General features: G+C 44.7%; 2 protein-coding genes across 2 annotated transcripts in view; one reads left to right on the top strand and one right to left on the bottom strand.

Annotated features, from left to right (window-relative positions):
- Nucleotides 1–3,155: 3,155 nt before the first annotated feature.
- LOC130579905 (uncharacterized) lies at nucleotides 3,156–32,868 on the bottom strand. Its single transcript, XM_057377047.1, has 9 exons — nucleotides 32,595–32,868; nucleotides 22,915–23,765; nucleotides 16,423–16,584; nucleotides 13,677–13,863; nucleotides 12,678–12,832; nucleotides 11,396–11,422; nucleotides 9,830–9,948; nucleotides 5,842–5,966; nucleotides 3,156–5,321 (listed from the first exon to the last, which is right to left on the bottom strand). The coding sequence occupies exons 1-8, from the start codon at nucleotides 32,866–32,868 to the stop codon at nucleotides 5,870–5,872; spliced, it is 1,872 nt and encodes a 623-aa protein (XP_057233030.1). The 3' UTR covers nucleotides 3,156–5,321; nucleotides 5,842–5,869.
- A 20,566-nt stretch (nucleotides 32,869–53,434) lies between these two features.
- Nucleotides 53,435–53,521, top strand: part of HELLS (helicase, lymphoid specific) — a 21,863-nt gene continuing 21,776 nt past the window's right edge. Inside the window, exon 1 of the mRNA XM_057377049.1 lies at nucleotides 53,435–53,517. Coding sequence (XP_057233032.1) covers nucleotides 53,481–53,517 — 37 coding nt within the window. The 5' untranslated portion in view covers nucleotides 53,435–53,480. The remainder of the gene's footprint in view (nucleotides 53,518–53,521) is intronic.

The raw sequence follows: 53,521 nt of genomic DNA, 5'->3' as shown, positions 1-53,521 counted from the left end.
TATTCTCCAATGCCACTGGGGTATAAGTGGCTCTCATGGCTCCTGATATGCACTATTTGCTTCTGCAAAATCTGTATTTTTTTCCTTCTACCTTCACAGGTGCACTGCTGGCTGAATTTTTTTCTAGGCCTCCACACACTTTTATTAGTTAGATCTCATTGATTTTTTACCATTACTTTCTGTTGAATACCTGTGTGTGACTTCTTGTGTCAGCACTCTCTTTAGCTTCATTCTGTTATCACCTGGTTAAACAGTTCAGTTTACAGTGGCTTGGACACCTGCAGGTGAAGGGAAGCTGCTCTGTCTGGGAGGGTGCTGCTGGCTGGGAATGAAGGAGCTGAGGAAAAGCAGCCCTGAGGCACGCCAAGATGTGTCATTTGAGTCTTGTGTACTGCTGCCACTGAATGCAGATTTCCAGCAAGAACCCCCTGTGCTGAGCATCAGCACACTTTGTCCCCAGTGCCTTCACTGTTCCTTCTTGGAAATCCTGCCTGTCTGTGGAAGCAAAGCCCTGCCGCAGCATCTAATACAGGGCTGCTCAAAATTAAACATATGTTTTGTCATATCTGAAATTCCAAAGGCTCTCCTCAACTTCCAGATCTTACAAAGCAGCACCTGCTTCCAAAAAGCAAACTTGCTTGTTTGCCAAAGCRAAAGAAGTTCTTTAAAAGCTGGGAGGTAGCAATTCCTTTCTTGACTAGCTATGCTCAGCTGACACCCACAAGCCAGGTGCTTAGTAATAAAATATCTGAAAGCAATTACCATAATAGTGATGCATTTATTAGTTTTCTTAAGCTTGTATTACAATGGATCCTAGAGTGGAAAACTATACACTATGTTACACATTATAAATACATTTATTTCTTAAAATACAGGAATATATTTAATATAATGCTATAATAAAGAAACAGTGCCAGTTTACTGTAGTCTTTAAAAAAAACTCAACAACCAAGAACTTTATAAAATGAATAGTGGTGGTTGTGGAGAAGACCAGTTCATGTTGCTGTATCTTAAAGAAAATAGCAGCCAGAGAGTTGGTTGCAGTCTCCAATGCTCAGGTAACTGATCTCCTTGCAACAGCCTTTAAAAAGCATGAATGCATTCTTTTATTTGGCTGAAAGCCCCCAGGCTGCAGGACCCCCTTCCCCTCAGGCACCGTGAGCCTTCCCARCTTGTGCTGGGCTGTGACTGCTCTGGAGCTGCTTGCAGGCAGCAGCACTGAGCACAAGGCATGACAAAGCCAGGATCCTTACCCCAGAGGGACAGCCCTTCCCACAGGATGCTGGACACAGACTCTGCAAACCTATTCTGCAGTGCAGCAGCAAATGTGGGCACTGCCCCAACTCAAATTAAGTAACAGCTCAAATCTTCATAAATAGATTTTTATTTATTGGATCATGAATGTACACGGATGCAGCACTGTCCATCTGCCAAGCAGTGTCTTGGTGGGACAATTGCTGTGGGAGCCACCACGGGAGCTGTGTTGGGGAGAAAACCAACTGTTTATGCAGCCACTGCACTCAATGATCCTGTGGCAGAGCAGCAGTGCAAGGGGCTGCAGCATCACGCTGGTGCTCCTGCACTGTGTAGAGCTCTGGGAGGCTTCAGAGGTCTCCCCTTTGTTCCTGTGTTTGGACTGCCTTCCTGATGGCCTGGGAAAGGTGGGCCAATGCTCCTGATTTTAGTAAAGGAGACATAAAGGAATAGCCAGGCTCAGGACACTGTGGAGAGTGGTTCTGTGCTTTTCAGCGGGGAACAGCACAGAGCTGGTAAAAAGCAGGCACATTGCTTGTCCCACTAAGTGCTGGGGTTATTTTGAGCTCCTGGGGGTTGACAACAGACTTCAAGGTAAAGTTCTGCAAGATGGTGGTTATGATTAAAAATATCTCCATTCGTGCCAGGCCCTCTCCAGGGCACATTCGTTTTCCTGAAAGTGAAAGCAGCAATTAGAACAAATGTCAGGGTGTTTCTGAGTAGGCCAGAGTTTGTACTAAGCAGCTGTGTTGCACAGCTTTGTTTACTACACANCTTCAGGAACGATATTTTTATTTTTCTAGCAGAACTGCTTTTGCCTGCTACTGTCAAGATAATCAGTGATTTCATTCTTTCATGCTTTCAAAATCTAACCAGAAGAAAAGGCTGTTCCATGTTGTGTGGTGGGAGGGTGAAGGAGATCACAGGCTGGAAAAAACATCATTTGAAAATAGGTCAAACAGCCTCCTTCTTTGGGGAGTGCCTCTGGCAACTACATGACCTTGGTACAGGTGGAGCTTCGTCTGGGAAGGCAGAGTGTAAACTCATAAGGAGCCCCATGACAAGTGTTTAGCAGCTATCTGTGATGTTAATTAAYGGGGTAATGARCAGAGTAATAGAAACCACACCTTTTCAGTGCACTAGGCAGGGTGCTCTGGCACTGGTTTTAACTGTGTTTGTGTAAGCCAAGACYTRAAARCCTCCTTCCTGCTACTGGAGCCTTCCTGTGCTGCAGTAAGGGAGGTGGAAATATTTGCTTAGAGAGCTTAGATGCCTGTGTGGATGCTGAAGGGGCTGTGAGASTCAAGTCYCTGCTGCCCCTGTCGGGTTACTGAACCATCYCAAAGAGGCAGGGAGCTCTGGGGGTGTAGCCTTTGRGAATGGTGGAGATTCCCCTACAGGGAYGGTCCCTTTTGGTGCTGAGCTGSGTRTRGGASGCTGGTATGATGCTTAGTGTAGGGCACATGYARTGCTAAGTGGAGGKGGRTGGGTGAAGAAATAATTCTCYTGTCCCCTYTAGGGAKTCTYCTGTRTTTCAGGCTTGCACCTTGKTCCTCAGAAGGTGGGAAGGGCATGAGCAGCAGTGGGCTGAGTTGTTCTTGTGAAGCACTGGCACAGGGTGAAAGGCAAYGTTGCRGTTTCCTCCTCTGGTGCGTTGGCCCTGTGTTCACAGCCTGTTCTCCAATGCCACTGGGGCTCTCATGGCTCCTGATATGCAAACTTGCTTGTTTGCCAAAGCGAAAGAAGTTCTTTAAAAGCTGGGAGGTAGCAATTCCTTTCTTGACTAGCTATGCTCAGCTAACACCGTAAAGGTGTGGCAGCTGCTAGACTACAAGCCAGGTGTTCAGTAATAAAATACCTGAAAACAATTACCATAATAATGATGTTTTTATTAAATTTCTTAGGCTTGTATTACAATGGATCCTGAAGTGGAGAACTATACAGTATGTTACACATTATAAATACATTTATTTCTGAAAATACAGGAATATATTTAATACAATGCTATAATAAAAAAGAGTGCTAGATTATCTTAGTTAAAAAAAAAACAAACCAAAAAAAAYCAAATGCRAAACACCCAACATCCTTATGAAATGAATAGAGGTGGTTATAGAGAATACCAGTTCATGATGCTATGTCTTAAAACACTTTAAATTCAGTTTGCACTGATTCACATTCTGTACAGTCTCTGTAAAAAACCTGGAGGGATAATGGAGGATGTAAGTTAATGCAGGATTTTTGTCCCCTGTATTTATGGAGATATACAGACTATTCACAGAATAATCAATATAAATCCTTCTAGCTTTGGATGAAGCTAGCAAGATATACAGTGAATAACCAAGCTCTGCAGCTGTAACTACAACTTAAGCATTAAACATAGCATGTGCTTTAGGGTGCTAAGTTTGAGTCAGCGCACCCTTTTTTTCTTTTTAATGGGGATTTGGGTTTGCGTTGTGGGATTTGGTCATTATATTTGTTTGCGGGGTTTTTTTAGAGATGCTAAGTAACAACAATGGTAACTCTTCTGAGTACGTGGAGAACCAGGCCTGGGCTACTGCTTTCACTCCTCACTACAAACTACAGTGGCCCTGGAATGGCATGGCTGAGCTGCTCTGAATCCCAGAAATATCCTGCTCTGGTTTGGAGGACTTCAGCTGATGTGGAGGAACAAGGGAGAAGCATCTGTTACTGAAAGACTAAGTCTGCTGAAGTTCATAATTCCTGCCAGCTTCTCAAATCTTGGTTCTCAGGCAAGTTTAGGTTGGGGAGAGATTTTTAAACAGTAATTGCTTGACTTGTAATTATATTGCAATGTATGGGTTAGAATAATCCTTTATCAAGAGGCAATGTTAGTTTGCTTAAATCTTTACTCCACATGTATTAATTATTAGTTGCTAGTACCAATAAGAGCTAGCATGCAGAGACCTCTGAAACCATGGGACCTTCAGAAGAACGCACTGCATGTTCCTTGAGTCTGGAATCAGTGGATGCAGCCACCAAGTACAGTCATAGCGTTATACAGTTGTTAATGTATCCCAAAAGAGCACCAGTTTATAAAGGAAGYATTTGAATTACTTTGCCTTTCAGCCTTGCTCTCCTTCTCACCTTTTCCCATTAGAAAGAGCACAGGCAGAGCCATATGGCAGCATGACTGCCCCCGCTACAGCCTCAGGCCTCCACCTGCACAGACAGAGCACTTAAATGTATCTTAAAAGCAGAAATTCAAGTCTGATGTCCTGTTCCCGCTAAAAAAAAAAAAAAAAAAAAAAAAATTACACTAGAGGTGGGTTGCTCCATGGGGCAGAGGGTGCCCTGGATGTGCCCTCCAGTCTCTTGAAAGGCTGATTCCTGCAGTGCTGCTGGCTCTGGCCTCTACAATCAGTGTGTACAATGCCAACTTCAGTGCAGGGTAGCACCGGAGTCCAGGGGCCTCTGCAGAAGGAGCAGGCCCTCCAAAATGGGAAGCTAGTGATGGATTCAGGAATGACCTTAGCTTTAATACTTTGTTCTCCTCTTGGATTCCAGTGAAATGGCACAGCTGGCCATAGGCAGCTCTGAAGGGAGGAGCTCTGCTGGAGACAGAGACTGCAACTCAGGTTCTCTAGAGGGAGGATGCTGTCCTTTCAACAGCCACCTCTGCCCTGGGCAAGGAGTCTCTGGCATTCCCATATGCTTTGTCCCATTAAGCTAATGTTTATTTCAGCAGGAGAAGGTCCCCAGAAAGTAATGATAGTTTAAAAGCTTCAGTGTTTCAGGTAATTCCATTCCTCGCCCATAGTGGAGGAAGAATTTCCAAATCTTACAAGTTTCTGTTGATTGTGTTGCCAAGATGCTAACAGAATTTTTTACTTGCAGCTTGACTTTTTGAAGTACACTTCAGGCTCAGGAGCAAAGCTATACTTAGCTGAGCATGTGTCTGCCCATAGACTCTTTTCAACATCCCCCTTCCCTCTTTCCCTTCCAACGCTCAACTCGGAGTTGCTCTGTTGACAATTGTAGGTTGTAGATTGCACAGAGTAACTCGGGATTCTTCATTTTGTGTCCTTTGATMTTCTCACCATCACTTTCTGAAACAAAAACATGCAGTCAGTGTGAGATCAGAGAGAGTTTCTCTGCATTTACCCTGTAGGCTGAGTTGGGAAGGTAGAGGATGAGGCTGTTTTTGTTTTAGTCTTTATTATGGATGGATTGTTTCTTTCCCAAAATATCTGGTTGGCTTGTTATTTGGAAGTCTTTTGAATGACTGCAGATAAATGAATTTATTGCCTTTTTTTTTTTTTTTTATTATTATTTTTTTTTTTTTTTTTTTTTTTGTAAAAAGGCTTCATGATGTAGTCTGTATGACTACAGTTGTCATTAAAATTAAAAACAACAAACCAAAAGCTGGGGACTATTAAAATGAAGATATATGTGTCAGTCCTCAGAAGCATAAATCCATATAATTCAAACTTCAAAAATTGGACCTGTTGCTGKTTTTGCATGCTGGAGTGTGTCAGGAGGAAGAAACAGGACTGCCTCATTTTTGTGCTGAAAAGCAGTGAAAAACCCCAACCCAACCCAGAAAATAACATATGCTGCTTTACTTACTTTACCTTGCTCTGTTTSACTCAGGTTATCAGAAAGGCCATAAGTTTTCATTCTTTGCATTTTGTCCCAGAACAATCATGGAGTTCCTCTCAGTTTTTCTCAGCTCTGAAGACATAATATCTGGCCTTAACAAATGGAAAAATACAATTGAAGTTGGCAGTGGTCAGAATGCATGGCTGTGTTTTTAACATTAATATGCTGTGCACATGTATCCAAGCTATACCCAAAGCAGCTTCCCCCTCTCCAATCTGAAATTCCGTTAACAGATGCYGTCCAAATATTTGTGGCAGCATCCAAAAAGAGCCGCAAGATGCAGCAATTGGCAGGAAGGTACATTGTAATGGATGGATACAAACRTAATTTTGATCACAGCAACCAGTATTTTCTGCCTAGCTGGAAGCTGGGGAATAGACTCATGGCTGAATATCACAKGGAAGTTAAAATTTAGAAGTTAAAACTGCCCTAAAGCAGTAAGCGGGAAATTAAGTGTTTTGAAGAGCAACACTGCTGTGGACTGTCTCCAGGTTAATTTTTTGTTTGTTATTTATTACATATGATAGAAATGAGTATACTACATCCTGTTTGTTGAAATTACTTAGCCCAGGCCTCCAGGGCTTATAAGAGTCAAACCTTTTAGAACATTTTCTAAATTCTTTTTTAAAATAGCTTCTGTTTAAGAATGAAAAGCTGTAGTTTTGGTTGTTTTGTTTTGTTTTTTAAAAGCAGTATTTGGAAGTTCTTTACAGAAAAGAAATAGCTAATAATTATTTGCTTCAAATCTTTGATTTGGAAAATTTTCAGCTCAAAGTCCTGACTGATGTAGTGCAGACTCCTTATTTTGTGAACTACTGTTTTTTTGTTTTTTTCTAAATGTATTTTTTTCTAAAGCATTTTTATGCTTTGTTCTGCTCTTAGTTATTTTACAATGGAATTGCTGAATTTCTGCGTTGATGTTCTTTTATTCTTTGGCTGTTTCTCAACCCTGAGCACAGGGWAGAGAATACCTTAGTATTAATTTTCCATGTGAAAAGAACCATTCAGACCTGAGTCTGAGGTTCTTGGGCCCTTTTCAACCTTTACTATACAAYATGGATGGAGTTTTTTAATCTTAGAACTGCACTGTCCTTCCTAGCTTTACCTCACCCTGACCACAAAGTAGGTGTCATACAGCAGCAAGTTTTTGGTAGCTTCAAACTGAATCTATTATCTTTACCTTGAAAAATACTGTATTTGAGGTTAGCTCATACCTGTGCTTCTGCATTGAAGCTACAGCCCCCACAGATACCCAGGTGGGTGTATCTGTGYAGGAATGTTAGGAGGGGATTGCCCAAAGTTTCCTACACTAGATCCTGCCCTGGATAGTAGAGGACCATGTGCTGCTTAAGTTTGTAACACCATAATGAAATCAGTCATCAGTCTGTTCTGGTCCTTTGCACAAAATAGATGTTGCTTTGCAGGAGCAAATGTATTAGCAGGAAGAAAAAGAAAATTAAATGAAAACCTGAGCCTGCTTAGAACAATGTATAGCAAACCACTGAGTCTTGTGCCAGTATGTTTACTTTGGCAGGCCTCCCTTCTCTCCCGCTAGAAAAACCAAGTTCTCTCTGCTATGAGAACTCTTTCGTGGATGTTAAGAAAAAAAAAAAAAGAAAAAGAGACAGAAAAAAGAAACAAAACAACCACCCTGGAGCGGATCATTCATCATATACAGAGTGGGAGCATGAAAGGGGATTTGCTTTGACCTAGTTACAAAAACAAAAACAAAGAGACTTTCTCTAATTGCCCAAATGACTCAAGTGGGACTGGGTGTCAAAAGCAACAAATCTCTGCTTCCTTCAGAGCTGTATGTTAATACAGGGCACCAGGCTCCAGCCTGTTCCAGTGCAAGACCTGGAGCTCAAGGAAGCTTGGGTAAGCAAAGGCCAGCCAGCTCCRTATGTCTGCATGTACAAACAGGACCAGCAGCCAGGACAAATATGTTTCATAAATTATAACAAAGACAGTGGCTTTAAATGCTGAGAGTATCAGGGCTTCAAGGTTTGCTTTGCTAAGAGCTGCAGATGAGCAAGACTTTATTGCTTTACCATTCTGGTACTGCTGCAGAAAGGGTCTGTCTTTCTGTCCAGCAGCATTTGCTGGTCTGATCCACTAAACCTAACTTTTTACTTCATAGGAGCCTGAGGATAACTTCATATCCAAACTGCCATATGAACAAGGTACCCAACTTTTCCAGGCACCAGTGAAAACAGTTGRTACACTGCAATTGCTGGGTTTGGCATGAAAAGAGCAAAATCAAACACAGATAGGACTGGGGAATAAGAGTTAGAATGCAGGAAAAAAGGAAATGGAGGGAGATGAGGAGCATGACTACAGGCAAGAGTTTTATGTAGATCTATGGGAGAAGAAAGTTGGTAAAAGAAAAGGCCATTCATCAGCTACAGAAAACAGGCTGCAAAAATCAGTGTACAAGAGCTCTGAAGATGCCTGATTACAGCCAGGTAAAAAATTGTCCATTTGTCATCTYATTGTATGGCATTTCCATGACAGCAATAATTATCCATCCTAGGAAACTAACTTCTAGGGACCTAGAATTTCTGCTAGGAACTATTGGGCTACCCCCTTCATTGGAAATACATAAATTTAGACAGCTGAGRACTTAGTCTTCAGTTCTCATGCAGGGAGTGTTGGTGCTGTCCTCTGTGCTGCAGAGACAGGGAAAGCAGGAGGTTGCAGAGACAGAATTTTCTGAAACCCAGATARAAGTCCTGGTCCTATTCAGGTTTAGAGGGAAGGTTCACAGAGTTTGTATTTTYCCCCAGCTGTTTCACCATCTATTTTAGATGGAACTGTTTGATCTCTCTCTGCTTTGTGTTTCTTTCAGTTTCCCAAACAATAGGAGGAAGTTCTCCTGTTATGTATGCTTGGGCCTCAACCAAGCTTTTCCCAGCTGGAAAAACCACTCCATGTATTACAGAGGGTTTTTTTTTCCAGATGTAATTACAAGATTCCCAATTCCCTTATGCATTTTGTAAGGCAGGTACAGGCTTTCTTAAGGGGAACAATAGGACATTCCTGAGTCGTTAAACAACTCTTGTTTCCCCACCATCACCCCCTCTAAAACCRGAGGAGGGCTTAAGCACATTTGAGCTGTTCCGCTCAAGGTTACTGAGACCTCAGCTGAAAAAACATACAGGGAGGTGCACAGCTCCATGTAATGCTCCTGCTTTGGTGACTAAGATATCCAGGCTCTTCCTGTTACCTGATTATATACACAAACACTCCAAATTCACCAGACTAGCTGGGAGGACTTGGCAAGCGCAAAGGGAGATCTGTGCAAGGGGTAACTGACAGCACTGTCGGATAGATGTGCACAACACGGTTTAGCTCAGAGGCCAAGCTATAACMAGCCTGGCAGACAAATTTGCCCAAGGGAGCAGCATGGATCACTTCACAGAATTAAGACCTCATGTTGGACCCAAATATTCATCTACAGCAAACAGGTCCCACCCATGAGCACACATTCAGCAAACTTCATCTCTTCTCCCCGTGAAAAAACCCATCCTGCTAATCCTGACTATCCCATCCTAACACACATCAGGTACAATATGGGTTACTGTCCCCATGGATATAAGGTGGAAAAGTGGACAAAGCAGAGCATTAATCCTTTCTGCAATGCTTAGGAGGGAGCAGAAAGACAAATAATTGGGCTATAGAATGGCTCTGGCTAGTTTTCATCATCTCCTTACCCTGCTGGGGAGAAGAGCCTTATTTTAGGGACCCTAATGTTTCCATTATTCTCACACAGGTAACATCCAGTTTGGATCCCAGAGCATCTGGACACTAAGGGAGCAAATGCTACTGCTAGCCAGGACCAGCATATACAATGGAAATAAAGAAAGGACTGGTCTTCTCCAGGAACCAACAACCAGAGGTAAATCTACCACCTCCTCCCAACACTAAATGAAAATCTTCTGCAGCATTGTCTCACCTATACAACTGAGGGCAGGACCTCTTCAGAGCGGCAGAGGACAGCCCCAGCTTGTTCTGGTTTGTCAACCGTGTCTTCCTCATAAGATCTCTCATTCTCCTCCAAGCATGGCTCTCGCCCTGGGGAGCAAAAAGAAGCCACAACTTAAAGGACCAGAGGCAAGTTGCTGGCAGACTTCATCTTGCCAACCTATGATACCTCAGGGTTTTCCAAGGTGGTGGGAAGAGGGAAGTGTCTTTATTTCAAGACAGATAGGGGTCAGGGCCCACAAAAGAATTTTTAACACTGTGCAGTGACACCCAGTGGACAGCCTGTACTTRTATAGGACACAAGGAGACAGGATTGATGAACTGCAATACCATCATTTTTTGTGATTTGTTTTGGTATCATTCCCATTCCTCTGCCTAGGACTCTGCTGTTCTTTCTGACTTAAGGCTTCAGAGAGTGAGGGCACCGCACTGGTGAATGCTGAGTAGCTGCCTAAGGGCACGTTTTACCCTATTGTTATACTGTACTAAAGAAGAAGATTGGTTTGGTTTCCTACCTACTCACATGCACCCAGGGGGCCTTTACAACAAAACCCAAAAAARCACTTTGACTCTCTTATCCTTTCTGTTAGGCCAGGTGCATTRGTATCAGCCTCTTTTAAGGTGGTAACTTTTGTGGACCATGAATTAGCAGAGATCAAGCCTTTGTTTCCCTGTCACGTCCACAAGCCACAGCTATTGGGCTCTTACATTTGAAATGCTAATAGAGATTATCAGGAGGTCAGAGAGGCTCAGGAGGCCATCCCTAAAGTTTGTCCTCTCCAAGTTGGGCTCATCTGGACCTGTGAACTAAATGGAGTTATGAATCAAAAAAWTTCATGGTTTTTTTTGTCTTATATTGTTTTAAAGTTCCTGAAATGATGACTGGAAAACCTGAAAAAGAGAACTAAAATTAGTTAAGGCCCCAGAACTAGCATTACTGAGAGAAATTATTCCCATTTCAGTGAAGTTCTCAAACCATTGTCACGTTCCCGACATTGTCYTGCCCTGTCCTGAGGTTCCTTCTCACTGTGCCACCAGCAGAGCCATTACTGCAGGAGTTGTGGCCACACTGAGAGCACAACCTGGCAGCTGCCCAGCCACACTKAGCAGCCCCAGCAATGCCTATTGCAGTAGTTCTTCTTGGGCATCTGYAAAGTTTTCAGGTAAAAACTTCAGATGAGGTCACACAGCTGAGAACTGCAACACCTGATTCAGTGCTATTGAGTTAATTGCCTGTAAGCGAGACTGTTTACTCATGGAAATAGCAAACCTCTGTGTTTACTGCTGGGATTAATGTGTCCTGTGTGGAAGGGTTTTGAGGCYTCAGCAGTTAGTCCCTCGTTGTGCTGCTGTTGCTTCAGACAACAAGCACTGTTGATACCACAGAATGCCTGAGCAGCTGATGCTCCTGTCCTCAGTGAGAGTAAACTTTGGGGGTGAGCCAACCTCTTTTGTTCATATAATGCTCTGTACTACACGGGCTTAGTCTGCGATAATGTAGACACAAATTAAATATATTCTGAAAGGCAGTACATACCGAGATGTTCTTGCTGATGTCCAGAGCCTAAAAACAAAAGGCAAATACATTGTAAAATACTAGGACAGTGAAACCATCTCCCAGCGTTTGCAAYAGACTCAGCTCTGTTCTCAGCCTGTTCTCAGCTCTGCCCTGGAATATACCCATAGCCTTGGTCAAGTCCTTTATCTCTTTTTAGACTCAGTCCCTCACATGTGTGATAATCCTTTCTTTATTCTTCCACCTCTCACCTCTTTTTAGACTGCCAGTTCATGTGTATAGTTCCTAGTAGCCTAGGGATGAGTGTCGCAGACAGAATTCCCATACAGTACTTGCACTGTWGGAATAAAGGGGACATTTCATGCTCAGGATACAAAATCCAAAACTAAGTGACAATACTAAGGTGTGATGTACCAAGAGAAGATGAGGATTCAGTTTAAAAAGCATGGGTCTGGGTTCTACGGTCCTGTGAGGTCATCAGAACTTCCCATGTGCTTAAAATACTCCAAAAGCTGGCTGGACACAAGCCAAGAGCATGGAGCACCTTTCAGGACTCAGCCTTAATTTGGGTTCTGAAGTTCACTGAAGTGTTTGTGACCTATTCGCAACTTTGGGGTGGAGATTTCACGAGAAGGTCTTTCCCATGAGAGACCTACTCCTTCCTTTTTCCTGTTGGGCTGGGAATACTCTGATTAGAGTCTCTGCTCTGGCATTTCAGCACTTCTGATCCCCACTGGAACGTGAAAGTGCTGAGGCAGACACAAACAATGGGAAAGAAAGGGAGAGGAAAGCATTCATCCTGGCTGTCTTGGACTTCAGTGACACAGATTTGCTGAAACACATGCCCTRGAACATTTGAGGACTGGAGCTAATTACATTGATATGCTGCCAGCCTGRTAAWAAGTGTGGCCAGCTAAGGATTGATMCATTACAATTTTYGTAAGTKCCAATGAATGCTTTGTTTAATCTCACYAGCAAAGGTAGTGGAAGTASTTATGACAAGTCCACACATTGAGTTATCTGGAGCTGGTGAGGACTAAACCCCATGCTGCTGTTTGCAGTGCTCCTCTCCCCTGCACCAGTGATACATTTGTGCTTTTCTTGGCATAAAGACAGTCCTTCTTCATTTAAGGCTGGGAGCAGAGAGAAAAGACCCCCCTGACCCTCACTGGCCCAGCTCGACTTGGTAGCATACAAGATTGGCTTGCTCTACTGGTACCTTAYTCTGATCTGCCTGAGCAGAACTTCTCACTGCTTCTCCCACAGTTTCCTCTCAGAGTCTGGCTCCAAGCTTATCACTCACCTTTCTTACTGCAGGGTCCTTTGATGGAGGAGCCTGTCCCTCAGCCGTATTCCCAGCTTCTCTGAACTCATTCTCCTTGTTGTTTCTATTGTTTGATGACTTCCTGAGCCCCACCATCGGCTGGCTCTTTTCTGATTCTGGGTTTCTCTCACTTCCTGAAATGAAATGCAAGGACTTGCTCACATTTCTTAGCAGTGTTCTGCTAGGATGGCCTCTGCGCAGTGCTRTCAGCAAGTTAAGACTTCAGATGGGATGAGAACCCTAAGGACTTAAAGATGGGATGAGACCCCACGTGTTCCCAAAGGCTCTGACTCAATCCTGCTAGCAGGTTGTTCTGTGTTTCACCAGGTATTAGAGACAGGCTGAAGTCCAAGGTTTGAAATAAACTAATCAGACTCATTTAGTGAGCTGGTTCACATCTAACATTGGATYCAGAATTTTCATCTGGCTTTATCATTAGTAGACTGAGCTCAGTGTTTCTCAGCCTTCTGGAAAAGTTGGTCTCTCGATCCAACCATTGCAGCTGGGGCTTATTTCCACTTGGCCTATAGAGTAAGTCATCCTTCATGATTGTATTCTGTGCCTGCTTGAGAAGGTAAGACACTAACAACAGGCATAAGACTTTCTATCTTAGATCAAATCCTGTCTTGCCTGCAGGAATTTTAACGCCACATTGAGGAGGGCTCCACTAATGATCCCATTTAGGCATGCTAAATTTCCATATGAAAGACCTATTTTATAATRCATTCATCCTAATCTTTATGGCCACAGCTGCAAAGCAAAAAACCCTGATTTACACATGTGAAGCAGCCAGTGTTAAAATCCTAGGTATAGACAGAGCATTTAAAATTGCTTCTCTTGGATTTCAGCTAGGGTTTAGTTATACTAAAGCCTTGCTCTATTCCCAACTGTCTTCCCTAGAGAAAAGAAAGTGGCTGGTCAGCTTATGTGACCAAGTGGTGGCAAATGGGAGGGCAGGTTAGAGGTACTTGAACTCACTGTTGCAGCTGCTCAGCTTCTCGGTGTTKGCTCCTATTTCTGGGATGATGGAAAGATCAGAAGGGTTTCCAGTCTGAACCAAGAGACTATGAGGTCTGCTCCTCCCAGCAAAGTTTGTTTTCACATCTTGATATGAGTTGAGGAAGATGCTGGCAGCTCCACAGGAGCATTGCTGCAGAAGGTATTCCTATACCAGATGAAAAAAAAATTATGCAGGCTCTCAGGCTGCAACAGCCCAAGGTAACTGGTGGTGCCATAGTATAGACAAATTGCAAACTTTCCAGCCCAAGGATATCCATCATTGTCCTGGGAACAGGTCCCCAGAACCCATACAAAATATTTAATTCTCTAAAAGGCTGAACTTAATTAAGTTTAAGTTATAAATTAATTAATTAATTCAGTAATTATTAACTGGATTAAGTAATACAGAGCTTTCATGGCKTCATTAGCATTTAACTTAAATTGCCTGATACTCAGCATCTTTTCAGTTTGTTTCCCAGAAGGAATTGAATGCTAGTTTCTAAACAGAGAGCTGCCCAGCTAAAGCATTAGTGTAAATAAACAGATCAGTTATAACAATGACTGGCTTTTTAAGATGTTATTTGTTTTGGAGCATGYACAGACAACAATATCTTGTATTTTTATTGATGGGATGCCATAGTTCTCTTGCATGTTACCAGCCAGATTGACTGTATGTGGTACTTCAGCCAGTGTACTTCTACTGTTGCTGGTGGGGTAGAGAAGAGGCAATTTTCTATCTTGAACAACCACGTTACAGTAGAGTTTAGCAGRGCAGGAAGGAAGGAGAGCTTTATCCAGCTGAAGCAGAAAAGGAACCAAACTGTTTATTGGTGTTAGAACCAGGACAGGCTAACACTAGTTGAGCACCTCTGGAGACCCCCAGGCAACTGACAGTTTCAATGTCACTTCTCATCTGGATACTTTGTCACAGCAGTGTGGCACTTTGCATTTCCTATACCTTTTTGGAGATGCTTTGAAAATTTGATGAAAGATGTTGGTTTTGGCTCCATGGTATTATAGAATAAAGCAAAGGATGTGGAGCAGCAGTGTTTCCTTTGTGTCCCAGGGTCAAAACATCACTTCAGTGGTGATATCTGTGCACCTCTCAAGAACAGCATTTGGAGTGCTGGTTATCTACAATCCTCAAGGTCAGCTCTTAATACCCTGCTAACCCACCTCTGTTTTGGGAGTTGTGTCTTCCCTAGCCTTGTCTGGGACATGGAAACSTTTCTGTGCCCATAGTCTACATGGAGAGTGAATGTGGTTTGTAAAGGAACCTTTGGATGCCCTCCAAATTGCAGACAGCAATCTTCATATTTCATGGCAAATAGGGTAGTAGTGTTTCCTCTTCTACTCAGAGGGGCTATGACTGAAGAACAAAATGATGAAGAGCTGCTCACACATAGGAGATGCAGGCACCACAGGATACCTGAGAGCGCCCATTTTTGCAGACCTCACYGCAAGTACTAAATGTTAGATCTGAGGATCCAGTTCCCCACTGAACAGCATGAGACAAATGCATCTGAAGACACTACTGAGAGATCTTGAGGAGTAACAAAAAGATCAAAGTCACTAATATTTAAATGAAAGCACAATGCCTTTCATTTCAGTGGGAGCTGGGGAGGGGGCACATACACCAGAGTTTGCAGCTTGGAAGAGTTACTCTGAGCAATGACTCACAGTTGTAAAGCTTCAGGAAATGTGTTAACAATTCCCAGGCTCTGTGTAGGAGGCTGCATTCCTCTGAGTGTGAGAGATGGGTACATGGAAATGACAAGCTACTCTGCTCTGCAGCCTGACTCAGAACTTGGCTTTGGCTCTGAGGAGGAGTCAGTCACCTACTGCAGATCCAGTCCCAGCAGGTGGGAGAGCAGCACCAGGGGAACAATGACACTATCGGGAGAACAAAAGACTCACCACAGCACGTCATGGAAGAAATAGCTGAGTGTGACAAACCCCTTCTGTTCCTTTGGAGAGTGATAAAATAAACAAAAAGGCAGGGAAAAAATGGAAATCTGGTGTAACGATGGAAGAAGAGGTGGGGTAGAGCTGAAAAAAATATGCAGGGTCTCAAAAATACTAGGAAGACCCTGAAATTATTTGCAAAATTTCAGTCAAATTTTCGAGCTATCTCTGACTGATAAAAATTACAAATGGGAACACTGAAATGTTTCATGTCAGAGATCTATCTAGCAGCTCAGGAGCACAGGAAGGGAAAAAAATCATGGAGCTGGATCACAATAGTGCTGTTTCTCTTTCCCATGGTGTCTGTTTTTTGAGAAATTCTGTGATCTTGACAGTTTGAAACCAGAAAGAAATGAAAGATCTTATAATTCAAAATACAATTGCTGAGGAGCTCTGTGGATTTTATTTTGATGGCATTGAGGAGAGGAGATGTGTTCTTGGAAAGTTTACAATTGTAGAGAAATGAAAGTTACTGACTTAGAGCTGGTCATCAAATGAGATGAGAAGGGTGCTTTTTAACTCAACAGAAGCAAACACATGTGAGAAACAAAACTGCATAGAAACAGAAACTCAAGCTCAGCTTCAGGAATCTAAGTCCATTATGGTGGGCAAGACCTCCCAAAGTACCCAGCCCAGGTGGGTGTCAGATCTGTTAAATTGGCATCTTCCCTTAGACAGAACTTTCTGTTTGAGCCTTAAGTTTACTACTCAAGACATATTACTCTATTACTCAGTGGAAGATACTATGGTGTCTGCTTACCTCTTTGATCTGATTCATCTTCTGCTCTTTCTGCAAGCTGCACACCTTTTTTTGGAGACGCACRTTGTGCTCCTGCAGCTGCCCAATCTTCTCAATCAGTTGGCAGATGTGTTCTAGGTATCCCAGACCAGGTCCCAGGGCTTTGCTGTTACCTTGGTTCACCTGCAATGACAATGCATCTTAGACCATGCAGCAATAACAGAAYATTCTTACTAGCAGCTGAGAGCCCTGCGTACTCCTTACAGTGTTGTGATAAAGACACACCCAGGCTTCCTCTTGCAAGGGGCTCTGGTCTTACACAGATTGAACATACAGCATCACTTGCTGAAGCTCTTTTCTGGATTCCTCAGTAATACCTGCTGTCAGAGGGACTCTTCTGACTGATCACATGCTGGTGCAGAGGAAAACTTCATGACAGCCTGTTTCTGGTTCCACTTCCCTAGCTAACTTTTGTCTTTTACTTGCCACAGAARCCTTACAAACAAATATGGTTCTACTGTATGGTACAGCTGGCTGGGGCCAGTATGGCTTACTTAGCCCATAGTCTTTAGTGCATGTGTACTGTCCTCATGTTTATGTGTACTAAAGCAAAGCTTGGCTCCTACCCAAAGGCCTGTATCTGCAGGTGCCATTGATTTGCTGAGTTGTGACCAACCTGGGRGTACATTTTGTCTCCTGCACTCAGACCCTCATCACTGGTCTGTCTGCAAGACACATGTACTTGAACCAAGCTGCCAAAGTGAAAGAACATCTTTCCAGCAGTCATTAGTAAATCCCAGCTAACATCCCTGCTGCTACTTTCTCAGTCTTGAAGACCTGCCTGAAGAAAGTATGCAGGATCAACTTTGCAGTCTGGCTGTGGAAGGATAATCTCTACCRCTGATTTCTCTTCACCCAGGACCTGCTAGAGTCTCACTGCTGCTCAGACAAGGGCAGTGCTGGAGACATACAGGAATCCTATRGCAGAGGAAAAGCTACAATGCTTCCCAGCCTCCTGCTCTGCACCTCAGTGTTTCTGGTGCCAGTGCCCTCCCCTGTGCCGTGATCGGACTCTGTYGAACGTGCTGCTAACAAACACATGCAGGGGCTCACTTCCACCTTGGCGCTGCCTGCTGATGTGTGTGTGATATCGGTGAGTAAAATAAGCCTCGATCTTTATAAAAGCAGTGCTCTAAGTTTATCTTACTTCAAAAAATAAGTTCCCTCTACAAAAGCAGGAAGCTTACTCTGTCTCCTTTCCCACAACAATCTACATTTTTGGGGAAATGCCAGCCCTGGGACTCTTCCTGTCTTTTCATTATGTCAGAAAGCTCATGGTGTGTTCAAAAATAATCAGCATTAGGATTTACTTCTTTCTAAACAAATGATGATACAATGTTATTTATAAACAGGTATTATTAAATCCAGATGCTTTTGTGTCTGAAGTTGGGACAGAGGTTGTTGACTCCAAGTCAACCAGTCATTCATTTAATGACTTTTATTTTCCTCTCAGGCAGAGCCTGCAAGAAGTGTGGCAAGACAAAAGTTACTCAGCCATAAAACTGAGTACTTAGTGTGGTTGTGTAGTGGGAAGGTGCACAGCCCCAGAACCCAAAGAGAAAACAAAGCTTATCTGGTATCTGGTGGGAAAAGCTTGATTCAAAGTACTATAACTAACATATCTGAAAGCTGCAAGGGATTTGGGGGTGCCCAGTTTCAGAAGCGTGATTTTCAGAAAGTACATGAGTATCAGCTTCTGAAAATATGACCATTTTGAGCTGTCCCAAAATGAACAGTCTTTTTTGTACACTTTGCTAATGAACAGTCAGAAATTCCTCATTATCCCTGAAAATATAGSCTTTCTGTCACACTGTACCTTCTTCTTGCACATCTAGCAACGCCCCTTCTGCCAGTTTCCTATTGCATGACTGGTGGCATGTCTGTATTGCCCTAAGGAGACACTGAGTTAAATACAACCCACTGTAGCTGTGGAAACACAAGGAGAGGCTACAAGGAACAGAGGAGGTCTTGGAGAATAGGATGAAGTAAAACATTTGGCTCTAAAATAGACGGGAGAAAAATAATGAAGCACTTGACTGTGACCTCTTTCAGTTAGAGACCCTCTTTTTGTTCCGTATTTGTCCTGTGCCTAATGTTGTAGCGTCCTGCTTCAGGTCTATGGTTGCTAAGTTTGTAGGGCAAAAATGGGCAAGGGGGAGGAGAAGAGACAGAGGCCAAGTGCAGCACAGAACCTGGTCTAAATATTTTTCTGTCAGCACCTGTGACACAGTTTTACACTAGTAGTGAACAGAGAGCAACCACAGGAAAATGCAAGCATTTTCCAGGATGAGTCTCTTCCATTCTTTGTCCTCCCAGTTGAAGCTTCACAACTGAAATTTGTCYTACTCTGTCCAAATGGGAATTGTCAAAAAGAGTTGAAACAAAAGCCCAATTTTGAGTTGATGAAGCCTATGAAGAAGGAAAAACATCTTGCCTACTTTTCTGTAAGGCGAAGATGTGGAGGATCGTACAGACACAATTTATGAATCAAATGGTTAAAGTTTCTCTAGGAAAGTAACAACGTAATATATAAATAGATGTCAGATTTTGCTTTTAGGTACATGAGACTGAGCCAGACCCTCATTTGGAAGAGACAGATTTAAAGGCTCCCAGCTATCCTATGTTGTCACTGACTCTGAGGGGTTAAGGTGCATTACATTGACTGTTCACCTGTGTAACTAAAGAGGGATCTCTGCCCTTGTCAGTGCTCACCTGACTAAGTTTTGGGGACAGGTTTTCAGTATGTGTGTCCCTGGCAATAAATCGTGACAGTTATGCTGGCCAACAGGTTTCTTAGGAAGCTTAAAAATACAGGATCAGCATCTATACTGGGAAATCTGACTTATCTAGAGCCCTCCAGTAATATTTTGACTGATGTAAATCACATCTTTTCCAGCGAGGCTACCCAACTCACAGAGCTGGGAGCTTGTCCTCTTGCCTCTGGGTAAYGTGCTCACTGCAGCATCTGAGTGCAACAAAGATCTGAAGTTTAGTGGGAGCTGCAAGAATGACAATTGTTTYCAAGCCTCTTGGCCAACTGATGTATAATCAAAATCTGCAAGTCTGATCATCTAGTCAGCATTATAGCCTGCCTCATTTCAGCCATTATCTGCTACTTGGATGCATGTGATGTGCTTTTCTTCAATTGGGCTCAATGGAGAATTGTCCTGGGCTAGACCTGGCAGCAGGAACTGAAGATGACAGGCGATTCGCAGGGAAAGCTTTTCTTCATTCAGACAAGAGCTCACTGATGTATCTTGCACTGCCTTAGGTTTCTGCACATCACACAACATTCTTCACTTTTCTTGTGGATAGTTTTGGGTTACACTGCACTCCATCCTCCCATACATCCCTCACTGTGTACTCTTGCAATGTGACATAGCTGGTATAGGCAGCGTGGTGACTGCACTTCCCTTCACGGGCTCACAGCAACCAGTTTGTGACGCCACAGGCTGAGCGGGAAGCATTTGTCACTGGAAGCTGACAGCACCAAAAGGCTTGTGAATAACAGGAAAGAGAGGGATCGTGCTGTGTATTTCTGATGGCTCCACCCTGCTGTCCAGGAGGGGCTGTGCTTGCTGATAGCTTCTGGTTTCCTTTAAGCAGCACGCACAGGCTATGGGGCTGACCATCACAGGTAGCCCTATCCTTCCCCTGAACTGTGCCACTCTGCAGAGAAACATTTTGACTGCTTTGGCCCAGGATAAATAGCACTGTATGAATAATGATCTTTTTCATTTAATGATGACAGTGCTGCCACTCTATTCTTCTAGGGCTATGGGCTGGGCTGATTTTAAATGTAAACTTCATGGAGTGTGAGGAAGTGTTTGTAAAGCAAAAGCACCAAAACTATGTATCTTCAAACTTAAAAGGAAATGCTTTTATTTAGGCTTCAAAGTTCTTTCTTTTGTTGTTTGACAGCTTCCACTTTCTTTCATCTTTCAAAATGTAGGCGAATTTCAAAATAATGACAGTTCAAAACAAAAGATCAGAAACCTTTGTCTAAAAATGCCAGACTGAAATGATTTGATGTATATTTTCAGCCGAAGCCATTCACCAACTGAATCCAAAGGTCAAAACATTTGGTCATTTCCAGTCTTTCTATTTCAGCATTTTCCTTCCTGTTCTCTTGGAATTGGCCTTAGCAGCCAGGGATGGTCARGAGGAATCAAGGGACAACTTCATCCAGAGACTGAATCTTTGGCTGTGGTGAGCCAGTAAGCACAGTAGCACTGCCACAAACAGTTGGGCTGGGGAAACTCAATTGCTCTTCTGTTACTTGAAAGTTCCCAAAACCATCAACAGAACTGCTGTCCTCTATAATTAAATAATGCTCTCACCTAGCATTAATTATTAGCCAGTGTAAGCACTCTTGCATTTCTATCAACGTTAATTTAATGCAGCAGGAATCTGATGGAGCAATTTGGTTTGCCATGTTCTTGCCAAGCAGGGTGGAAACACACTGTGCTGGCCTGCTTTCTTTCAGACAATATTCATTCATTTCCAGGGGTAGCTGAGTCCCTCAGAAGACATCAGGCCATAGTAGAGACTGATTTCTAGGTACCGTGTTGTGTCTTGGACAGGTTACAGGCAGATGTGAAAACCACAGAGAAAGCCTGGAACAGAGCCTCAGATGGGATAAACCAAGATGCATCCATCAGCTGTATGGTCAGATGACCATCTGGACATCACTTCTGAACAGGTGTCTGTTGTATGACAGTGAGGACAGGTCAGCCTGGTGCAGATTTGGTGATGACAGAGGGCTCTGCAGCTGCCAGAGGCTGTCCTGGTGCTGCAGAGTTCTGCAGCAGCCCATGGGCATTTTTTGCCCAGGTCAGCTTTGGTGCTACCTGGCATCCCAGCAGTTTGAGGAGTGCTGGTCTTGAGATACAGCAGCCTGGAGGTGTGCTGTGAGGAGGGGTAAACTTCCCCAGCATCTAGGTCACAGCTGTATTTATACAGCTCAAAAAACAAAGACAGAAAAGTGCTCCAGGGCACAAAGCTTTAGCACAGCCAGTGAGGATATTAAAAAGGAGGGGAGATAAGCCACCAAGAGCTTYATTTCCTCTTCAGCTTCTTTCTAATTTATTCTCTTGTTTATTTAAATGCTCTGCTTTGCGAAACTGAGGCTCCATTTCACCAAGGATTTAAATGAATTTCAGAGGCAYACAGAGCTGTCAGACAAGACCACATCTGGCTGCAAACCCTCCAGAGAGCAACAGAAAATTTAGGTAACTTTTTATGAAGTCTCCTTATGGTCAGATTCTGTTCTGAGCCTTTCTTGAGCTCTCTGCCAAATGGCCAAGTCTGTTTGGGATCTGTGCAAATAGACATCTGTCTTCTGCCATGTGTGAGACAGAGAGAAAAACAGTGCTCAGATGGATTGTGTGTTGTTTGTACTGCCTTGATATGCAATGTTAACAGAGATGGGACATCTCTGACCTTCCTCCCTGCTCAAGAGGATTTGGCATGCTGAAGAGGAAGTCCAGCATCTGATTGTTCAGGGCAGAGAGGTCATTGTTAAATTACATGCACAGCACACATCACTGGTCACTTAGCTTCCTTCTACCCATCTCTAATTCCAATTAATCACTATTACACAATGAACACCCCAAAAAGAAATCCCCACTAGGCACCATTTGATGCTTTYTGTGTATTTGTGTGACCCTCTTCACCTGGTCTGCCCTCCTCCTTTCCCTTTGCTCATGGGGCTCTTTGGTCTGTCTCTCTGTCAAGAATCAACTCCCCACTGAGATMTTTTCTTTGCTGGTTCCTGGAGTTCACTACAGTGTGCACAGAAGGGATTTTTATTCTCTTGTCAGYGGCACAGGGTAGCCAGCAAGGGGAAAGAGGGAGTATGGAGTAGGACWGCCTGCTGAAATTAGATCTTTGCARTTTGGTTCATCACAGCTATGCKRGCAAGTTAAACTGGTATCTCCAGCTCCARCCTGACAAAGATCTGAATCTGACAATTAGCTCACTGCTCATGCATTATTTTAGACAATTAGGACACAACAGGCCTGGATAGAAATGAATTATCCCTTAGACAAGTTCTGCACAAATTTCAGTCCCAAAAGCAGTCCAGCTGYTCCTAGAGACAGGAATAACCTGGCCTTGAAAACAAACCTGAGTTCTGACCCTCACCTCATGTATCAGAGGATGATGACTAACTTCATAATCTTCATTTTGAGACCGAAATTAAGTCCACCCTGTAATCTAAGGCTTTTTGAAACCCATAAGTCATTTGTCATCCTTACCCAGACTTGACATTTATGAATTACTTCWGATTTTTACTGATACGAAAAGAAATCTTAAAAATAAATTACCATTTTTTACTGCATACAACAGTTTCAGGGGAGATATTCTAAACACACTCCTAGTTTGTGACAAACAGGACTTGAACACTGACTGGGGTGTTTGGACATGCTTAGATTCAGTTTAGGTGTTTCTTACCTCACTTAGTCTACAGCATTCATCCATGTACTCATCCAGACTGTCACTTGTGGGGTACTTCTTCAGCTGATGTTCATGGATTTGAAGGTCTTGCGTGCTGGCAAAATTCTCTGGGAAATCATCAGCAATTGTCTTTGGCTCTTCTATGGGACCTGGRGTGGAAAGAGTGCCTTCCCTGCAAAGGTCCATCTCTGGGGTAGGTTCCTTTTCCAGAGATTGCCGGTCATGCTGGTCAAAATGTTCAYTGGGACTTTCTTCCTGAGGGGCACTGAAGTCTTCAAGGGAAGCTGTAGGATCCTGCACAGCATCTGCCTCCTGGCTGTAGTAATCCGCTTGATTTTTGCTCTCTGGATCTTGGAGGCTGACTTTTCTGGCATSTTCTTCACTTGTTCTCATTAACTGATGGTCAATTTCTGGAGAAGAAGAGGTGCTAAGCACACCTGAGTCACAAAATGAGTCTCTGCTGTGAAGCACAAAGCTCTTCTCTGAGCCTGTCGGAGTTGATGGAGAATTTGCCCCGCTTGGCAACTCAACCCCTGAGTCCTCAGATTCAAATTTGGAGAATCTGTGAAGCCGGCACTTGGACTCAAAGGCRCTGAGGTCGGGCAGGGTGGCTACATAGTCTGTGCTTGCCAGGCCATCTGCATAGTCTGGATCTGCTGGTGCGGCTGCTGCATCTGAACTTCCCAGGCAGTCTGCTGGGAGACTGGCACCGGGAAGATTGGACTCTTCTGTGCAGGCTGTGTCAGTTGGAGCCTCTGGGATTAACCCTGGGTTTTGAATTCCTTCATTGCTCAGTATCTTCATGTGTGTTAACACAACTTTGTCCTCTGCAGGTGGGCTCTTCTTACCTGCTTAAAAGAAAACAAGCAGAAGGTCACARGAGGCTACAAAACTCAGTGTTTAATGCATCCCCTGAGGGATGGGGAATGCAAAACTGCCTGTACCAAGTCAGTAGAGGGGGGCAGCCCTAATTTGTTTTTCTTGCTATATGGAGCTTTCTAGTAGCTTTTTTGGTACAACAATAGCCTTGTGGTTTATAGCCTCAGAGTCCTTCAGGGGGCTCAAAAAAGCACAATTCTGATTTGGTAGATAGGTAGAAAACAACACATGTAGCCAGGTGTCTTTTTAGTAATTGCCTGCATATAGATGGAGCAGCAACTTCACAAACTCACTCCCTGTAAGGTAAGTGTCCCTACACAGGCAGGAAAGCCTGGGATCCACCCCACAACGGTGGAGAAGGGAGTGCTCTGCTGTGCAGYTCTCCTTTATGGAAACCCAGAAAGCTCTCTGTTTCAAAAATAACCCATTTTGCAACTCTCCMTCCTCCAGCTTGCTTTCTGCAATGTACTCAGACAAGGAAGACTTTTACTCATTAAGGCCAAGCTAACTCTTACATGGATGATTTTCTAAAATATTTAAATTCTCTTTATTTGATCTTGAGAATTTCCTGGAATACCACTGAAACATGCCCTTTGCTGTTCATAGACACSCACTGATTTAATATTTTACACTGGATTTTCACAAAAGGCAGTCACTGACAAATAATCCCATCTGATGGGCTWTTTGTGGCCCATGGGCACATAGTACCCCTTATATAAGCACTAATACCCCATATATAAGATCTTGTTTATCATATGCATATCCTTATTGGGGAGGCATCTCCCCAGTGCAAAGAGCCATGTCTGGGACAGTCAGTGCCAGACCTCAGCAATACAACACCACTGCATTGCTGTGGTGCAGGACAAGAAAAAGCCAATGCCCAGGGAAATGCCCAGGAAAGCTCAYCAGGAGCTGTCTGTGCTGGGCTGTGTTGTTATTCTTCCACTTTGGAATAAGCATGAGAGACCCTGAACCGAGGACAATAGGGCAACAGTTTGCAGCTTCACACACAGCAAAACATCATCTGTATGAGGGAGCTGGGTGCCAGGTCTTGGAAGGAGGAGGTGGAACAGAGTCACTGATTTGGAGTCAAGAGGATCTACCTGCTCAGCTGCAAACACCTCTTGGCAGCAAGAGACAAAGCATTGTTATCTGCATGAAAAATACAAGGCTTACAGGTTCTTCTGATGGCATCACTACCCCAGATGGCCAACAAAACCACTGAGAGTCAGGAGGACAGCAGTTGCATTCCTGCAATTATTTTTAAGAACAAATCATACAGCTGTCACTCTTACCAGGAATTACTATATGCAATGGTAGTTCCTTCCCACAGACTGATTACTTGCATTTATTAATCATGCATGATTTTCTTTGGAGATTCTCTCACTTCTTTCAATCTGCCCCTTTTTTTTCTTGCTTAACTGGTTTTACCCTTGCCTACACAAGTATTTCTTTGTCTAAAATCAGGAAGCACCATATTAAAATGAGGTCTCGCTATTTACAGAAGATGTYGGACACTTTAATGAGTATCTTTTATTACTACAAAAGCTGCAATGTGGTCAAGAAGGTTTGGAAGGAATAGACAAACTAGACAGTAAGATGCAATCTCTGATCCTCTGTGGGATGGTSACCTTGATGCAAACAACAGTCCTTTGCTCTCCCCTTACTGTGGTCACTAGCAACATGTTTCACAAAAATTTCTTGTTTATCTGTTCTAGGCTGCAAACCATTGCTCTCATCACTCTCAGGTCAGACTCACTCTGTGGTCACTGTGTTAACCACAGTGTTTGAGCATTTCTGATTTATTCTTCCAACGCCCTGTAATGATGCAAAATGTTATCATCCCCCTACCACAAAATCAGAATAATGGCAAAGGACAACAGGATTTTGCTTAGGCACCTCGTCCTCTTTCATTCAATGATATTTTGTCATGGTCAGTGAAGTCATYTGTACTATAGCAGAAAGATCTCAAATGATTAAGGCAGTGACCTGAAACTCAAGTTATTCTTGCTGCGCCTCAGTGACAGAACACTTTCTTTTTTCTCTCTGTTAACTGGATTATAGAATCTAAACCATGGGCCTTCCAACAAGCAGATTGTTCCTGCTATAGATCTCGAAAGAGGCATGTAATAACACTCAGTTCTATAAAGCATATTGCTAATGCCAGAATGGTGCTATTAAAACTCATCTGCCCAATTACAAAAAAAAAAAAAAAAAAGTGACCAGACCCTCAGCCACTATGAATTAACTCAATTCCAGGGCCCTTAACAGACCTGTGCCAGCTAATTTTGGCTGAGGGCTTGGCCTGTAAGTGCTTTGTTCAGCAATACCAGGGGCCCTGAGTAAAGTAAGGARGGGAGATAACTCCTGCCTGGCACTGGAGGGAGTGTGCTGTAGGGGTATGGTTACACAGAATCCTGCACGGAGGCTTCTGAAAGGAGGTGTGAAGAACTTCAGAGAGCTGAATGGTGGCATTAACAACGGTAAGATGTATTTACTTGTGCTGGAAGCCAGCCAGGTTTGACACTGCTGCTCCCRGGAATTCAGCCAAGATTTTTTGTTGTTGTTGTTGTTGTTATTGGTTTTTTGTTTCTTTTCCCCAAACTGATCTTCCACACCCTTCTGGGTGGGGTAAAGTAGCAAATGCTGTCGTTTTTACAGAGCTGGCTGGTATGYGGGTATGGCAACCAGGGAAGGAGTGGAGTTTTGTGTGCATGCTTCAGAATCAGTACAGGTTCCTGAAGCATCTTCAACATGTGYGCCCAGGCCAAACATTGTGTCAGGCTAGCTTGTGCTACTTGCCTAGTAGCCCTCTCAGAGAGTTATATGGCTGGGTAATCACCCTAGAGATAAACAGGGGTCCCTGAACTGAAATATATGCCTGTAACTGATGATAAGTCATCGTGTGTAACCTTGGGAAGCTGGGTTTGCTTCGCCTGTAAAGCTGGAGAATCAGACTGCTTCCCAACTCCCAAGGAGGTCGTGCCAGTGAACCAGCCAATATTTGAAGAATAGTTGGTAGGGAGTGAAAGGAATTGAAGTGTCCCAGTTAAGTCTCTAGAACTTTGCTCTGCATCATTTCCAAATTTCTTTCTAGGATATTTCTGTGTTCACAGTTAGCATAGCCTAATAGAGAAACTTAAATTTTTCAAAGGTAAATACCATCCCATTAGCTCCTGTCCCAAGGCTTCCCTTTCTTGGACGTTTTAAGTCGCAGTGTATTTTTCCAGTTGCACAATAACTAGGAGCTGCCAGGACTCAGCCTGGTGTATTAGTACASAGATCTGTGGCCAGGAGAAGGAGGGCAGATATCTAAACATAAAATTACTTTCAAGGAAYATCTTTATCCCAAGTGAGTTGGATGCATGGGACAAACTCAAATAACTGCCCAGGCTTCTATGCATTTCCAGTCCTGCTCAAGCCCAATTCTTGCAAAAACTTCCACCTTTCTAGTAAACCAAGCCGAAGGCTGCATCCAAATCCCCATGCTTCAAAGTACTGAAATCCATGTCTGATTTTTTCTTTCTTTTTTGCATCTAAGCCTGTGGCTAAAAGTTGTGTTTCACTGGCAATTCCTTCAGTGCAAGACCTGTTAAGTTCTGCTCCGTCCCTGAGAGGGTCTTTGGCCTCTGATGCACTGACTCCAGTATCACAGCACATGATCTGCTGAGTGTGTGACTAACGGAAGCACTGGTGGGCAGGAAGAGGCCAGGCTGGCAGTGGGACRAGTACTGTGAATGGCAGTAGACAGCAATACCATACAGCCCTGCCCTTTGCTGCTCTCCTCCCTTCCAGCCTCTGCTCACCTGTCTTCTCAAATATTCATCCTGATTGGTAGGCTTGGCATTGGGACAATCTCTGTTAAACATGGCACAACTGGAGCCAAAGCTTTGCTTGTCTGCATCTGCTGCTGTCGTGCAAAGGATAGCAGAGTTAGAGCCATGGCAGCCTTCTGCCTGTGCCCAGAGCTGCTGCAAGGTTCATGTGCACAGCAAGCCCATCCATAGTGGGTTGTGCAAGGTGAACTGTCCAGAGATACTGAGAGAATTTATTCCTGCTGTCTGCCACAAGACATGCAACACCCTAGACACCACAGTTTGTAAGGGCAGTAYTTTCCAACTCTATTGTGCAACAATAAAGGGCATCACCAATGACTTGGGTTGCTGGAGTAGCAGGGACTTTGCACAGCTGCCCTGTRAAGGAAGACCAAAGTCCAACCACCTTACTCCTACCAATTTGCTTAGCCCTGAGTACAGGAGTAAGGTGCACATGCAAAGCACCAGAAAAAAATTTTCAGTATCCTATAGAGGACACCGCCTGCCTACTAACTCCTCTCTGGCTCCAGCTGCACCAGGGATTAAATCCTGCCATGCAGAACTGGTTCTGTGATGGGGCTGTGGCCTCCAAGTAACAGACTAAGAGATGATTGTCACCTTTTGAAGAATCACTATGAGGCAGTGACTAGTGCACTAGAGTCAAACTTGTGACCTAGAAATTAAAGGYTGCCTCTCCCATTCAATCCTTGCATTCCCTCATTTTCCTTCCTTCCTTTACAAAGTCTCCCTTAGTTCTGTCACTGTGCCMCATTCTCTAGCACTTCTGGCAGTACGGCTCAGGTGGTATTTCCCTTTCATTTCGAAGAGGTGAGTTTTTTTCTCACCAGTGATGAGGTCTCAACTTCCCAGCATTTAAGAGAGAAGGGGTCACTTCCTTTCTGAAACAATAGGCATTTTTTGCTGATGACTTTTCCCCCATGTGTGCCGAGGGGTGGGGCTGGGCGCTGGGGCCGTGCTGGCACCTCCTCAGCAGCCCCCACGCAGGAGCTGTGTCACCTCCCCCGGCTGGGAAAGAGMTGTCCCTTGCAGAGCCCTGTGGGCTCAGGCACGCCTTGTGCGGACAGGACCTCAGTGCTCACAAGAATTTAATTACTCTTACAGTTCCAAAAAACTCAAACCAACAACAAGCAAAGTCCCCACCCCCAAAAAATGAGTGATAAAAAACCTGTCTCCACACAGCTTTGCCATGGATTTCCACGGGCTGGGGACCTCCCGACTACCTGATGCTTTACTGGACTCTTGATCCCAGTCCTGGCAATGGCAGAGGTGCTGCTTGGCACCAAAAGTGCAAATTRTCTGCCTTCAAGTAAAGCATGCTGAGTATGCTGCTGGATCTTGGGCTGCCCAATCTGAGCAAGGSTGCTCCTCAATAATTAGGACAATCATGAGCTGAAAAATTTATAAGGAGAGCTTATTACAGGGTCTGATGTCTTCAGTGCACCAGTTACAATTTCTATCTGCAACAGCAGAAACTTGTGAAGGCTTGAAAATCAYTGTCATATGAAAGGTGGCGGATTTTGTTGTTTTGCTTTGTTTACTTGGTTTCTTTTTTTTATTTTTACTGGAGTTGTGACTGAAAAATTCACATTTGCAGAGTAACATGCTCTCATGTTGTGTCAGTGTTTGCACGATACACCTAATTCTCAAAACTTCAATTTATCCAGCTGGAGAAGTGAAATGGGTGTAGATTTCATGAACGTACATACAYAATTTGATTTTGAAATGTTGAATGCAAAGGAATAGTCATGACTATGCTGAGATTTCAGATAGTTCTTGAGCAAAAGCACAAAATACTTAGATCCTTTGGCTCCAAGGTGGTCTGTAGTCTCAATGTTAGTTAAACCTGTGAGGCTCCTTAGGATCCTAGCTGGTAATACAATGTGACCAGAGATGTTATAAGTCCCCATAGCTGCAGGTGGTAATGATAAAAATCCACATAAAGTAGATGCCCAGAGGAAGATAACAGGGTTCAAGGACCCTGACTTAGGAGACATTCATTGCTTTAGTACTTGTGTTTTAGAAAAGAGGAGATAATTATAGCTGTTTTCAAGCATTCAAGGAGGAATGAGAGGGAGATTGATTGATTGTTTACTGATTGATATAGTTGGGTGAACTAAAGAGGAAATGGATTTCCAAGTAGAGAGGCCACTTGACACTTTTACAGCTYGCTCCTATTCATTCCAAGTGACCTGTGAAGTTTTCGAAACCTAACGAAAGGTCTAATAGATTAGTGACCTCTGGCAGAAAGTCCCGGGGCACAGCAGGTCCCCACAGCCCACCTGGTTTATCAGTTACTTGTGTAGGCTGGCAGTCACCAGTTTTTAGACCAACACCTGACCCTGTGCATAGCACCAGCTAAAGCTCTGCTCCCACTCATTTCTGCATTTATCCTGCAACTTATTTCTTTGTATCTATGCCCCAGTGGAAAAAACAGGCCAAGGATAATTTCAGTGCACAAGGATCAGTGCCCAAGTCCTCCCTACTCCACAATCTAATCAGTCCTGGGGGGGGGGATGAAGGAGGAAAGAGGCTCAGCTCCTACAGTCATCTATGGTGCTTATTTGTCAGATTTTTTTATCAGGGAGATGACAGCTGTCACTAAAGACCTGCRAATCCTTCTCCTGAAATAAAGGAAACAGTGCTTTCATGAGCAGCCCTGTATAACAGCAAAAGACTATTTAGCACACAGCTCGCTGATGTGTCTGAACAGAAAATGAAAACAAAAATATCACACACTGGCAAAAATAGTCTAATTTTCCTTGTACATCTGATCTGCAGGCTGCCTCGTATCACAGAGGATTATTCAGCCAGAAAATAACCAGGAGACAGGAGGCCCTTTGCAAGGATGGAACGTGCCCCCCAGGGATGACAGGTATGTAGTAATTCAGGTTTTATTGCCTATAATAAGCTTGGATAAACAACTGTTCAATAGCCCCAAAGACCAAGGCCATTTAGACACCAGTGCTTCAAGTGAAGCCAAAGGAACTCGAGAATTGTATTAGAAAGGTCACTGTTAACCCATTCTTCATGTGCAGTCATTGCTGTCCCTTAGCAAAACCCTGAAGAGCTGCTTCTGCTCAAACAAGGTAGCACTGGACAGGTGTAACCATACTCTTGCATGTCTGAAGGCGTTTATGGTGCAGTGAGAGCAGTGATGGTTTTTGTGTTTGTTGCACTTGCTGGGGCCACACAAGGCCCTTGGTGAAATGATTAGGAGGTGGTGCTGATGCAGAGTGATTCTGTAACTGCAGTAAACTGGACTTGCACATCCCTGCCATCCTGATACTTCTGCTTTAAGAGCCCCCTGAGGCAGGTGAGATCCAGCCTAAATCCCTGTCACTGAGCTGCCATTTAAACAAAACTCTTTTTTTCCCGATTTATATTCTCTATCTTAAATTGCAGTTGGAGGTGCAGCTTTTAAGTCCCTGCCACAAAGACTGCAAGAAAGAGCCAAGAGTGCTCTTCCTGAATAAAGATGGGGTCCAAACCAAGACATACATAATATTGGTGCTTTTTTCTACTTGATGTGATTAGACAGTGGTGTTGCTGCTTCTCATTTGGAGAAATTCTAGCTGAACCTCTTTTTGATCCCTCAGTGCTCTGTATGATAACTCTTCCTGCACCAAAGCTTTCACTACCCCATTAACAATACTGCTGTGTTGGGTGGTGAGGGACACTTTTGTATGGTAAAGCAAGCTTCCTTTTACCTCCTAACCCTGCCATTAGGTTTGCACTATGTATCTCAGAGGAGGTAAGTTCATGGTCAAATTACATCCAGGGAAAGAAGGAGCAGTTTCCACCGCTTCATACAGTAAAACACTTCYCAAACACCCTCCACACCCTATGGAGATGCTGGCATGTTCTCACAGCACAGCTCTAGAGCCCTTTGTGTTGCTGGGTAGCAGTTTCCAGACTGAGCCCAGGCAGAGCAACGTGCTTCAGCAGCCTTGCTGGCAACAGTGCCCAGCAGTTACCTGCTAGGGCACCTCAGAGAGGCTCCAGCTCACACTGAGCTCTGAGTAGCTGCCCCAGACGATGATAGCTGGGAAGCACAATCCAAGCAGTTAGTACCTGAGCAGATGCCCACGAATGTGGCAGCCCTAAGGACTCCGTGAGAACAAATTGCTGCAGAAATCACAGGAGGCAGGGTTTGTCATAGGGATGGAAAATCAGGACCCCAGAAGGTATAACCCCAAACAACAGTGTTGTGCAACATCTTTACCGTCCTGCTGTTGCACTGCATACTGCATTAACACTCTGACCAACTCTGTAGCCACCTCCATGCCAAGCAGACCAGCCCAGTGCAGTGATGCCAATGAGACAGAACTTGCCGATCTCATTTACAGCTGCCCCAAGCCAAGCTGAGGGGTAAACAGGGACGCTAAGAGAATTCTGCTACCTCGGGCTTGTGATCTCAAAGCCTGCAGCTCTGGCTAAGGATAAAACAGAGTAGCTCCATTATGCCTGAAAAAGACGTACTGAGACCACAAAATTTGTTTGCACAAGAGGCTTAAAAAGTTACAGGGGATCAGCTGCAAGACCATAGCTGCCTTCCTGCCAGGGTCACCTCATCTGCAAGTAGAACACTTCAAACCCGCGACAATCCCTGTTGCATGGGGATACACCAGCCGAGAAAGCGAGCCAATGTCCACTGCCCGCGCCGTGATGGGCAGAGGGCAGCCCCGACCCGCCTCACGGTGCTGCCGGACCCGCGCGGTGCCAAGGGAGCCGCTCCGATGGGTGCCGGTCCCTGGGCAGCACGGACCGCTCGGAGCCACAGTGCTCCCGCCTCCCCTGCTCCTCTCTCCCAAGCTTTGCCGCGCTTCTCAAGGCGAATGAAGCCCATTCTAAGAGGAAATCAAACAGATTCCTAAAGCGCGATCTTTGTGCCCGCCGGCCCCGGGGYAGCGGCTGACGGGCCGGAGGCTGAAGCGAGAGGGGACGCGCTTACGGCAGCCTTACCTGCGAGGGGACAGAGGCAGCCGCAGAGCAGGGAGCGCAGCATGGAGCCGCGGCGGCAGCGGCGCGGTGCCCGTCCGGCGGGGCCCGGGACCAGGGCGGGCCGGGATGGGCTTGTCCTAAGTACCGTCTGCGCGGCCGCCGAGGGGAAGGAAGGGGTGGCGGGGATGCGGGTTTGGGGAGGTGTTGGCAGCCGCCGGCTGGCCCCGGGGGGGGCGGCGGACTCACCTCTCCTCCAGGGCGCTCCCGGAGTGAAGCTCCGATGCCAGCTGAACATCGTGGCGGCAGCAGCCGCCCTCAGGGGCGGGCGGGGCAGGGGGACARGGGTGCCATCGCCGCCGACCCTCGCCGAGCTGCTGCGCGTCCCCCGGCGGACGAGCGGGCCCGGGGCTAGGGCATGGCGGGGGCAGCGCGGAGCGGGCAGCGCTCYCTGCGCGCAGGCTGCGGAGCGGCGGGCGGGCGCCCGGCCAGCACTGACTTATAAAGGGAGCAGCCCAGAGGAATGTATCTCCTGTGGCTGATAAGCCGAGATGACTGGAGGGGTTTGAACTACCTTTGCARCCCCTGGAGGAGAGAGGGGGAGAGAGGGAGAAAAGGATAGGAGAGAAGAAAAAGAAAAATATTTCAGTACTTGCATAATGTCAATAAACAACTCCCCTCTCTAGTGTCAGGGAAGGCTGGAATGTTTAGGGTGGGGAGGAGAGTAGCAGAGTGGGTTTGTTGGTTTTTTTCTTTTTTGTTTTGTTTTCAGGGTTTTTTTTCGTTCTCTATTTCAATTGTATGTTAGGTGTTCACAATGCAAAACTGCCTTGGTTGTCACTGAGGCTGCAGGGTATGGGTAGGAAGGGTGAGAAGTAAGTGTCAGGACTGTCTTGGGTGCAAGCTCCCGTAGGCAGGTTTGCAGTGTCACCCTACTGGAGTGAAATCCMAACATAAAAGCCAGACACGAAGTGTTCTGGGACACTGTGGGCATGGTTGTGCCCACTGGAGTGTTGTCTTGGGAAACGTGTGGGAAATTACTCCTAGGCTAAGTTTAAGGAGTACAAGTTCCCTGCAACAAGCAGCCCCATAACTTATGCAACRTCTCTGCTTGTTGAGAGAGTACCAGTCCCTGCATTAATCTCCCGTCCAGACTTCTGCTGACATGAGYACTCTCAGCAGAAAATGTGCTGCTACACCGGTTAAACCGGCCTAATTCTGAGGACTTCAGCTGTCCATAGGCTCTGTGGCCCCAAGGAGATCACAGAGCGGGTGGTGCTACAAATGCCATGAGAAAGTGAGGTKAGAGGGGAGCTGTCAGGGGAGATCAGTACAGTTGCCCCATTGCTCTGTAGGTGCCAGCCCTTCTGTGCCTCTGCCTTCAGGCCAAGTATCAACTAAAGTGAATGGGCTTTTTGCTGTAGCAGTCACTGGAGTTTGCTGATTGGCACCTGCCACAATTTAAAGACAGGGTGTCTAATTGGCCCCTTTCCCCACCACACCGCTCTTGTATTTTGTTATTAATTGCTCCCAAATTTGTGTCATCCRACAAAAGGCATCCTTTCTCCCCAGGCTTGGAGGATTTAACTASTCTCCCCTTGTGTCCCACGCAGTGGGATAGAGTTTTTGTGGGCTGCATCCGATTTCCTTGAAACACTCCAGGCACTCACTGTGCATCCAGTGCCTACTCCTGTTTTTCTGGGAAACCAGAGTGTGATTTGTTGTATGGACAGAGCCAGGTTTTTCATCTGTTTGGGCTGKTGGGAAGGAAAGCTATAGGTTTCCTCAGGGAAGGAGGTCCCTRTTTCCTGCACTGAGACAGTGCAGTGGTAAGTGCTGTGTGCTTGTTGTGTGATGAGAGCTTGAGCTTGGGCTCCAAAAGAGCTTGGGCTCCCCTCTCAGCTCCCAGCTGCAGTGGGCAGACTTACATTATTAGAGCAGAGGAAGAGTAGTTACAGATGCCTTAGCACGGAATCAGTAGTACAGCCAGAGGAGTTCTGGGGACAAAGTATTACCCTCTCACCTTCAGCTCTGCTGCCYATATGCTGATTTCTGTAAATAGCTGCAAACCAAAGTGCTCTTTGGAAAGTATTGAATTTGTAGTAAGTAGAGTAAGAAATCTAAGTTCCTAAGGAGTCTCCAGCTGCCTGTTTCCAAGCTTGGTTTATCCCCTTGTGTTCAACAAATGCTTAAGGCCAACAGAAATGACTGTGTTACCAAATATAATAAATAAAACAACCCACTGACAGTAAGCTTTTGAACAAGAATAAAATATCCCCTGGAATGTGTACAAGGCAAGTACGCTAGCCCTGGGCTAGGGCAAACATGGAATGAAAATGGCTGGCAATGAGCACAAGATTTTAATGCTCTAGGAACTCTCACAAGAGGGTGTGTTTGTGTGTATGAAACTGATAATTAAATTGGAAATACCCTGTGTTGACACAATATATGGCAATGTTCATAGTCTAGAGAGCTCCACAAAGCTGTTGTTAGTTGTATGCGATTATTTTTGTCTACACTTGAAAAGTTTTAGTAGCATAATTGTGTTTTATGTATTTTTTCAACTCAGGTTTATTAGCTGTATTAGCATCATGATGTTTTACACTTGACTAGCTTAGCACTGAACCTGAAAAAAAGCATTAGCATGCTTMGGACTTTTATGCCAGTGTAAATTTCACCATCTTGTGCATGTATAATGAACAGCAGTGAAACCTTCCAAAGGGTAGACACCACCAATTCCAGCCCTCATCAAAGACAGCCCACAAGCAAGAAACAAAAGTGATSTTTGGTTTTGGTGTCCAAGCTTGAAAAAAGTACAGAAAAGAGAAACTGATTATTGATGAGCTTTTGTCTAAACCTTGTTAATATCTTTGACATGGGAAAGGTCGTATTCCCTGTGTACATTGAACCCAGTTGCTGCTGTAGTACAAGAAGAAAGGAAAGATGCCTCTACCCTGCAGCTTCATCTCTTGCCTGGCGGTGAGAGCACTATTTAATGGGGAGTTTTGAGGAAGAYTGACTCTTTTTCCTTAAAGTCCGGCTTGTTAGTGAGGGGAGCATGGGACACTGGGGCTGAGCTGTACATTGCTGTGCTGGGGCAGAGAACAAGGATAGGAAGGAACCAGCCAGACAGGAAAATGGGCTTGGGACAGCCTGGTCTGGGGACTGGAGCCATATTGCCAGGTGCCCTGTGGTTTTTGGCCCACACTGCATCTGCCCTTTCCCCTCAGCTGCCAGTCCTTGTGCTGGGTCTGCTTCCTATTCACCCCTGTACTGAGAATGGGGGATGGGTTCTCCAAATCTTAACTGGGCAGGAAATTCCCTCTTGAGCTGCAGAGGATGTAACAGGAAGAGGAAAAACCTCTTAGTCAGCATCAGCTTCATTTCTGATGGATGCATCAATTTCCTCAGTCATAAGAAAACTCTCCACCCAAAGAAGTCCACAAGTGTGGAAAGCTGTTGTGTCTCTGGATCCCTTGGGCATACAGCTGCATCCTATGTTTCTTGTCATCTCTGTCAACTTGGGCCTTGTGGGAAGCATCTTCAGAGCAGAGGGCACTTCCCTACTGTGGAGAAGTCAGGCATGAGCTCACAGGGATCTGCTCACACCAAGGATAGGTGAGGGGGTTGGGCAAGGTCTGTTTGTAGTRCAATTCCTAAGGTAGGTGCCTGGAAAGCAAAAGAGATATTTTCAGAGGTGTCTTCTAAAACTATTGTGTTGTTTGGGCCATTGTGTTGTTCCCTCATGCCCCAGTTTCACTGTGCAAACCCAAATCTTCCATAAAAATGACTGCTGCGTGAACACTGAGATGCTCTGCAGTTGCAAAGGAGGATGCCTGTTAAATGTGAGCCTWGTTTTAAAAACCTCCCCAGGAGCCAAATTATGCAGTAGCAGGACAGATCCTTGAGCAGGTGCAGCTCTGCATGGGTGAGCTCTCCCGGCTGGGAGAGGTGCTCCTCTGCTGTTTGGCTTTAGGCATGTCCRCATGAAAGTAGATTCATCTGCCACAGCTTGTCTGGGAGAACAGGATTTTTAAAAGTAGTTTCAGGGCCCATCTTCTTTAAGTTGTGCAGCCCCCAAAGCACAGGATTTGTCATGCATGTAAAAGGTCTCTCCATCTGGCGTGACGTATTTGTGGTGACGAAAAACACATTCCAGTATCATTGTCACTGTGGTTTTCACACTGAAACACACAATGAAATAACTGTCAACCTTTCATCATACATATATATTAGACCTTGTTTTCCATCCCATTCCCTGACCCCTTAGTTGAAGGCTGGATCTGGATAGGTTGTTTGATTACCTCCTCTTGTTTTGTACTCCTGCACTATGGCACAAAAGGACTCTATGCAATGCAATCACCTTCTTGACTTAAATGTTTTCTTTTACTCTGGTACAAGCAAGGTTTTGGGATGTGGCTGGCAGAGTGACATTGGATATCTGCATGACAGTGTGGGAAAAGGGGTGGATTCAATGTTGTATTATGGGGATACTCCCCAACAGCAGAGAAAAGACAGAGAGGATTTGTTCTGTGCAGCATCCATCAGGATTGGCTTGGACGATGTGTGACTGTAAAGGGTTTTTCTCTTTCTTAGGTTTTAGCTACCTTTGCCCAATCAGCCAAGCCAGCAGTGCTGTATTGATGTCACTTAAGTAATGACTCACAGCACCTTCTGCACAAGAGTGTCAGTGCCACGCCGGGGATACCATGGGGCCGTTGCCTTGCAGAGCCTGATGCCAGGCATGATGCTGGCAGGCATGGCTCGGGAGAGCTCATACTGCCTCAGCCAGCAGCTCCTCACAGGAGGGACAGGTCAAGGKGGAAAAAAAGGAGTGCGTTCAAAGAGGATTTCCATGATATTTGCATTCCTGTAAATGGAAGTTTGCAGAAGACTCCAGATTCCTGTGAAATGGTTCCCTTGCTAACTTGGCAGTGGCCTGGATGTGTACAGCTTGTCCAGGTGAAGGTTTGGGGTCATATTAGAGGAAGTTGTTTCACGGCAGTGCACTTATGGCACAAAAAAAAAAGCTTGTTGGGGTAGGGAGCTCTTGACTCTGTAAGAGTTAATGTGTTAACCCTTGCAAATCTTGTGCCTTGTCTTCGTCTAAATACATTTCAGGTTTTGCTCTTCCTTCAGGGCATCTGATATACTTAGCTAACAGTTTTTAACACTTAATACTCAAAATGAGCAAACCCTGTCTGTACAAGCAAACCCCCTCTGCATCTTCTCTGCATCTCTCATCTCTCTGCTGCCCCAAGCAATTCCCCAGACACAGAGCACAAAAAAAGCCACCTAGCTCAGCACCAGTTCTGCTTGATGGTGCATYCACCAGCCTTTTCAGAGCAGAGAAGGCTGGAATGCCTGGTGTGTTTGGATCCTGGAGCAGGTATGTGATCCCCACTCCACCCTGCTGTGAAAGGAGCCCTGGTGAGCCACATGGGAAGMAGCTGTCCAGATCACTGCCCTGGAAGTCAGGGCCTGCCTTGCCAAGCACATTGCTTCCTCTGGTGCACMATGGAAGCACCTTTGTACTCACTGAGCTGGGCCGAAGGGCTCACTTCAAAAGGTGTTGCAACAAGTGCTTAAACTCAGTCACTGCTCTCTACATCTCCAGAGCCAAGCCAGTACCCCTCGATTTCCTGTGGACTGCCTGCTCTCAGAGTCCACACCTTTCTCAGCTGAGGGACTAGCTGGCATACTTACCAACACCTCTGAAGGCAGGCTGAGCTGCTGTGCTGTGCTGTGCTGAGCTGTGCTGTGCTGTGCTGTGCTGTGCTGTGCTGTGCTGTGCTGTGCTGTGCTGGCTGCTTTCTGGGTTATGGCACAACCCAAACCCTCTGTTTTCCTTCTGTGATGCTGCAGGCTGGATGTTGGCATGCAGGCAACAGAGGGCATCCCCAGCAGCAGTTCCTCACCCAAGAGTACCTGCACCCCTCTCCAYCAGTGGTTTTAGGTCAGGTGTCTGAGTCCGTATGCACCAGGTCTCAGCCAAGAGAGGAGGGTGCCTGATTCAGGATGGGATGGGCAGTGGAACAGTGGTGAGCACCTAGGGGGCCACACACTGGTGGAGAAGTCGGGTGTGAGTGAAAGAGGAGAGGACAGTGATGCCACAGAGCTGGTGAGGAGCAGGAAAAGTGGTAGAAGTGCTTGAGGAGCAGTGGCAACCCCCAAGGAAGGAAGGAAGCTGAGCTGGGTCTGAGGGGGAGGTATCTTTTCTGTTGGGACCTTGGTGTCCTGGGGGTGCCAGAGTTGCTTCTATGGCTCTGACAAAGGACAAGTCACGATTGTGGTCACTCTGGAAGGGTGGGATACTTTCACGTTCTGCTTTGTCATGAGGACACTTGTGGAACAATGTGGTCATCCAGGGGACAGAAAAAATAGAAGGCATGAGGGAAGGGTCAAGGAGTTTTCCACCATGAAATTGTGTGAAAAGGTGGTGAGGAGGAACTCAGAASAGTGCTATTGTTGACCCAGGCCTCCCTTTTCACTCTCTGAGGTGTTTGCAGCCCTGCAAAACTCAGCCAGACCTGAGCTTGCCCCATTTTTCTATCCACATCATGACTGCATGGTGCAGAAAAAATGGGTACCCTCCACCCTCACTTGGTCTGTTGCTGGGAATCAGCCAGAGTGGGCAGGGTCAGCCAGGCAGGTGCTAACACTATCCTGGCCCAGAGATGGGGAGTGAGAGTATCCAGAGCATCCCTCAGCCTCTGTTTCTTTGCTTTTAATGCCTGGAGAATTTCAGTGGCTGTGAAAGTGCTGCTTGAACCTTGCAATTAATGGGGCTGAGGGTCTGGCAATCTCTGCTCCCTTTACCGTGTTGCAAATGCTGCATCATTGAAATGCTGCAGTTGCTTTAGTTTGGGAATGCTCAATCTCATTTTAGGGCAATCTGTTTCAGTGGAGTACACCGTAAGAGTTAGATGTGACTTGCTAAAACATCACCAGAGTTTAGAGCAGTACAAACAGCACTTATGAGATCCTGGGCAATTTGCATTGCTTTTCCGCTGAATATATGTGCACTCATCAGTACAACTRAATATTTTTCTTGTGTAACAATTTAATTAGAACTGATTAAAGTAAACATGTCCTGCATGTTTGAATATGATAGTAATGCTGCATTATAAATGTCATTTTGATTAAATAATGGCTTCTTTGCTTGAACAGGATAACTATCCACCTGAAACATAAAGGCAAAACTTTAGTTAATAATAAAACTCCCACCAACTTCAATAGGGCTATATTTCACCTTAATTGTACTCATAAYTGGCTTTCACGGTTTGATTACACAATTTACTGTTTCCTGCTTGGAGGGGGTATACATTGTTGTACACCTTCTAAAAAAATATGGGAACAGAGGACTGTTGACATACCGTACATGAGCCTGGATTTCCCCCATTCAGTGAAATGATGGAGTTTGCTTGTCCCAGTATTTGACAGGAGCGCTATGAACTGCCAGATGGGATCTCACTAAMAAAGATACTGGAAGCTTGGCCTTGAGCAGCAGTTGTCAGTTCCTGTGGCTTTGGCTGCTCCAGTGCTGGGGAGGAGTAACTGAGGGAAGCAGACTGACTGTTAGCAGATTTAAATACACTGCAGGAGACCTGACCTCCACTGGTAAAGTATACAAGGGCTTCCCAGGCTGAAAAATGTTGAAAACAACTGCCCTTGAGATGAGCAGATAGTGTTCAGTAGTCAAGGACCTGTCTGGATGACCCCAGGACATACTTTACAAATAGCATGTATTCCTGCAAACCTGTTATTTAAAAAATCTCTTGCTGAAGCCAAACCAATGCTCTTACATTTGTGTACAACTCTGATATCCAGTTCTTGGGTGTGTATTTCCTCTGGACATACCGGAGGATATCTGTGGCTCCGCTGTTTGTGAGCTGAAGCTGGTAACGTGACTGTGGATCTTGCACCACAGTCTGTGTACATGACTGCATGCAGCCCCAGGTGACTGCTGCTGGCCCCTCATCTGGCACCTCTTYGTGTGACAGAATGGGCACCAGCACTGAGGTGCTCTGCTTCCTCAGCACACTGGTTCAGTGTTTTGTGTTCTTCATCTCCCAACCTGAAAAAAAGGAAGTAAACTGTTTCCCTTTTGTAAAGCTGCCTGAACATTAAAGTTGTGAATCTGTATTAAACTGTTTCTATATGCAGTAAATGACYGTGGCTAACCAAGGTACCAAAAGCAAGTTCGTCATGAAGGGAAGTTTCTTCCCTTCCAAACCAACCCCAAAGCAGGGCTCTTCTAGGTCCAGATGGGAAATACCAGTGATRTATTCATATTCCCTCTGTTCAGATCTGATCTAAGCCCATCATAAAAAAATTAAATACTACCAAGGACTTTCAGGGGYTGGTACCTTTGTGATTTTCGTCTTATCAGTGCTCTTTGTGCTTTTAGCTATAAAATTCTACTTCTGTTTGGATTCTTGTTTTGTGTGGGATGACTGGAGACAGTCTGGTGTTTTACTGCAGACTTCCCTGCACTTACTAATTTAAGACTGCTGTCCAGACTGAAATTTCCAGGTTGGCTCATGATGAATCCGTAGTCTATAAACAGTGTTTGGGAGATATTTCCGTATCCGGAAATAACAGGAGGTTTGTGATAGATCATTTCATGACTYTGAGGTGCTCTGTGACTCATGGGATGGAGGACAGATGTCACCAAACTGTTGTACACCAGAACAATCACTGCACAACTATTCTTTTTGAAAGCCAGTACAGTTGAACTGACACACAAGTTTTCATGCCAAGTAAAAAAATGGGCATATGTATTTTTTGTGGTTTTGTATAAACAGAGTCTTCTTTGGTACCTCCCACAGAGTTCTTGGTAGTGCCTTTAAAAAAAAAAAAAAAAAAAAAAAGAATAGTGACCTCCAGATGACCCAACATTGAAATCTGATGAATTAAAGTCTGGTAGCACAGTTTGCTTGCTCCCAAGATAATTTTAATGTAAAGGAACAGGCAAAGACACAACAAAGTATTGTCCCAAGTTTGCAAACTGAATCAATTGAGTTCCAGTCTGTAAAAATCAGCAGGGGCCAGCCTTACCCTTGTCCTGATAACYTGCACTGTGCAGGCTGAGGAGGCAGCAGGAAACCAGGGAAGGGCTCGGAAGAGCTGCAAAGGGCTGCAGAGCAGATTTCAGGTGAGCTTGGTTGCCAGGAAGACATCAAGCTAGAGTCTGACTTTTCAGCAAAGGCTCCACATCTAACTGTTTCAGGGATACTTAAAGTAGTATTTTCAAAGCACATCATTACAAAGAGCCCTCTTGGAAGAGCTGGCTTCTCATTTTAGTGCCCAAAAACGCAGGCTAAGCTATTCTGAAGATCTAGCTCTGTTTGTGGCTGCTGAACTGTTTTAAAAGCCAAACCCTTTTTTCATATAAACACCAAACTGCCTGATGTCAATTCAGGTTTGCAAGATAAGATAAGAATGCTTTAGTGAGGAATAAGTGGAAGAGATTTTATGGAAACTGAGTTACTGTAAATAGATAGCATTAAGAAGAAGGGGGTTTTATGTGGTGCTGCACAGAGCAGAGGTGGATAGGGAGTGAATACATATTTTTTAGAGCTGTGGCAGAAGACAATGAGTGGGAGGTGAGGGTTCCCCCACCCCTCTCACTGCAGTGGCCAGGAACCCCATGGCACAGGTCTGAGTGAGGGAATCTGGAAGCCGGTGCACGGCAGCAGCACAGGCTCAGTGTTTCAGAAGCAAGCTCAGAGAGCAATGAGAGGAATGGAGGGAATGTGATAAGGCTGGGGAAGGATTTGGTAAGGGAATGAGCAGGAAAAGGAGTGGGTGTGGGGAAGCCAGGAGTGCCCCTTTTCACTGTCTGGCTGTTTCCACTTGTGAAGGCAGGTTTGGGACCTCCAGCTGAAACAACAGGGAGCTGCTGTACTGAGGGATGTCCCTGTTACTCTGACAGATGAAGCAGATACCCTGATTACTGTCCTTTCAGCTATCCCTRCTGGCAGGAAGAGGGGACAGTGTGCTGCCAATCACTCATCCTGGCCACTAGGAACCTCAGAAACAGCAAGCCTTTTTTGTCATTTTCCTTGTTTCTGTAGGTGACTTGGCCCAAGCAAAGATGAAAGTCAGTGGAAATCCCTAAGCTGCTGTGGATATTCCTGTATAGACAGAAGAGATCTTCAAGATCATACTGTAGAGATTTTTTTTTRATGGAGATCTCTTGCATTTTGAAAAAGTGGAGCAGTGTAATTCCACAGCACAGAAAAAAAGCTCAGGGGATCACAGTGGTTATGCTGGGAAGCTGCTGAGCTGTGCTGGGTGGCTGGGGTGTTCCTGAGTGCTGAAGGCAGAGCAGCCACAGCAGTGCACCCTCACTCTGCATCAGATCTGGTGTAACATTCCTGGCTCCAGCACTAACCCAAGTGTCTGCACATTCTTATCAGCAAGACTTGCAGGTAGTATTACGTGTTTGTCCACTTGAAATAGAAGTATTCCTTAACTGTGTACATGCCTGGTCTTTCTATTAATATGTGGACAGTGGATTGATATATTTATATTTAACCTTCTGGCTATATAAATTCCTGCCTGCAGTGACTCACAAATATCAGAATTCACAAAAAGGCAGTAAGAGAAAATTCATCATGGCAAATGTAAGAATGAGTTTGTAACTCACTTATTATCCCAATACATGAGAGCTAATGATCTGTCAATTCTGATATATGATCATAACCCAAGCTCTATATCTGAACAACTGAATATTGACAGAGATTTAATGCAGATTTAGATTGGGCAGCTCATTAATACTTTGAGAAAGCTCTAGGAAAAAGAGAGGTAATCTTTAAAGCCATGGATGGAGAAAGGTATGTAAGACAGACAAAGCTAGACAAGATAGACAGTTCTAGTTGGGAGCTGACTGTGATTTTTTTAGRATATTCCTTGTCATAGATATAAACTTTTATGATTAATTGATCAGTTTTAACTGCTGGTTTCTTGCAAGGCATCATACTTGTAGCTGAAAGATCTAGAAAAAATGGTGCTGGCCTCCCAGAGTAGATGAGACTTCTCTGCTGGCACAAAAAAAAATTACGTGGAAAGAATTGTGGTGAGCAGAAGATTTCACAATGTCAGTAGTACCCAAAGGGAGGAGGAGGTGGAGYTCTCCATGAGTAACATGAGGTTTGGTACCAGTAGATTTAAGTATCTCGGATAAAATTTGTGATTTSATCCTGGTACTTCGGTGGAGACCTGAGCACCCTGCTTTCTTCTGACAAAAATAAAGGACTATTCTTGCTTCCTATGTTTCCAAGATGCTGGCCTCCTGCAAGGGTGAGTGTTACATCCCTGTGCTCAGTCCATCCCTCAAGCCACCCAGCAGACCAGCCTCCTGATTCTCACAGTGGTGCTTTCCAGACATCTCTTCCTATGTTGAATAGGCACATCTTGGGCAACCTGTATCTCTTCAAAACTGTCCTTTTCCCCCAAGCAGATGCTGATTTCCCACCACTACACAAACCAGCCACCTCTCTGCTGCAAAACACACTAACAGGGGTGTAAGTCCGTGTCAGGTGAGTCCTGAAATGTCACACTGTCTGAGAAGCAGACAGCTGAATTTTGTTTGTTCTGCAGTAAAGGGCCATGCAGATGTATCTCAGTGGGGTATTTTGATCTCAGTCAGACGATGTGCTGCTGAAAAATATGTGATTGGTGTKCTGTTGGTTTTGAGTTGAAGGAGAAAATGGCAAGGAGCCTGCATTAATTAGTATTAAACCACACTTGGCAGACATCAACTCCTCCACAAAGTATCTGTTGCTAGAGGGTATGAAAATATACCTGTTGAGTTGGATGGGTGAGGTACAGGGATGGTGCCAAGAAGCAGGACTTACACCAAGACAGTGCAGAAACCAGAATAATGTTTGTGGATGAAAAATCCCTTAAAAGCAAGTAGTGATGTATTATTTACARCCCCCTTTTCACTTGGGCACTGAAGTCAGCTGGTATTGAAGAGAAAATGATTGGCCTGTTCTTGGCAGGAAAATGCAACTGTGATGCTGAATGTCTGAGAGCCCTGGGAAAAAATATCCCAGCATATGGAAGTGACAATATTTTTCTTCTGCTATTTCACCAGTAGATCTCAATGTGTTTTGAAGCAGAGGTCTCCAAGGTTATTTCCACTTTTCTGAGGGGAATACAAAGTTCAGGTACCTGAGGCACAGGGAAGGGAGGGTAGTCAGGCATTGTAGTAAACCTACATAAACTGTTACCTTCTTTAGAAACATGATAATTAAAGCAAACATACAAAGAGGCTTTGCCTGGCATGAGATCTCAATAAAATACAACCAAGGTACCTGCAATTCATTGCCTTAATTTTGAGACAGTCATTTGAGTGTAAGAGTGAGTCTTGTACAGGAATGGATTATTTTTTTTTCCCTGTTTACCTCTTTCCACCATGTGAAAACTAGGGTTTTTAATCTGAAAAAAAAAAAAAAATAAAAAAGCCCCCCAAAAAAGCAAGGTACCACCATAGCTGGCAATGGCCATAATTCCCTGGGCTCTCAGGGTGGTCTTCATCTACTTGGAAAACCTTTGCCCCAGTCAGTCATTTGGGCGTATTCAATGTTTCAATGTTCATATTCGCATTCTCACAACTTTCAGGGGAAATGAAGTGTCACTTCAGCTTTTTTCCCTACAAATCTTTGGTTTTCTCACCTCTACCCTAACAAACACTAACACAATGGATCATTAAACCTAAATTAATGTGTTCAGTGTTACTGCAATAGAAGCAAAGACAATTTCAACACAGCATTAAAAATACATCACCTTCACTGTGGCATTGTATGGGAACTGACATGAGTTCTTTGTTTGCCTATGGAAGGGAACTGTCATTTTCTTTGCAAAASTATTTTTTCATTGGGTGGAAATAATTACAAGTGGAACAAAACAAAATGTTTTGATTAAATACAGGGCTGGTCTTGTTTTTTCCAGTAAACGTTTCATGTTTTTAATTCTTCTCCCCCTCTCTCGGGGATAATGTAATGGATAGTTAGAGATCACCTTCTATCTCAGAAGATCCTAGGTTGCACAGGGATCCCTTCCTTTGCCACTGGAATTTTGGTACCCATGGAGCAAACACCAGTGAGTAATTTATTCGCATGGGGTACCACAGTGAAGGTGAGTCTTCTGCTGCAGAGCAGGGGAGTTTTCAGGAGACAAGACTCCAGTTCGTAATTCATGCCAAAACCAAGGGTTAATACTGAAGTGTCAGATCTGGCTAGCTCATGGCTGAGGAATAAAAACCACCAGCTGTCTGAATTCCAGGGATGGTGCTGGGAATAGCTGTGATGAAACAAAGTCCCACCAACTTTGATCTTGGATCTCCTGCACAGGATTAAAGGAATAACTGAGTTTGAGCCTGAGGCACAGACATTTGGGGAAGCAGCAGGGGGAATTTGCTAAGTTTTCATGGAAGTTTACTAAGCATATGAGAGTAAAGCAAAGTAATTCTCTTTTATCATTGCAATCCATGTCTTTTAACTGTGAGTGTGCTTCGAAGCCCCAGTAGGATCACAGCAAGGCTATCAACAGACTTGCAGTGCTCTCTGCATGGTGCTGCTTTGTTAGGGCTGAAGAGGTGATGTTTTGTTCTGGATCAATCTTGTAAATAAGAATGGAGAAATGCAAGATTTGTTTGTGCAAATCCAAGTATTTTCCCTATTGCCTGCTTTTTCCTGTTTGATGTGGTCGGTTCATTTCTCTGGGATATGAGCAGCTGCCAGAACCCCCTCTGGCTGCTGTCAGTCTGGTTTAGGACACCTTTGCAGAAGTGGCTCCAGGAGAAGAGAGTGCAGTCCATGCAGATTCAGCATTTGATCTCCACCTTTGTCAGAGCAAGGAATCATATTTCCTCAACCCTGCCCTCGGGGTAGAAGAGGCAAATGTTTCATAAAGGTACCGTAATACATCTGCTAGAGGTGTCTTTGCAGCCTCTTTCTCCTCTCTAAACCGGAACGTCCCTAAGCTCCTTCTGGTCTGCTGATTTCTTTTTTTTAGCAGCCCTTGGGGAAGGTACCTAATACCTTTTCACAAATATTATTTATGGGCTCAGAACACCAGAAACATGTCTTTACAAATAATCTGCACAACATGTCCTGAACCCTCCTACTGGCACCTACTTGTGTCAGTCCCCAATGCTCAGATTTCTTTGCCTTTTTACTGCAAGCCAGATTTTCTGTGCCATGGGGGTTAAAAAAGCGGAGCATCACTAGGCTACCACTTATCATGGCTTGTCTTCTGCTCATCCCTTACGTTGAGTCATTCATTCTTGGACTGTACAGCCTGATTGGATCACAGCAGGAGCTGTCATAAACAGCAGACCCTAGAGGTGCAAAAAAATTTCTGGGAAATGCTGAGAATTTTGACATAAATTTGGTGAGGAGATAATATACTCTGAGGGGGCAAAATACTCAGTGGGTTCACTAAGGCTGGGATTCCATCCACTTACCCTTAATGGGCCATCTCAGTCCCTCTCCAAGGCCTCACCTACAGCTGCTCCTGAAACAGTGTACTTCTTGGTTTTTCTTTAAGGAAAGTTCTGTTTTCTAGACCAGTGTATTAAGAATGCTGGCAGAAAGGATATGACTTGCTGACTTCAGACAAGATGCCAAAGCATGCAGAGGGGACTCTACTGTAAACAGTCTCTTAGAATTCCTTTTAAAAGGAGAAATGGATGAAGGGAGGAAAAACAAAATACATAGAGATGCTGACTTGCTATCTACAGTCATCCTCCCTTGCTGGTGATTAATCATCTCCCTCTTTGAGCCCAATACACCAGATACACACATTCCTTATTTTCTCTGTTGATGGAAAAATTTGATTTTTGGCGTGCCTTTTGTAGGACTCAAAATACTTTTGTGCTGTGGTGAGTGTGGGGGAAGGGAGTTGCACTTCTCAGAAGAYACACTAAAAGCATTTATCAAGGGCTGGTCTCTCCACCCCACTAAGATTGCAGTGAGCCATTTGTGGCTGCCTGATCCCACATTTCTGACACATGCTGGACTTATCAGGCTGGAGACTGTGTATGCTGTTGCCTGTTGCTGGAGATCAATATGCTCTTTCATAGTGGAAGGTGCTTATGAGTCAGCAAAATACTAAGTATGGAGGAATAAGAAGGATTGGGATTTTAATAGTAACTTTGAGATAGTAACTTTGCCGTCTGCATGCTGTGAACTAAATGAATTTTTGGTCCTATACAAAACATAAATGAATCAAGTTAGTAAGTACAATTGCTGGCAAACTTTGCACCAAGTAGATTCACCTGGAGACAATCTAAGCTTATTAATGGTGTTGACTATCCCTGAGAAAAAAAACATTCTTAATGGCACTGACAAATCCCTCACCACCATGTTTATGGTTCCAGAAACCTTTGAGGTGGCAATATGAATGTGAATCTGGCCCTCTGTTTGCTGCAGTTAAACCGTGGGTTGCTAATGGTGCAGCATTTCCTGATATTTGTAATGATGATGAAATGAGTAAAAAACATGAGCTGGTGATAAAGATTGTRGCTAGCCCAGTTCTGAAGGAGTTACAGAAGACAAGACTGATTGTCTAGTGCAAACCAGCTGTCATCGGATCCAGCTGAATCCCTGTGATCAAAAGCCACAAAAGGAGCCAATRTATTACCCACGGACAGAGTTTTGTGAACATTGCAGTGCTTCGATCACTCTCATATGTCACCAGTGCTGGGGTTTGCCTGTACATATACGTCTCCCCACTCTGTGCTCTCAACCTGCAGTAAGATTTCAATGCGTGTTTGGTATACTTTGAGCTCACAGATGTTTGTGCTCTCCCTTTGCCTTCCAGCAATAATTTCACAAGAGGTTTTTTTTTTCCAGCATGACTTAGAGGTCGTTGTCTCATGTGACACTCAAAAATGTAATCATTCCTGGTTGGAGCTGACTCTGACTGCRGGGAGAAGCAGGGAGTTGGCATGTTCCAGCCTAGGTGAGGACTCCCTGAGCTCACAGTTCTGTGGGTTGCTGTGCAGCACATGCAAARCTGCAGCCTGTGATTTCCCAAAATCCAGTGGCTTACAGGCTGCAGCTGGTGGGATGTTAGGATCTCCAGGCTTCACAAATTGGCAAGAGTGATGGGCAGGTAGCAAACTGAAGCACAGAAGAATTTCTGTGTTCTTCCTCTCTGCCTCACCTGTAACATTTTAATTTCTTGCAGCCACAAGCAAGGAGGTAATTTACATACCAGGAGCTTTTTGCAACATGGTTAGGTGCCTTCCAGGGTTTGGTTCCACTTTGCCTTCCTGGRGTGCCTGGAAATGATGATGTAAGCTCTGATCCTAGTATGTATACCTGTAAAGTGAGAGTAGAATGTAGTTTTGAAGCAAAAAGTTATAATGGTGAGTACTGTTTCTCATTTTGGATGAAGCTGGTGCCCATGTGGATGCACAGCCACAAATCATTGCAAAGAGCCAAACAATTATGGACAGAGAAACTAGAAAGGGATTTTGTGACAGTTACCCAAATGTAAGCCAGGGAACTCATTGCTGACAGAATTTATGCTGGAAAGATTTGGATGAGGTGATGAGCTGGATAAAACTGTCATTTCTTAGCAGATGTTGTATTGTCTGTTGCAAGCAGAGATGCTGAAACATCCAGACATGGTCATGGTGAGAAAACACAAACAATCTTTTATGTAATGTGTGAATAAAAGTTATGTATTCAAACACCAGTTTAAGAACTCGCTGAAACTGTCAGACTTACGTGGTAATTATTTTGTCACTTTTGCAGCATCTTTTAAGGAAGGATCCTGCCCCTCAAGAGAACTGATTACCTGCTGAAGCATAACGTCCTCTATCAATCCTTTTCCCTGACAACCCTAATCCTTCTCTGTCTGGTCTGGGCTGCAAGCTGCAGCAGGAGCTAGAAACCTGAGAGCTGTATGCTGGAAATCTTTGGGATGAACAGAATGGTGGGTGGTATTGTTTGGTAGATGTCCTTGTAAACAAACAAATATGGCTGATTAAAGCTGGATGGCCACAGAGGTTTCTGCCTCCCTCTGCATACCCCACCCTTTGCCTGGCAGTTATGGAGGTATCAGGTTTCTCAAAAGGCCAGGTTGGAAATGAGTGTCTCGGGAGTTGTTTCACACGTGGTTCAGCTCCCGCTGACAGGGACATGGCAAATGCAGAGGAAGGCTGCCCCACCAGAGCGTGATATTCATGTTATTTGGTGAGATGCTTAAGTCCAGCTGTCAGCAAATGCCATTCCTGCAGCGCTGCCTGCCAGTGCAGAGGAGAACTGGATTGCCTACTGCCACGGAGGGGCTGGCACACAAACACTTCACTGATCAACACACCTCACTGTGTGAATGTTGGGTGCACAAGCTGCAGAAATCAAACTTGCATACAGCAGTTTCTTGGAGACTGTGCAGCCATCTAGTGTTATTGCATATACAGCATACTGGTTACTTGCCAAGACTCCAAACACTTCCCTGCTTTTCCCCCACACATCTCCCAGCTCGATGTATAACTTTTATTTACAGGGATTTTAGTTAAACTTGCCAATCCACCAGAACTGATCTCTGAAATTTCTGATTACCTGGAGACTGTGCTTGTGGATGGAGAATAGAATCCTACTATAGTATTTCTTTTAGTCATAAGAAGAATGTTTGTTACTATGAGGAAGAGCAACCAGTCTCCTTGGTTTCTACTGCTGTGTTTTAGCAGTCTTTAATTCTTAAGGAAACAAGAAAACAAAAAAAAAAGGAAAAAAAAAGGAAAAAAAAAGAAAAAAAAATTAAATTTGAACATCAGTGAGCATATGTCAGGGATACTACTGCTATCTGCTGGAGTCCTTTGGAGACTTTCTCATTTTATCAGGAATAGGAAAGCTTTGTTCATATATTGAAAAGGAGTAAGACAAGGGCAAAATAGGCTGAATTTGTATATCTCACTTTTCTCATCTAAAGAAAACCATCTTGTTTCAAAGCCCCAGCTTCCTTTTTGATCATTCAGCAGACAGGGCAATTAGTACAAAGAACTATTTTTATAGTTTGTAGTAAATTAATTAGGTAACCTGTGCAGGCAAGGAGCATGATGAAACGACACACAGTCTTGTATTGCATACCAGAGTGACAAGTAAAATTCAGAGGTGACAGCCCAGGGTTACTGTGATTTAGCAGCAGCCACTTGGCCAACCTGAGAACAGAAATGTCTTTGTTTACAATCTGCATTTTTCTAACTCTTATCTGCTCTCTTGCACTGTAATTTCCCTCAGCCCCCTGTGTGCCACTAGGTTCATCTTTCTCTGCATTAGACTATGGAAGCGTCCAGGTGTGTTACGAGGGACTTTCATCTTCTGAAACTAAAGGTGATGGACCAGTGACGTTTTGCACTGCAGTACAAGTCACTGACAAACGAGGTAAATAAATTGCTTCTGAATAGAAGCTACATGTTACAGCTTCTTTGTTTGGGCTAGGCAGTGAAGATTTATGCCATAGAGACATAAATTTTTGGCTCCTGCTGTACTTGAGGAACCTGTTTTCAGCTCTGCCCATTTAACATCTTTTGCTGGAGAAATAGCCCTATTCCTAAGAATCTACCCCATAAAAAATTGACATAAGCACTGCTTTATTCCCCTTCTTTCATCAGACTTTTAGTATCAAATACTGATGTCTCAGTCTTGGAGAGGACTAGTGACAAGCAGCACATACTCATTCCTCAGTAGTGGAATCCGGTGGGTCTGGAGGAGGATGTTTGTTGACATCACCTTACTCACGTGTGCTAAGCTAGGCTAATTGCCCTTGTCTGCAAKACTGGACATGAATCTTTTGTACACTCCCCTTCTACGTGTCTGTCTGTCTGTGGGATGTTAAAAACAGACAATGGTATGTGTCCAACAGGTTTCAACCACAACTGATTGATGTGGGAGCATTTATCTGAAATATTTTTTTAAAGGCATGTTTTACAAAGCTTTCACTACCTCAAGTTTTGTGGATGTTGGGTATAAGAATGTCACCAAAGAGATGACTAATTAATTACCAGTCTTTTTTTTTTTTCCTGATGACTTTTACCAATAAACAGGGAAAATAAAATTCTAGACCTAAATTACAGCTAGTTGAACAGAAAAACACACTGCACATAGAGGCAAATAAATACTCTCTTAGAAGCTAATAGAGCCCCTCTCTCCTGCTGCAGGGCATGGCTGGGGGTTCCATGGGCACATGGATGTGGATGCAGCCACAGCAGCTGGGACGGGAGGGAGGCTGAGCCTCTGCACAGCAGCACAGCCTCTCCCTGCAAAAACAAAYGGCAATCGCGATGCTGAGCCACCCACAGGGAGCCACAAAGCCACGTTCCACAGGCACATCCCATCCCAAACTGCTTGCAGACAAGGTGTTGGGCAGAGCAGGAAATGGCTGAAACAAAGCCGTTTCATTTAAGTGATAATCTGAGGTAATGTGGAGTATGTGTGTCTCACAATTCTAAAAATGGTTTAACTTATGGTACAAAATAACATATAGGGATACAGGAGTGAGATGGAACGTTTGTGTTCTATTATGTATTTTACTGAGAGGTTTATTCTCTTTGGATAAGAACAATTACTGAGAAAGAAAGATCTTATGTCATTTTTTGTTAAAGTATTAGMGGTGATATTGTTCATATCTCAGACAAAATCTTTGCAAAGATTTTTCCAAAGTGCTCCTTAAGTTCTAATTGCATCTTCATCCTTGCTTCCTGCCTGCAACAGTGTTGAGGGCCACTACAGCCATCATATTCCAGCTTGCATGCCTTTCAGATGTCATTTAGTTGATTTTTCTATTTTAATGGTATGGTTTGGAAAGCACTTTAGATTGTACATAATGAAGGGCACCATAGAAAATAAGGGGACTTTGTTTATTCACCATTATGTCTTGAGAATATTTACAAGTGAAACAAAGGCTTGAAAAAGTTGGATTTGATTGCCACGATGCCTGCACAAAACTTTATTGGGGATTAATAACATTATTACCTACCAACATTCCCTCAAATAGATGCAGAACCATCCCACATTAACCTCTGAGCCATGCCTTGGAGAGCAGAATCACTTTTCCATGAACCACATTATCCAGAATCTGCCCGTCAGGCTTTGGGAATGAGAAGAATGCCATCCACCTCAGTTACTACTGGACTTGTTTGTCCTTCTGCTTCTTCTTTCCTTCCTCTTTCCAGGTTTCCTGGCACACGGCACGATGTCTGTGGAGCAAGTTTTAATTAGTGCTTATTAGGCAGTAACCAGCACAGCGATAAGGCGATAAGCCCTGGTATTTTGACAGCTTGTGTGTTATTTAGGTGGAGCGAAAGTGTTTGTGCTCCGAACACTAGAAAAACGTAGTGCCTGTTTTGGGAAATGTTTTCGGTCGGCTGGGGCATGGCCACTCCCGTCCGGGTTTCCAGCGTTCCGCTGCCCTCTCGTGGCACAACCTGCAATGTCCAGGGAAGTCCTCAGGCCCTTGCTGGAGCCGAGCAGCCCGTGCCATGTCCCGCTCTCCAGGTGCTAATCCTCCTGCCGGCGGATGGGGCCGGGACAGAGCTACAGAATCCAGCAGRCTGGAAAAGACCTCCGGGATCATCGAGTCCAGCCTGTGAKCGAACCCCACCTGTCAGCTAGACCACGGCACCAAGTGCCACATCCAGTCTTTCCATAAACAGCCGCAGGGAGAGTGACTGCACCGGCTCCCCGGGCAGCCCATTCCAGCGGGAGCGGCACTGCCGGCGCCTCCTCCGGCCGCGCCCCGCCTGTGCCAGCAGCCTGYCAGGAGCCAAGATGGCGCGGAGCGGGCGCTATCGCGAGGACGGTGCCAGCTCTCGCGCGCTTCGGCTGCGCGCGGTTTTTGTTCTCGCGAGGCGGGCGGTGAGGCGGCGCGCGCGGGAGCGGGGCAATGCCCGCCCGCAACTCGGGCAGCGGCGGCGGCGGCGGCGG

This window comes from Malurus melanocephalus, unplaced genomic scaffold (genome assembly GCF_030028575.1).
Source record: "Malurus melanocephalus ecotype Western Australia unplaced genomic scaffold, MMel_1.1 scaffold_299, whole genome shotgun sequence".
NCBI classification, from domain to species: domain Eukaryota; kingdom Metazoa; phylum Chordata; class Aves; order Passeriformes; family Maluridae; genus Malurus; species Malurus melanocephalus.
Note: the sequence above shows the minus strand (reverse complement) of the source record. Positions and strands in the feature narration are given on the sequence as shown.